Source organism: Terrapene carolina, unplaced genomic scaffold (genome assembly GCF_002925995.2).
Source record: "Terrapene carolina triunguis isolate 2854851 unplaced genomic scaffold, T_m_triunguis-2.0 Scaffold838, whole genome shotgun sequence".
NCBI lineage: Eukaryota > Metazoa > Chordata > Testudines > Emydidae > Terrapene > Terrapene triunguis.
The window spans coordinates 9,953,175-10,017,762 of NW_020665189.1; the positions used below are offsets into that span (position 1 = coordinate 9,953,175).

The window sequence follows — 64,588 nt, forward strand, 5'->3', positions numbered from 1 at the left end:
AAATCTGTGTAAGGAATTGCAGCAAAATATATAATCGCAATCTACAGTGAAGCTCGATAGAAGTCAGCATATACAATGGAGAAAATGTAGACCCCCGTTCACCATCTATGTCACACCTGGAACTTAATTAGCCTATCACCTGTGCACACTGAAGTCAATGGGAACTGCATGACCCAACTGCTGGATTGTTTGGGCTCCTTGATACTCTGGGTATCACATTACCAAAAAGGTATCAAGAAACAGCAGAGCTCAGAAGGGGCCAACACAAGAGATTGGAATGCTGAACGGATTCACAAATAAGGAACGTTGAATGCAGTGGCTTATGCACAAAGTGTGACTTAGTGATTACTAAGGGATGGGCAAACGTATATCAGAACAGTGTACAGATACTTGAAAGGTGTAAATACCAAGGATTCTTTAATGTTGTATGCAGCTGGATAGCTAGGACTAAAAGGATGAAATTAAGAAGGAATCTAGTCAGATAGTATCAGAGTATGAAACAGTCCCAGAGGAGGAGTGATGGAAGCTCTGTTACTTGGGACTTTTAAAGCTAAATTGTCAACTAGAAAATGTAGCATGGGGAACATATCTGCACTGGGAAGGGGAGAGGCTTCAAAACAAAATTCAGATTGTTTCCACGATTCTACAAACTTTGTTTTGCGCTGTAGTCAGTCACATGGACCTAGGAAAGTGGAAATGAAAAGCAAGCTATTATGAGAAAAAAAAATCATTCTGAAAGCAGTTAGAAATGACTCCTTCCTCCCACATAGAAGGTGGCACAGTGGATGGAATTGTCTGCTGCGAAGAGAGGGTGGAAGGTGTTGCTACTCCTTTAACCCTGGAGTGTGTGGGCAGCATGTGCTTCCTTTCTAAACTGTCAGCTCCCAAACTGTAAGTCTCGAGTAATATCAACCACACCGAAGTTACAAAATGAGAAGACAGTTTTATTGTTGGCCCTTATTTTCAAGTGCTTAAAGAGTCACACTTTAATGTGAAGTAGCGATACCAGCTGCCCCAGGCTGTGTTCTTTACAAAAAAGTTACAAAGCATGGTGTGTACATCTGAGAACAGTTATGATTCCATTTTCTGTGTACCACGTTTCTAGGGTCTGCTGGTCTTCAGCTGCCATTATGTGAGGCAGAGCTAATGCAACACGGTGTGTTTTGGAGGAAATGTATCTTGTGCTGCCCTCTCATGAAGACTGTGTTTTGTTTTCTCTCATAATTTAGGATGGAGGTTATTTAGATCTGAAAGTGTCCAAATTCTCCTCCCACATATAGAAAAGTGTAATGCCAGGGGCTCAGCCTTAAGTAGGACCTAGCCCCTTTGACACATATGCAGTTATCCCCTCATTAAAATGTCCATTGAGCACAGACAAGCCAAAATGGATGCATTTCCAGGTGGTATTGAAAAATCACTTTGCCTTTATTGAAAAGAGAAAAGCAATCAATAGAATATCCTTGCCCAAACTGGGCATAGGCTGGGGTCAGCTCCAGAAAGAATAAAAAACAAAATCTAGTTCACTTCTAGGCCTTCTCTTTGCTCATGGAGATCTGGTCCTTCTCTCCCATTCACACAGTGATCAGACAGTCTGTTAAATTGAGCCTTTCCTTCCCAAGGTAAGGCCCTCCTCTCACCAGCTAGCTGTAGTCACCAAGCCTGGGGAGCCAGGGCCCTGGAAAGAGGAACAGATGCTCCTATAATCAGAACCTTAGAGTCCTGCCTCCTTCCTTTTATAACCTGTTCCCTCCTGATTACAAAGCACCATGTGGAGACGCCTCCCTCCAGGTTTAATACAACTGGCCGGTGTTGTGGGGAAGGGCTGATTTAAGTCTCTGTCTCCAGGATGGACAATGAACCCTTTTCTGGTGCATCTCAGTGCACATTTCTTGTCCAGCCCATGACAACTTTTTTGAAGAAATCTAGTGAGACATGTAACTAAATTCTACCTAATTCGCAGACTCACTCTGAGCATGGTCCCCGCAGAATGTTCCTTTAATCTGTGTTACACAAAATAGGCACAACACTGCATGTACCCAGGGAGCATCACACATTCAGATAAACATAGCTCCACTGATTTCATGGACTGTACCTTCAGCAGCATGATCCAATGCAATAGGCATATGCGGTGTACTTCATTTTGTGGGACACCCACAATTTGAGATTTGAGGTCATGTCTTACCAACTCAGTTCCCCCTTCCAATTCTCTTCAAAGCTCCTCTCCTGCTAACTGGGACTGTGAGGTGTCCCACAATGTCCATCTTGATCTTTCTGGTCAGCAGTTTGGACTCCACTGCCCAGCAGCCAGGTAAACAACTATCCGCCCCTCCCCCTTAGAAGCCCAGGAATTGTTGAAATTCCATTTCCTGCTGGCTTGGCGTGAAGCGGTCTGATCGCATCTTCCCAGGTGACCATGGTGGGTTATCACAGCAAACGCTCTCCCACTTGGACCACTGCAGAGCTTTTGGATCAGATCAGTATATGGGGAGAGGAGGCTGTGCAGTCCCAGCTGTACTTGAGCCGTAGGAATTGGGATACCTACGGGAAGATTTCTCAAGGCTTGTGTGAAAAGGGGATGATCGGGACACGCTGCAGTGCAGGGTGAAGATAAAGGAGCTGAGGCAGGCGTACCATAAGGCAAGAGAGGCAAACCGTCACTCAGGTGCTTCAGCTAAGACCTGCCAGTTCTTAGCTGGATGCTATCCTCAGTGGTGACCCCATCTCCATTGCCAAGAGCCCTGTGGATAGTTCAGGGGGTACAGAGGCGGCGGAAAGAGGACCTAACCCAGAGGACTAAGTTATTGATGAAGAGGTGGAGTTGAGGATGTGCAGCTCCCGGTGGGGCCGCTCAGTGGGGCAGGCAGCCCGGAACCGTTCTCCACCCCAGAGGTGTCTAGCCAGTCTGAGCAGTTGCTCTCCGGCGAGCAAGAAGCAGGAGATGAGACACCTGGTAAGTGGCTGTGGCTTGTGTAGTGCAGAGGTGGGTTCAGGGCATAGAAATGTGGGAGGCTGGCTGTGTTTCTGTGAGTTGGACATTTCCCTGTGTAGCTAATCAGTACGGTGGAACAGGGTATTGATGCATGCCAAGATCTCAAGGAAATCCTCCAAAGTTTTATAATGGTAAATCATTGCAGCAAAGTTTTATAATGGTAAATCTTTTTTTTTTCTACAAGTTGAGATCTCCAGGAAAGTTTCTTGCTAATCCTCTGCTGAAGGTTCCGTGGCAGACCAGCTTTGTTCCTTCCCCCATTGTAGGAAATTTTCCCATGCCATTTGGCAATCACTTGTTATGGGACCAAATCGGCACATAGGTGAGCAGCATAGGGAGCAGGCCGGAAGCCACAAGCATGGAGTAGATGTACCCTCATTTCCCTGCTTACCCTTAGCAGTGAGATGTCTGCTAGAATTACTCTCACCTGTGGAAAAGTATGGGAGAATTTTAGTATTTGTTCCCTGGAATGCTGCACCATGACCCTTGCAAAGAGTGTGTGCTCTTTCCCCCCATATGGAGTGCCCCTCGCTCCTGCCAACACTCACCAGGCTTTGGGTGTTTGCAGAGATGTGTGCCTGGTGAGGGTCAGTGAAAAAGTGATGTCAGCGTTGCAAAAGGTGTATTTAACAGAAATGTTTCAATGCTGTGCGTGAATTTAACAATCCCACTTCTGTGCATTGTCCCCTGTGCTTCACCAGATGTGGCCTTCAGGAACACCCCATGCACCCTGGCTGAGCATCTCCACCAGATAAGAAAGCACCCAAGATGCAGCAAAGAAGACATTATTCCTGGAGGTCCTACAGTGCTCCAATGCAGAAAAAAGGGAACGCAAGGAGTGCTGGGAAGCTGAACGGCAGGACAGAAAAGAGAATCACATGTTTGTTAAGGACACAACTGAGCGGATGATTAAAGTAATGGAGGAGCAAACGCAGATGCTGAAGTCCTTAATAATGTTGCAGACTGAGCAGATCAGTACTCGACCTCCACTGCAGCACATTCAGAACTCTTTTCCGTGCCCGCCCAAGCTCCGCCTGCACATTCCTTTTCACTTTCCAGGACTTCTCGGTTTCCCCTTCCTCTCAGACAACTTTCACAACTGCATATAGGTCCAGCTATCATTGTGCCTTTCCTGCCCTTCCCTGATTCCTCCTTTCCCGCCAAGCATCTGTGTGTTTGCGTGTGCTGTTTCTTGTGCAATAAGAGCAAAGTTTTATAATGGTAAATCATTTTTTTTTCTACAAGTTGAGATTGCAGGCACTGCCAATACATGCACAGGCATTTATTACAGGAATATAGGGCCCCAAATGTCATCATTTCCCCCTAGGAAAACTATGTAATGGAACATTGAAGCAACTAGGACAGAGATGTATATTACTGGTGCTCATTGTCAAAGTGCTGCCTCAAAGCATCCCTGATTTAAATACCTCCCCTCTTGGCTCCTCTGACAGCCCTGGTATCTGGCTGCTCAACATCAGTAGCCAACTGGTCTGCCTCAGCACTCCACCCTTGAGCAAACCTCCCACCCTTGGCTTCACAGAGATTATGCAACGTACAGCACACAACTATGACCATAGGAATATTATCCTCAGTGAGGTCCAGCCAGCCGTAAAGGCATCGCCAGAGCACCTTTAATCTGCCAAAGGCACATTCAACTGTCATCTGGCACCTACTGATCCTGTTGTTGAACCACTCGTTACTGCTGTCCAGGTGTCCCCTGTAAGATTTCATGAGCCACAGCAGTAAGGGGTAGGCAGGGTCCCCTATGATCACTACGGGCATTTCAACATCACCCACTGTAATCTTCTTCTTAGGAAAGAAATTCCCCACTTGCAGTTTTCTGTACATGCATGCACCTTCCCAGACCACCCTGCACTGATATCAGTGAAATGCCCACAGTAATCCACAAGCGCCTGCAACAGCATGGAGAAGTATCCCTTCCTATTGATGTATTCTGTTGCAAGGTGGTCTGGTGCCAAAATTGGAATATGTGTGCCATCTATCACCCCTCCACAGTAAGGGAAACCCATTTCTGCAAAGCCGTCTACTATTTCACGCACATTTTCCAGAGTCACAGTTCTTCGTAGCAGGATGTGATTTATTGCCCTTCACACTTGCATTAATGCAGCCCCAATGGTTGATTTCCCCACTCTAAACTGATTCACGTCCGACCAGTAGCAGTCTGGAGTTGCCATCTTCCACACAGCAATTGCCACATGTTTCTCTACCGAGAGTGCAGCTCTCATTCTAGTGTCTTTGCACTGCAGGTCTGGGGCGAGCGCCGCACACAGTTCCAGGAAGGTGGCTTTCCACATCCAAAAGTTCTGTAGCCACTGCTCATCATCCCACAACTGCATGATGATACGATCCCACCATTCAGTGCTTGTTTCCCTGAATCCAAAAGTGACAGTCTACTCTATGCAGCTGCTCCGTGAATGGCAATCTAAAGTTGCTCCTATCCTTATCACACAGAATGTCAGGTGCCTGTAAGTCTTCCTCAGTTAGGAATTTCACGATTAATTGCACTGCCAGCCGCAATGTCTTCATTACAGTTAACAGAGCATAGGTGAGCAGTGCAAGATCCATTCCTTCTTACAAAGATGCCAGGGTGCATAGCAAAGAAGGGCCATTAAAAAATGCCATGAAAGAAAGCCGGAAGCCTATGGAGTGCTGGGACAGAAAGCAATGCATTGTGGGACATTGAGCCTGGTCCCAAGATGTGCTACTATCCGCTCCGCCTTCCCACACCACCTAGTAACAGAAGTGACAGAAGTGGAATAGATACCCACAGTGCACTGATCACACTGTTGATTATGGTGAACACGAAATTGCAATTATTATTATTATGTCAACTTTTGGGTGTCGACACCACTTTTGTCAACACAAATTAGTAGTGTAGACATAGCCTAAAAATCTGAATAAAGACTGAATAAAGACACTGGATTTATGGTTTATTACAACAAGCTGTAATCCACTAACAACGCACCCCACAGCTGCCTCCCCCTCTTTCTTTCCCAGACCTGAAGAAGAGCTCTGTGTAAGCTTGAAAACTCATCACTCCCCATCAGAAGTTGGTCCAACAAAAGATATTACCTCACCCACCTTGTCTCTGCATACTATGGAGTTATAGTAACACCTTACTCTAGTGTGGGACGTCATCATGGTCCATATTTTCTTGTGATCACGGGATCCGTCAAACAAATAAAGAATGATTAATAATCAGTGCCATACAGTATCTATATTAAGGACCTCTGAAACAGGGCTAAAAGCTACAGGGGCTGTATATCACATTGGAAACATGGGAAATTCCCCTTTCTAGTGGTATGGAGCTACTATTTCTAACCTAGAAAGTCCACAAACTATTAAACTTTATCCCTGTCTCTGAACCAGAACTGAATATTGCCCATCGGTATAATTTCCAGGGGCGGGAGGTCAATTCCATGTTAGGTTTGTGGGGAGGGAGGACAAAGGAAATATTTGTCAAGTTCTCTTTTAATGTTAAGTGTTTGAAGCTGCTAGAAGTTTGAAAGTTGTCTCGGCAGAGGTGGATTAATGGGCAGCATGCAGGTAAACTAGTCAAAGGTGCATAATAGATGCAATTTATGGTCTCTGGTTTTTTACATGGTTTTCTCATTTATCTCATAGTGCCATAGTTTAGAATTTATCACCACTAGATCCAATGAAAAATGGGGAGGTGGAATAGTGAAAATGTAATCAAAGGTTTTTTTGGGGGTGGAGTGTGGGGTGTGCATGGTTTTTTAAACCTAAATTTAGAATTTTGAAATTTCACCTAGCCGAAATCCCCAACCTATATACGGGGTATTGTGCAGGTGCTGGCTGCAGCTCCATAGTTAAATTTTAGTTCCTGCATATATTCTAATGCAAAACCTTAGCACGAACCTCATACTTTCCCCATGTAAGACATCCTGCATATACCTTATACCAGATAACTGCAGCAAATACATGGGAATGTTGCACAGACATTGCTAAAAGTTTGCATAAGGGTGGCAGCCAGAGGAATCTGTTGTGTGCATTGTATTATTTTTATGTTAGCAGTGTAAGGGAGAGTTTCAGTGTCAGGAATCAATATCACATATGGGGCCCTGAGATATGTTAAAGGTTTTCTTAACTAGGCATTTTCTTGGTTTTCAGGGATTGAACGAGCTAGATTTGCAGGTAATCAAACTTAATTCAAAACCAGCAACTTTTTTGGTGGTGGGAATATAGATGCACATGCGTGTGCGCATACGCGCAAAATTCTATGCAGCCAATGTACCAGTCTATCTAAATATTGCCAATAGTTACATGGAAATATCATGTAAATAAACAAACACTCTCCCTAGTTTAAATACTGTTAAATAGGGCTCATAAGGATTACAGTTACACGCAGAAGGCAGAATACTTTAATCATGTTGCTGTGCTTCCTTGTTTACTTATTTAGATTCAGATAAAGGAAGTGGTGAGGCTGAATAGCTGACAAGTTTTCTGAGAAGAGACCATTTTGTACTTAGAGGAAGCACTTGCTCTCTTGGATATTCTTGCACCATAACTCAGAAATAGAAAGCAAAACGGTTTAACAAAAGATCTGGGCATTTCTTAGGCAAGTGGATTATTGAATTTGCTGCAGGTAGCCATAGGCAGAAAATCTATGGCTGCCTGTTTCATTAATACTACTGGCATGAAAATTCTGTAACTGCTTAGAAAAAAAGAGCTGAAATGGATTTACAAAACATTCCCTATCGCTCAGTGGTGGTTGCTTGGAGCCCAGATGACCTGGCAGACTACTTCAAAAAAGTAAGTTTTGCTGTGTTTTGTCCTAGTATGGTGGAGTAGCAAGTCACTGTAACACTTCTGTGCTAAAAATAAATAAATAAATAAATGAATATTCTTTTACACTAAGAGCAGAATTTGTTGCATAAATAATATCAAATTATCTTTTTGAATAATCACAGCAGATGCCACTTCAGAAAGGGATTATATCTACCCTGAAGCCCTTGACAAATCCTGAAAAAATGTATTCTAAATCAATAGGAAGAGAAAGCGATGGCTTCTCAGAAAAATCATCTTATCTTTGGTACCAATGTCTTGCTGATGTAACATTCGGTTTGGATCTGTAAAAGTTAAGGATGCTAAATCTATTTTTTAAGGTAGAAAAGCATTATATGTAGGTCTTGTAAGGCCTCTCCAATGAGATAATTCCTGTGATTTTCAAAATTAAAGATCCTTACTAATCAAAATGCACACATGATCTCTGATCTGGACTGAATTGCTTTCCTAATTAGTGTTACAAAGGCTTGTTATATGTCAGGGCTTGGTTTAGAATCCACAGTACCTTGTCTTTAGTAGAAGGGAAAAACAGATTCTCAATCTACAGATCACCTCATAAGCGCCAATCTTTGAACAAGGATGTTCGAGCAAAAGGGCTATGAAAACTTGCTTAGGTTGACACACAAAAGAGTTCTTCAGCATCTGAGTTGGGGTTTTCAAAAGGGAGCTAGGTGCTCAGATTCAATGAGCATTGGGTGCTTAAATCTGAGTCTTGGGCCCCACATCAGGCCTTTTGAAGGGAGGTGATGAACTGAGCTCCCATGCTAGCCCGAAAATGAGGCCTGAATGATTTTTTTGTCTGAACTCACATAAACAGTGCCAAAGACTTCCTTGGGATGTTCCACAGGGTTGAGGGCAGCATCTGTGCCTAAGGAAAATTACTCCAGAGTATAGCAGAGGGCTAGATGGAGGGAGAGAAATGATAGACATTCTTTCCTCCCCCACCTCTTAGCAGCTGATCCTATTTGTAGAATGCCCATGTTGACACCTTGTCTTTGAAATTAAAAGCATTTGCCAATAATAATATAAATAGTGATAATAATTCTTTGGAGGGGCAGATTTAAATAAAAAAAGATCCTGCTACCCATTGCCTCCCCCTGCCTCAGGATCCCAACTGACCTTCTTCCTCACCCTCCCCATCTCATTTCCTCATTCTTCTCCCCTGCTTAGGAGGTTGATGTTTCATCAGGTTTCCTATACATCCCCCCTTCACCTGCTGTAGCTTTTCCCCTAACACACTAGCCTGGACTTTGCTGGGGCTTTCACACCTTTTGATACCTCTTCACCCCCGATGAGCTCTTAAATTTCATTTTGCAGAATGGAGGATTTTACACACTGGGGGTGGGGGTAGGCAACACATTTAAAAGAATAGGCAAAACTCAGTGCTGATTTACCCCCTGCAACCTCATTGATGCTAGGAAAACTGCAAAGGGATGTGTGGCAATGCTGAGTTTGGTCCATTTTTACTGAATCTTAAATCTAATCACTTGTACATATATTTTCCATAATTTCCCCCAGGTTTTTAAATAATCAGCAATACCTCCCTACGTTTCCACTCTGGCTATAGTGCATGTTCACAACCAATTCCAAAACCTTCATTACAGTCTGGAAATTTAAACCCAAAAGGTTTGCCAAGGCTTTCAATCCATTCCAGCAAACCAGTTTCAAGTGGATATGGGACTAATGTCAAAGAAACCTAGGCCAGTTTAATTTTTGCTATTGAAATCATGCAAAATTCATGGTTTCAACAGCTTTCACTGGGTTTCGTTTGGGGGAGTTGGGACAAGTTCAAAACCAAAATGCAAAGTGAAGTTCATGGGTAGCAAAGGTGCACAGATCAAAGTCAAAGCAAACGTTTGCCGGATTGCCTGAGAAGTGAAACCGCCAACTTTGCAGTACTCTAGTTCCAACTGTTTTGCTCCTGCTTAGCTGTGTAGTAGAATGAAACCAAGATCTTGAGATATCTTAAATGAGACAGATCTTATTGTTATTGAGAACTACATTATTTAAATCCAAGTTCAGCAGATTAATAAGGAAAACACACTTTTTAACTGGTGCACAGGGTTTTATATCACCATTAACTGGAAACTACCAAGTGGGATGAAATGGGTTCCTGGTATGAATTACTGATCAATTTATGCTCTGAGGGGCAAGGAATGATATGATATATATCTTTCATACTTATATGGCCACCCATGACTGTAGTATCGGAGAACTTCACTCTCTTTAGCCTATTAATCCTCAATGACATTCCCTTCTTCAGATGGAGAACTGAGGCAGAGGATCTTGCCCAAAGTCACACAAACTCTGAGCATGGATCTGAATCCAAGTATCTCAAATCCTATGCCCTCACCACTGGATACGCCTCTCTTTCATTAGCCCTCACAATTTGTATCATATAGAGTGTAATTCAGGATGCTATTTGTTATACTTAGGAATGTGTGGATCTTCTTTTGAATCTACTGATATATTTACCTCAAAATATCATGCAGCAGTGAGTTCCAAAGGTTGAGATCCACATTTTCAAAAGTGGCCACTAATTTTCTCTGCCAAAACGGAGATACCACGGGGAGGATTTTCAAAGGCTCTGAGCAATCCCAAATCCAGATAAAATCACTTCCTCCAGTGTAAATGACCACACAGAGTGTAGGTCAACAGAAAGAGATTCAGGTCTCCTGACTCCGTAACTCTCTACCACATTTAAAGCTTTTGATCAATAGGGCTATTAAACTAAAAGGCTTTCCCCAATACATCCTGTGTTCAGAAGGAAGCGATAAAGGGCCACAACTAATTTCTCAGACTTTAGAAATTTACAATTGTGAACTTTCTTCCTTTTTCTCAAATTCACTTAAAACCAGAAAATAGAATTTTCAGCCATTGGCAAAATCATAAAGAAAACCAACTTAGGTCCCGGTCATACAAAACACTTTCTACCAGGTATAGCACTTATTGCCAGTGTCATGGTAGTAAGTACTATGCCAGGGAGGAATTATTTGTAGAATTGGGTCCTTCATTTGTATAAAGTCTTTAATACAACCTGAATCCCAAAATGCTTTCCAGAGTTAGGATCCATTGCTGCAAATACATGAGTAACTGGAGCCTGCTCATGCAAGTAAAGTTTCTCATATGCATAAGTGCTTTCAAGATCAGCCCTTAAAACAATACACAGTTACAAGCTTAGATCATGTTCCCTGTTCTGGAGCCGTATAAAGGAGATAGAATGCTCCCTGGGGAATTCCACCAGTGCAGGAGTGTTCTCCTAGCGGCATGGGGCAGAATAAGTGGCTATGGAAAGCAGATAACTTCAGGGGTCCTACTACAGTCCAGACAAGCCCCTAGCCAAACCGTGTTTTGGAGTGTGCAAAGGCAGCAAAAAACCACCTTTGTGCTCCCCCAACCTGAGCTTTACCACCTCTGGACCTGATCCAGAGTCCATTGAAGTCAATGGAAAGTCTCCTATCTTCTGTAACTAAAACTGAGCATTAACTCTTTGGACATGTAAAATCTAATGCTGTTCTCTCATGTTATCCCAGGTATGTTCAAACACAAAGTTTAAGGAGCTCTCTGTAAACATCCACAAAGCCACTATATTCTCCTCTTTCAAATCTTGCCTCAAACACTCCTCTTCCATGATGTCTACAAAACACTCAACAATGGCTAGGGAGCTGCAATTGCTGATGATTATGATCATAATCCTCTGTGACCTTGTTCCCCCATCTCTTTGTTGGGTTAACCTGGAATCTCCTGTTTTATATTTAATTTGCACGCTCGTTGAGACAAGGGCAGCATTTTCATTGTGTGCATGGATGCAACTGCCACAATGGCGTCCCATTCTAGGTGGGCCCCGAGACGACCCCTTATTGCCAATAATCTTAATAATGAAGAGAAGAAAGTTAACAGATCATGTACAAAGTTACAGGTGTACCATTTCAGCTTAGAGGAGACGTGTTAGTTGTAACAATTCTGAATGTCTAGTAGCTGGGAGCAGGACACCCTTGTTCCATACACCTTGGCTTTGAACATATTGCGCCATACTAGTCCAAGATATCTGCAGTTTGAAAGCACAGTGTCAAGCTCTTCTGTTTTCCAAAGCTTTTGTTTCACAAGGTGATTGCAGGGAACTTGTTCAGCTTCTTTTCAGGGAAGGGAAGGAGTGGTGTATTTTTTAAAAATGTGTGCAGAGATTGTCTGATGGGGTCTTTTCATACATTTCTCAAGAAGAATAAATCAGTACATAAATAAGGGGCCAGGTGTGCTGGCCATAGTAAGGGGCAGCCTAGATCTGCACCATGCAAGCGGGAGCAGCAGAGGACAGGGGCTGCAATTCTGGCCCTGATGGCTTTTTCTTGATTAGGACACAAATATAGCTAATACAGTCTAGCTAAAAGCTCTAGACAAGGCTGGGCAGACTTCAAGATGTACTAGATTGCTTTGGGACTGAAGCATATGCTTAAAGCTAAGCTTGTGCATAAGTGCTTTGCCGAATTGAAGCCTTAAACCACTCTTAGATTTAACCAGGTGTGTAACAACAATCTTTTTCTCTCCATTCACAGTTAAAGTATAAGGACTGTGAAAAAGTCGTCAGAAAACACAGCATAAGTGGACAAAGGTTTTTGGTAAGTGCAACAATAAAATTCCATATTTACAATATCATTGTCACTTGGCTTCCCCTTGGCTTTGCAATTAAGGACATTCCTTGTGTTCTTTGTGCCGCTACACAGTTGCTTACATATTAAGGCCCAGATATTCAAAAAGGCATTTAGGCACTTAACTCTTATGGACATCAATGGGAGTAAGATGTCTACATATTCTTAAGGATCTGGGCTTAAGATCTACATCCTGGTTTTACATCAAAGATCATTGTTTTAAAACATGGACACTGAACACCAGGACCCCCATGGCTGCATTTAGCTTGAATCCATTTTACATTGTTTTTTAAAACAGAAAGTGAAGGTTCACAGCAGCAATATTTGCTTACATTCTTTCTGGTCATTTATAGGAAATGCTTGTTTTTTGTGTATTTGCAACAACCTACAGCTTGTCAGATTTCCCCACCCACCTTCGCAGAACAGTGCAACCCACTTGCCTGTAAAAGCTAACCCTCTGCTGGAGACTATTTATGCCAAGGGCTGCCATTTTAAGCCCCTATGAATAAAAAATTATTGTTTTCTGAAACTGTATGTATAATCAATAGTATTTAAAATCACCACAACTAACAGGCCAAATTCACCAGGGATATAATTCAGTGCTGCTGCACTGAAAATTAATAGATATACTTCGATTTATCCCTGCAATTCATCTGGCTCAAAAAACCCATATTTCTCATTTGTACAGCTGCCATTATCTGGTCTTAATTCCACATCAATTGACAGCATGTAGGTTGACATTTTTATTTTGATAAAAACTTCATAATTATCTTTAAAACTCAACTTGGAAATGATCCTAAGGCACGATCTGCCCTTGTCTTTGATGGAAAAGAGCACAGGACTCACAAAGTACAGTGGGTCTTTGCAAGTGAACCTTGAATCAGAACCTAATTTTGTCCTTTGAATGTTTGCATATTCACATGCACACAGGGCCGGCTCCAGGCACCAGCTTCTCAAGCAGGTGCTTGGGGCGGCCGTTCCGGACAGGGGCGGCAGTTCTAGGTATTCGGCGGCAATTCGGCGGACGGTCCCTCACTCCGCCTGAGAGAGAAGGACCTCCCGCCGAATTGCCGCCGCGGATCGCGATTGCGTCTTTTTTTAGACCGCGATCGCGACTTTTTTTTTTTTTTTTTTTTTTTTTTGTTTCTTGGGGTGGTCAAAACCCTGGTGCCGGCCCTGCATGCACAGATCCTACTGGTAGTCAGGATTCGGGTCCCAGTTTTTAGCCAGGAGAAACAGAGTTTTATCCATGTACTGTGACTGCCCTCATGTAAAAGAAAGTGGCATTAGAGAGTTATGCCTTTTCCTCAAGCAACATAATCTACGTAGGTCTCTCCACTGTTGAAAATCTGATCCCATCATAAACATAATTATCTGGATGAGATCTGCACTCTCTAGAAATGGCAGAATCCTAATGGGTCAGTCATTAAACAAGGGGGCTGTTCTCAGTCCCCTAAGTGCATACATTATTTCAAATTTCAGAGATAAACAGTCCAGATCTGGTGGTAGGATCTGGCTCTTATTAAAAACCTTGTTGCAGAAAAAATTTTACACTCTATGTGGGGTATTGAACATTAGTAGAAGATTGGTGTTCTAGGGAAATGTACCTTAAATTATGTATATTAGAGGCCCCAGCGTGATAATCGTCACACAAAGACTTAGTGACAGCCCCGCCACAAAGAGTTTATAATCTAAGCAGACAAGACAGACAAAGGATGGAAAAGGAAATGAAGGCACAGAGAAGGGAAGTGACTTACCCAAAGTAGCTCAGTGATAGAGCCAGGAATAGAACTTCTGTCTCCTGTAACTCACTCAGTGCCTTATACATTGTACCACACAGAGATTTATTAGCCTAATAATTACTCACTGTCATTAAGTGGAATTACAGAGTCCTGTAAATCAGTGTGAGGATAGATACATATGTACACAAAGTAATAAACTCACTACAATTAGAGCTAATTGAGAAAAAGGGAAGTAATTTCACAATTTTTCACTCTGAACATTTTTCATTTCCCCCCTCAAAATTCTAATTATGGACCAGCTCTATAATTAGTCAAGAAGGGGGAAATTTCACACAAATTTCATTACAATTCTTCCCAACTTCTCGTTTTTTGTTTGTTTGAAATGTCAAGTTTTGAAAATCCATCAAATTTTTGCAATTCAAAACATGTCTGCTAAAAATGAAAGAGTATTCCACCAGGATACCACCTTCTGCTGGATAGAATGAAAACTGCTCTACTGTACATTATAGGTCTTATTCAGCTCGAGTACTAGAACTAGAGTTAGGCAGGAAACATTTTTCCTATCCTGTGAAAATTTTCAAGATTTCAAAAGTGTTTTGTGTGCATCAGAACAAAACTGAGACCTTTCAAACTCTTTCACTAAAAAAATTAAAATAAAAATAAAAACAGAAAAAAAACCCACCCAGAATAGGCAACAGCCTGATGGTTAGGGCACTCACCTGCAATGTGGAAGACTCGGGGATTGTCTACATGATGCACTAGTGCACACCAGCGTTAGTGTAAATTCCAATGCGTACCAGCATGTTGTGCACTAACTGTCAATGTAGAGCCTGCTGGCATGCACTAGTGCACATTGATGTAGACTGGGACTATGTCAATGCATATTAGGGAACTTTTAGTGCACAACATTAGTGCACACTAGAATTTACACCCCAGCTGGTGTGCACTAACACACCATGTAGACGAGCCCCCAGGCTTAAATTCCTGCTCTGAATCATCTTCCAGGTGTGTGCCCTAACCACCAGGCTATTGCCTGTTCTGGGGTGAATCTCTCACAGTCGCTCCTGCTGAAGCTATTGCATTTTGTATAAATAACTCTATAGTCCAGTGGTTAGAGTAATTTACATAGAATCCAAATATCTTATAATGTCGGATAAGGATAAGTCTGTAAATTGAGAAACATGACTCTGGATCTGTTGAGTAACATGGTATCATTTTTGCATCTCCGGGTTCTTTGTACGGCTACGTGAGTGAACGTGACACCTACAGACATTCACCGTTAGTAATGTCTGTTCCTCCAAACGTAATTTGGCAGCTTCTAGTGACTGGTTTGATATGGAAAGACACTTGCTATAAAGAGAATCTGGAATGCCAGGCATTCATTTGGGCTTTGGGAGACACATGTTCAAGCCCCTGCTCTGAATCAGAACTAGTCATTCCATCCTGGCCCCAAGAAGATTTGTGATGAATGAAAAACTTTTTCCTTGCAAAACTCCTAACCAGCTCTACTAGACACCTGTGTTTAAGAAAAGGAGGATGTGAGTTCTAGCTCTGCTGTCACTGTGAAGTCCTCAGTGATCATCATGGTGTGCAGCATAATGCCATTTCTGAAATACCTACGTGGCCAAGGATCTTTCACTCTTGCATTGTTTACCAAGTGCTTATGATACATAACCAGTTTAGAATGTTTTTCTGCAGAAATGGCCTAGCAGATTCAGTGGTTGATCTCTACTAGGCAGGACAGTAGCTGCTGCTTCCTCATTTCTCCCAATATAATTTTTGTTTGTTTTTAACTTTTTGCCTACTTGGCCATCTTATACTAGAAAACATTCTGCTTACTGCAGATGCAAAGCACAAGTGTAACAATGGGGAAGAAGTGACAAGGAAAACTGCAGCCTGCAAAGCAATGTGTAAGAAATCAATTGCTTCTATTTAGGGTAATTGTCTTTCTAATGACTTTTGTAAGATGTAGAAACTGCCAAATTACGTTTGGATAGCCCGATACTGTTCAGAATGAATGTTTGTGGGTTTCATGTTCACTCAAAAGCCATACAAGCAACATGACAATGAAAAAATGGCGCCATCCCAACGAATGCACTCCCTAGTTTGAGTAATGATTTTTACTCTGCTGACTACCTGCATGGAAGAAGCAACAGAGAGTCCTGTGGCACCTTTAAGACTAACAGATGTATTGGAACATAAGCTTTCGTGGGTGCATGCCCACTTCGTCGGATGCATGTCATGTTGCTTTTTACAGATCCAGACTAACACGGCTACCCCTCTGATACTTGATACCTGCATGGAAAAGTCCTACAGAGTATATTAGGGATTAAATCAATAGGATTCTTTAGACATTAAAACTCTGTAGAATTTAATGGAGAGACATGTTCTTCCTACAGAATTTTTAAACCAAGCTACTGAATTTAACAGACAATCACATTCCTTTAATAGAGTTCTAAGGGTTGGTTTAAATGTCTTATTAAATTTTATGATTCTATAGGATGTTTCCCTAAGAGAAATATATATTTTACCACATTTCACTAATGTTAGTTCTCCAGAGCCAAGGACACCTCTGGGTACACAGCCTGATTCTGCTCTAGGCTGAACATTCTTCAATAGAGTTGTTGACCAAGTTTAATTAGAGACCACTTATTGCTCATATGAGCCAGGAAAATCCCAGCCTGACTTTCAGGTTCCAAGAGGAGTTTTGAAAGCTGGCAGTTTAAAAACACATTTTTATTTTCAAAACTGATCAGATATGGTCTGAAGCTGACACCCATTTATGGAATCCCACAATGCCATTTTAAAGTTGTTTACCATGTCCTTTTAAAAGCACATATAACATGCAGATCTTTCACTTCCCTCACATTGAGCCAAATTATCATTGAGACACTGGACCCTGTTGGAGGTAACGTGGAACTGCACCTGATGGGAGGGATGGGCACTTCAGGAAGATGCAACTGCTTCTCCTGGTGCAGGAGGCAAACTCCTTGGGGGAGGGGAAGTCATCGCCTCACTTCCTCTCTACCCTCTTTGGCACAATTTAGGGGAGGGAGCTGTTTCTATGACAGTCACTGGCCCTTGCACAAGGTGTGCAAAGAGCAAAGGCAAGGCTCCTTGTGCCCGTCCCCCTGCCCCCAGATTTGAGCTAGGCCAGGGACAAGATAGCCCTTTAACTGTAAGTATATGAAAAAAATGCATCAGCCCATTTCCCTAAAAAAAAAGAAAAGAGTTTAAAAATCAGCTAGTTTTGTGCAAAACATTATGAGTTTTTACCTTAAGCCCCTGCATACGTTTTAAAATTTCCTTGTGTAACCAACACTATGCTATTATTTTACATCATTAGTACATCATGTTCAAGGAGTCCTCCAAACACATGATACCAATGGTGCCCTTAGGACTGTGCTAAGCATGTTGTCATGGCAGGTAACAAATATATCTGTGTAAAACCTGCATTGAAAAACCATAGTGCAAAGCTTTCCTGGCTTCAGAGTGTGTTGCCAGAATAGGACTCCTGACCCAGTCAAGAAAACCTGGCCCCCATTTTATGGTTTCATAGACTCATAGACTCATAGACTTTAAGGTCAGAAGGGACCATTATGGTCATCTAGTCTGACCTCCCGCATGATGCAGGCCACAAAAGCTGACCCACCCAATTTCCCTTATCTCAGCTGTTGAAGTCTCCAGATCGTGATTTAAAGACTTCAAGTCGCAGAGAATCCTCCAGCTTCCTATTGACACTGTGAAGTTTACAGTTTCACATGATTTTGCTGTGCAGCTTGGAGAAACTGGGTGATTTCAAAGGAGTGCAGCCTGGAGTTTTTGAGTTGGTTCCAACCTAGGCTCATTGCAGAACAAAAAGATGTGAACGCAATGTGAATCAGAGAACTCTTGAGATCCAAAACCACAGAGCATTGCCCACTTCTGCCTCCCACAACCAGGAAAAGCTCTTTTCATTTAAACACACGCACACTGCTTTTGAAATGGAAACTGTTTTAAAAAAAAATGTTGGGGAAAAAAAACCCACCTTTTTTTGTAGGGCTCTCTGAGAGAAGCAGAGAATTCATGTATTGCCAGCAGAAGTGTTATGGCCATGGGTGAAGACATCAGTAGACTCTATGAACTGTGTTTGGAGTTCAAGTCTGTCATCATGGTTAGATCTCAAGGGGAGGTGGATCTCCACTTTCTGTGTGAATTGGTGCATAGAGATGGGCTGTATTATCTCAAAGGATATTTCACTTCCTTGGCACCACAGACACCAGAGATTTATTAACCAGTGGGCTAGATGCGTCCAGCCCTAGGGCAACATTAAGTGAGGATCAAGATCTAGCAAAGCAGAGAGAGAGAGAGAGAGAGAGAGAGAGAAAGGGAGAGGGGAAGGCAGAAGAACTAATAGAGAATTTTTTCATTAAAATGTGTGTCCATCTTTGTTCTGATTTAAGCTGCTTGTACGTTTCCCTAGGGACCATGGGATGAGCTTTTGGGTCACGTTGTTATAGTTTGAAATGCATTCTTGTGTATGCTTGAAATTTTGCCTGTTTGCTCAATATAATTCCAGTAACTATGACAAGCTACAGGGAAAAGGCTGTTGGAGGAAAGGTTTTTTACATTGCCCCTAGGTACAGCAAGTCAACATTTTAAATCTCAGCCCACAGTAACACAGAGTGTCAACCGAGCAGCATAACACCAGCAGAGACCCAATTACAACACAATATGGCATGGTACCTAAGCACACACCTAAGTTTAAGCATATATGTAGTGCCATTGACTTCACGTTAGTGCTTAAAGTTAGGCACATGCTTAATATTTTGTTGAATCGAATCCTAAATGCTGAACAGGGGCTTAGGTTTGTACCTGTTCTTCATTAGTTTTCTACTTATCATGCAGTCCTGTTAATTGTAATGTTTTGACACATGAAAGAATATTAAAGCTTTCTTATCTCCCAAGCTGTTACGTGAACAATTTTGTAACATATACTATGTGTGTTTCTGTTGCAGAACATGTCTGAAAATGATATTCAGAAATTTCCCAAACTGAGTGTGCCGTAAGTAAATCCAAACCAAATCTCATTTTTCAAAATGGATGATATGTTGAGTGGGTTGGAGATATAACTCCTGGACAAGCACAGGGCAAGTGGATGGTGAGGCCTTTAAAACATTGATCTAGAGACCTGCTGTTTGTGTTGTTTCAGGAAAGGAAAGGACACATTCCTAGAGAAAAAAACAAGTGAGGAAAACATGGCATTTGTCATTGTGTGGAAAATAACCAGATACAGATTAAAAAACCCATTGGGGAAATATTCAGAAATCTTTGTAATTGGCCTCACCTTGCTCCCATTCAAGTTAATGACAGAACTCATTACTGACTTCAATGGAAGTAGTTAGGCCAATGCTGAGTGCTTTTGAAAGTACCACCTGCTGAGTATGATTTCATTGCTTAGTTGGATAGAGGACTTCCATCCTGAAAACATATGAAATATGTCAAATTGAACACTACATCTAATGTAGTTACTTTTTGAATGTTTTTCATCATGCCCCATCATGTTTAGATACCTATTAAAGATAAATCAGACTTAAGACTGGAATAGCTTTCCTGTGCAGCTGCGGGTAGATGATTGGAAGGCATTTGAACCAATTTATATATTTTCCATCCATCATAGCAAGTTATTGATTAAAATTATATTTGCATTACATTAACACTGAGTAGCAGTGAGTTCTGCTGTTTGCAAGACTTCACCATGAAAGATAAAAGTTTCTTTGCCTGTTCTGTAAGATACCCCTCATTCTTTTGGTCTCGTGAAATAAATAGTTTTCAGTTATTTGATGATCTCTCCCTTTCTTGTGTTCTGCTGATCCCCTAGGCTTGCATTCGTCTTGTTTTTTTTTTAATTACATATTTTTTATATTTTAGGGCTTTGGGATTATTCTCTTTCAAATAATATTAGTCATTAAGAGTGACTTGAAAAAAATAATGGAGATATATACAAACAGATATATTAGGGTCTTATGTGAGTAATATACATAGGCAACCTAAATATAGGAGTTATTGCCAGATCTCCCTAAACTTTATTGATTTTGAAAAGATAAATTATGTCCATTGTATTTTCTTTCTCCACTTTACCTGTGGTAGAATGTGAGCAAACTTGTCTTGTATGATCACTTCGTGCTTTTCACTAAGGACTTGAATTTGGCAACAGTGGAAAAAGAGCTGTGAACACCAGTGCTCAAGCTCAGAGAAATGAGTAAAGTAGATGCTAAAAATGCTTGAAAATAATAAATCCAAACAAAAACTGTAGAATTAATAAGATTCATAATAGAAAGAGTGAAAGCAACAGAATAAGGACAGCAGACTTAAAAAAGAAAGCAGGCTAAAACATGGGGAAATGGCAGCTGAGGTCCCGTTGGAAGAAAATCTCAGGATGGAAGGAGGTTGGGAAAGCTAGGAGTTTCTCAAAGAAGCAATATTAAATGATCATAGAATCATAGACTTTAAGATCAGAAGAGACAATTATGATTGTCTAGTCCAGGGGTTGGCAACCTCTGGCATGCAGCTCCCCAGGGTAAGCACCCTGGCGAGCTGCGTGCCAAAGGTTGCCGACCCCTGGTCTAGTCTGACCTCCTGCACAACGCAGGCCACAGAATCTCACCCACCCACTCCTGTATCAAACCCCTAACCTATGTCTGAGCTATTGAAGTACTCAAATCGTGGTTTAAAGACTTCAAGGTGCAGAGAATCCTCCAGCAAGTGACCCGTGCCCCACGCTGCAGAGGAAGGCGAAAAACCCCCAGGGCCTCTGCCAATCTGCCCTGGAGGAAAATTCCTTCCCGACTCCAAATATGGTGATCAGCTAAACCCTGAGCATGTGGGCAAGACTCACAAGCCAGACACCTCGGAAAGAATTCTCTGTAGTAACTCAGATCCCACCCCATCTAACATCCCATCACAGGCCATTGGGCATACTTACCGCGAATAGTCAAAGATCAATTAATTGCCAAAATTAGGCTATCCCATCATACCAACCCCTCCATAAACTTATCAAGCTTAGTCTTGAAGCCAGATATGTCTTTTGCCCCCCACTGCTCCCCGTGGAAGGCTGTTCCAGAACTTCACTACTCTGATGGTTAGAAACCTTTGTCTAATTTCAAGTCTAAACTTCCTGATGGCCAGTTTATATCCATTTGTTCTTGTGTCCACATTGGTACTGAGCTTAAATAATTCCTCTCTCTCCCTGGTATTTATTCCTCTGATATATTTATAGATAGCAATCATATCTCCCCTCAGCCTTCTTTTGGTTAGGCTAAACAAGCCAAGCTCTTTGAGTCTCCTTTCATAAGACAGGTTTTCCATTCCTCGGATCATCCTAGTAGCCCTTCCCTGTACCTGTTCCAGTTTGAATTCATCCTTCTTAAACATGGGAGACCAGAATTGCACATGGTATTCCAGATGAGGTCTCACCAGTTCCTGGAATAACGGTACTAACACCTCCTTATCTCTACTGGAAATACCTCGCCTGATGCATCCCAAGAGCGCATTAGCTTTTTTCACAGCCATATCACACTGGTGGCTCATAGTCATCCGGTGATCAACCAATACTCCGAGGTCCTTCTCCTCTTCTGTTACTTCCAACTGATGTTTCCCCAGTTTATAACAATAATTCTTGTTATTAATCCCTAAATGCATGACCTTGAACTTTTCACTATTAAATTTTATCCTATTACTATTACTCCAGTTTACAAGGTCATCCAGATCTTCCTGTATGATATCCCAGTCCTTCTCTGTATTGGCAATACCTCCCAGCTTTGTGTCATCCACAAACGTTATTAGCACACTCCCACTTTTTGTGCCAAGGTCAGTAATAAAAAGATTAAATAAGATTGGTACCAAAACCGATCATTGAGGAACTCCACTAGTAACCTCCCCCCAGCCTGATAGTTCACCTTTCAGTACGACCCGTTGTCATCTCCCCTTTCACCTTTCAATTTTCATATTGATCCCCATCTTTTCCAATTTAGCTAATAATTCCCCATGTGGAACCATATCAAATGCCTTACTGAAATCGAGGTAAATTAGATCCATGGTCTTTCCTTTGTCTAAAAAAATCTGTTACCTTCTTAAAGAAGGAGATCAGGTTGGTTTGGCATGATCTACCTTTTGTAAAACCATGTTGTATTTTGTCTCAATTACCATTGACCTCAATGTCCTTAACTACTTTCTCCTTCAAAATTTTTTCCAAGACCTTCCATACTACAGATGTCAACAGGCCTGTAGTTACCCGGATCACTTTTTTCCCCCTTTCTTAAAGATAGGAACTATGTTAGCAATTCTCCAGTCATACGGTACAACCCCTGAATTTACAGATTCATTAAAAATTCTTGCTAATGGGCTTGCAATTTCATGTGCCAGTTCCTTTAATATTCTTGGATGAAGATTATCTGGGCCCCCCGATTTAATCCCATTAAGCTGTTCGAGTTTGGCTTCTACCTCGGATGTGGTAATATCTACCTGCATATCCTCATTCCCATTTGTCATCCTATCGTTATCCCTAAGCTCCTCATTAGCCTCATTAAAGACTGAGGCAAAGTATTGTTTAGATATTGGGCCATGCCTAGCTTATCCTTAACCTCCACTCCATCCTCTGTGTTTAGCAGTCCCACTTCTTCTTTCTTTGTTTTCTTCTTATTTATATGGCTATAGAACCTTTTACTATTGGTTTTAATTCCCTTTGCAAGGTCCAATTCTACATGGCATTTGGCCTTTCTCACTTTATCCCTACATGTTCTGACCTCAATAAGGTAGCTTTCCTTGCTGATCACTCCCATCTTCCACTCTTTGTAGGCTTTCTCACCTCTCTGAGATGCTTGCTCATCCAGCTTGGTCTACAATTCCTGCCTATGAATTTTCCCCCCTTTCTTGGGATTCAGGCTTTTGATAGTTTCTGCAACTTTGACTTGAAGTAATTCCAGGCCTCTTCTGCCTTTAGATCCAATCCAATCTTCAGTCCAATCCTCTTCCCTAGCTAAATTTCCTTAATTTTTTAAAGTTAGCCCTTTTGAAATCAAAAACCCTTGTCACAGATCTATTTTTTTGTTTATCCTTCCATTTAGTTTAAACTGAATTAGCTCATGATTGCTCGAACCAAGGTTGTCCCATACAACCATTTCTTCTATGAGGTCCTCACTACTCACCAAAACCAAATCTAAAATGGCATCCCCTCTTGTTGGTTCAGCAACTACTTGGTGAAGGAATCCATCAGCTATCGCATCCAGGAAAATCTGAGCCCTATTATTATTACTAGCACTTGTCCTCCAGTCTATATCTGGGAAGTTAAGGTTTCCCATGGTCACACAATTCCCATTAGTATTTACTTCATTAAAAACATTAAAGAGGTCTCTATCCATATCCAAATCAGATCCTGGTGGTCTATAGCACACCCCAAGCACTATCCCAGGGGAGGCTCTAGTAGCTTTGTTCCCCAAGCAATAGCCAACATGGATATGTCAAGAGCAAATCATGCCAAACAAACCTACTTTCTTTCTTTGACAGGATTACTGGCCTAGTGGATAGGGGGATGCAGTTGATTTGATATATCTTGATTTTAGGTGGGACTGTCAAAATCCTTGCTAACATTCTCAAACTAGGGAAATGTGGTTTAGATGAAACTGCTATAAAGTGTGTTCACAACTAGCCGAAAAACCATATTCACACTGTCGTTATCAATGATTCACTGTCAGACTGAGAGGTCCTATCTAGTGAGTTCCCACAGGGGTCAGTCCTGTACCCAGTAGTATTTAATGTTTTCATTATGAGTTGGATAATGGAGTGGAGAGTATACTTATAAAATTTGCTGATGACTCCAAGCTGGAAAGGATTGCAAGCATGTTGGAGGACAGGATTAGAAATTGAAAGGATCTTGATAGTTTGGAAAATTGGTAAAAATCAACCAGATGAAATTTAACAGAGAAGTGAAAAGTACTACACTTAGAAAGGAAAAAAAAATCAAGTGCACAGATACAAAAATGGGAAATAACTGGCTAGGCAGAAATACTGCAGAAAGTATTGTTGCAAAAAAAGGCCAATATCATTTGGGATGTATTAACAGGAGTGTTGTATATAAAACATGGGAGCTGGTTGTTCTGATGTACTTGGCACTGGTGAGGCCTCATTTGGGGGTATTGTGTCCAATATTTTAAGAAAGATGTGGACAAATTGGAGAGAGTTTAGAAAAGAGCAACAAAAATGATAAAAGGTTTAGAAAAATCTGATCTCTGAAGAAAGGTTAAATAAACTGGGCATGTTTAGTCTTGCGTAAAGAAGACAGCGGTGACCTGATATTCTTCAAATATGTTAAGGGCGGTTATAAAGAGGACAGTGATCAGTTGTTCTCTATATCCCTGAAAGTAGGACAAGAAGTAATCAGCTCAATCTGCAGCAAAAAAAGGAGATTTAGGTTAGATATTAAGAAAATTGTTCTAACTGGGAGGATAGGTAAATACCAGAATATATAACCAAGGGACGTTATGGAATCCCTGCCTCAGAATGGGAGGATGGACTGGATGACCTCTCAAGGTCCCTTCCAGACCTACATTTCTGTAATTCAGCCATAATGCTTTCCATTGCTTTCTTTCACTCTAACTTCATTGGTTTGTTGTCTGTTTGGATTACAAATCCCTTGTGGCCTTGCCTTCTTACCTGTTTGTAAAAATGCCTAGTAGACTATGCAAACAATAAAAATTAAAAATAATCCCATAGTTCCTCTTCTCCCCCCCCCCCCCCCCCACTCTAAATCTCCATTTTGCAAGGACACAATAAACTCTAGTCATTTTAATCCCAACGCAGATCTTGTAGATTATAATCAACTCTGATTGCCAATCCCATAGGCTGGCCTGAGTGGCATCTTAAATGGTGTCAAATCTTTCTGGCTTTTAAAACAAAGGAGACCAAAAGCAATTACTTCAGGTCTATCTATGCCTCTCTACCATTGTTACTTATTTGTCCCCCATTACTGGGATATCTGATTGCCTCACAATCTTTGATGTTTGTATTCTAACAGCATGCCTCTGATGTAGGGCAGTGCTATTGTCCCCATTTTACAGATAGGGAACTGAGGCACTTGCCCAAGGTGTCACAGGAAGTACAGGGCAGAGCAGGGAACTGAATTTGTAATATGCTGCCATTTATAATGAAGCAGTTTGACCTCGAGAGAGACCAACATAAGAGACTGCAGGGCAGCAGGGGCCAAACTCTCCACTGGATTATTCAAATTCACCTCTCGTCCTACTCATAGATCCCCTATTGTACCTGTCCTCTGCTTTCCCATCAGTGCCCTGTATACTGTATGTCCACATGACCAGAGGAATGGGATGATGGGCTACATAGGAAGCCTCATACAATAAGAGAAACGTAGGGCTAGATAGGATCTCAAGAGGTCATCTAGTCCAACCCTCTTCACTGAGACGAGATTGGGTTCACCTGGACAGATATTTGACCAACCTGTTCTTAAAATCCTCCAGTGACAGGCTTCCCATGGCAACATATTCCAGTACTTACCTATTCTTAAAATTAGAACGGTTTTCCCAATATTAAAATCATCTTCCTTGTTGCAGATTGAGGGTAGGACAGGAAGTAATTGGTTCAAACACGGAGAACGATCATCCTCATCCTGTTTATACATATTTGAAGACTGTTCTCATGTGTTATATCATAGAATCATAGAACTGGAAGGGACCTCGAGAGGTCATCTAGTCCAGTCCCCTGCACTCGTGCCATGACTAATTATCTAGACCATTCCTGACAGGTATTTGTCTAACCTGTTCTTAAAAATCTCCAAGGATGGAGATTCCACAACATCCCTAGGCAATTTATTCCAGTGCTTAACCACCCTGACAATTAGAAAGTTTTTCCTAATGTCCAACCTAAACCTCCCTTGCTGCAATTTAAGCCCATTGCTTCTTGTCCTATCCTCAGAGGTTAAGAAAAACAATTTTTCTTCCTCCTCTTTGTAACAACCTTTTACATACTTGAAAACTGTTATCATGTTCCCTCTCGGTCTTCTCTTTTCCAGACTAAACAAAACCAATTTTAAAAATCTTCCCTCATAGGTCATGTTTTCTAAACCTTTCATCATTTTAGTCGCTCTTCTTTGGACTCTCTCCAATTTGTCCACGTCCTTTGTGAAATGTGGTGCCCAGAACTGGACAAAATACTCCAGTTGAGGCCTAATCAGCGCAGAGTAGAGTGGAAGAATTACTACTCGTGTCTTGCTTACAACACTCCTGCTAATACATGCCAGAATGATGTTCACTTTTTTTGAAACAGCATTACATTGTTGACTCATATTTAGCTTGTGGTCCACTATGACCCCCAGATCCCTTTCTGCAGTGCTCCTTTCTAGGCAGTCATTTCCCATTTTGTATGTGTGCAACTGATTGTTCCTTCCTAAATGAAGTACTTTGCATTTGTTCTTATTGAATTTCATCCTATTCACTTCAGAGCATTTCTCCAGTTTGTTCAGATCATTTTGAATTTTAATCCTATCCTACGAAGCACTTGCAACCATTCCCAGCTTGGTATCATCCTCAAACTTTCTAAATGTACTCTCTATGCCATTATCTAAATCATTGATGAAGATATTGAACAGAACCGGACCCAGAACTGATCCCTGCGGGACCCCTCTTGTTATGCTCTTCCAGCCTGACTGTGAACCACTGATAACTACTCCCTGGGAACAGTTTTCCATCCAGTTTTGCACCCACCTTATAGTAGTTCCATCTAGGTTGCATTTCCCTAGTTTGTTTATTAGAAGGTCATGTGAGACAGTATCAAAAGCTTTACTAAAGTCAAGATATACCACGTCTACTGCTTCCCCACTATCCACAGGGCTTGTTACCCTGTCAAAGAAAGCTATCAGGTTGGTCTGACATGATTTGTTTTTGACAAATCCATGGTGACTGTTACTTATCACCTTATTATCTTTTAGATGTTTGCAAATTGATTGCTTAATTAATTATTTGCCCCATTATCTTTCCGGGTACAGAAGTTGAGCTGACTGGTCTGTAATTTCCTGGGTTGTCCTTATTTCCCTTTTTATCAATGAGCACTATATTTGCCCTTTTCCTGTCTTCTGGAATCTCTCCCATCTTCCATGACTTCTCAAAGATAATCACTAGTGGCTCAGATATCTCCTCAGTCAGCTCCTTGAGTATTGTAGGATGCATTTCATCAGGCCCTGGTGACCTGAAGACATCTAATTTGTCCAAGTAATTTTTAATTTGTTCTTTCCCTATTTTAGCCTCTTCTGATCCTACCTCATTTTCACTGGCATTCACTACGTTAGATGTCCAACCACCACCAACCTTCTTGGTGAAAACTGAAACAAGTCATTAAGCACCTCTGCCATTTCCACATTTTCTGTTATTGTTATGTTGTTATTATTAATTATTATTATTATTATTGTTATGTCCCCCCTCAGCCTTCTCTTCTCAAGACTAAACATGCCCAATTTTTTCACCCTTTCCTCATAGGTCATGTTTTCTAAACCCTTTATCATTTTTATTGCTCGCCTCTGGACTCTCTCGAATTTGTTCACATCTTTCTTAACCCAAAACTGGACAAAATACTCCAGCTGAGGCTTCACCAATGCTGAGTAGAGTGGAAGACTTACTTCTCATGTCCTACATATAATACTCCTTGTAATACATCCCCACATGATAATAGCCTTATTTGAAACTGCATCACACTTGACTTGTATTCAATTTGTGATGCACTACAACCCCCAGATCCTTTTCTGCAGTATTGCTGCTTAACCAGTTATTTCCCATTTGGTATTTGTGTGTTTGATTTTGCCCTTACTAAGTATGGCAACTTTTCACTTATTTTTATTGAATTTCATTTTGTTGATTTCAGACCAATCCAGAATAGTTGAGGTCAACAATTTACTACTGGACATTGGTGTTTAGTAGTGGAAGCAGAGATAATTACCATTTTAAAAACTGGGATGAAGTTGTGGATTTTTTTTAAGTATTCTTATTTTTCTGTAAGCACAAATGCACTTTACTGTACTACAAATATAAATCTGACCTGCCTCATCACTAAATGAAGCATGCATTTTTGCAAGTCTACAGCCTTGTAAGCATACTACTAAAGTTACATGTACTGGGTCAGACCCTTAGCTGGTGAAAATTGGGGTAGCTCCATTAACTTCAACAGAGCTACACCAAATTACACCAGCAGTGAATGTGATCCAACACTCGTAACTGTGCTACATTTGTCACCCACAGGCCACAGCCATAGAAACCCAATGGGCTGAGCATGTGGTTTTTCTAAATATACCCATTTTAGGAAACCTACATGCTCAAATTTGAAAGTTACAAGGTCATTACTCCGGGATATTTCTGTAACTTTAGCAGTGGCTAAGTAGGTCACAACTGCACTTACAGAATATGACAGGCAATTTACTGAAATTGGTTACAAGGCAATCTCTTATTTTGGGGAACAACATCTACCTCCTGTGTCACCCAGGCATATCTTCATGTGTCTTCGAGTGCCCCATCTTCAAACATAAAATAAACCTTGTTTAAAATAGTTTTATGAAACAAACTATTTAGTAAATATATATATTAACTCTTATGCACCCTATTGGCTAGTGTGTATGTGTACCACTGTGCTCTACTGGATGGAATTGGAACTGATCAACTGTATCTCCTAGTCCCCCTATTCAGCAAACAGCGTTAACAGAGATCTCCTTTCATTCGAGTGCTAAGAGCTGTGCTTCTGGAACAGAAGCACAGTTCTGACCCCCTGTCATGTTACATTCCTAATGGCCATAGTGTGCAGTGTACTGACAAGTTTGCAGCCTTAGGTGATCAAGGATTTGTTAAAATATTCAGTCACAAATAAGTGATTGGTACCAATAGGTCACTGTGTGAGTCCAATTCCAGCTGGAGCATTATGGGGAAGAGGGTGCAGGTTTTCTCCCCATGCACCTGCGGCAGACCTCTAGCACTTACTGTGTGAGCACTAAATGCGCTGGCTAGTCCACCTCCCTCAAGGGATGTTCGCCAGACCACCATCCAACCCCCTTGCATGCCTGCCAGGGTCTGACAGCAATGACTAGGCAAAGTACCTTTCACTGGCAGGTGTAAGGAGCACTATGCAGCATGCTTGCTGAGGGATCCCACCTTGTGTAGACAGAATGACTCAGAGTACCTGAGCAATAAAGTTTTCATTCCTCCCTTAGTCCCCGAAAGAAGCAAAGACTTTTTTGGCCCATTATGTGTAAGGTTGTGTAAGAAATTCTGGTTTTCTTCCCAAAAAGTTTCTTTTCTAGACAAACTTAAAATAACAAAGCAACACACAATAGCATTATTCATTTGAAAGCCCTGCAGGCTTCTTAAGTGGTATTTAATATTTGTTATTTCCTGCTGTATCTAGGCTCTTTTTAAAAATAGATCTTTGAGCTCCTGATTACCAAACCATTGTACTACTGGGGGATGCACTGATAGAGGAGAACTATTCTAGCAAAGTCCTTCTACCTGTCCCTGGTGGCTCTTCAGGGAAAAATTAAAGATAGTCCTGGTATTTGTGTATGCGAGGGATAACCAAGACATCCTGGCTAAAACTGTAGCTCTTTGCAAAGCAAGTTCTAACACCCACAGTCAGCTGTAAAGTATTGTCAAACCTATGGCTGCCCCACTGCCAGTATCTTACCCCATGCTTTGTAAAATGATATGAGACACCATAAGTATGAAAGGCACTATATAAAGCAAATTATACTGTATGAACGCAATACTGAGTAATTCATTGGAAGAATTGCTGGGCTGATAACCTCAAATTTTACATATTTTCCATATTTTAGACCAATATATATTGGCTTTCAAAGTATTTACATTTCTAATGATGGAATATTTAGTTTAAGTCAATGTAAAATCAAGTGACTTTAGGACCCTGCAGAATCCTGAAGCCTATTGTATTTGTTACTGTAAAACCTGACTTGGAGAGCACATGACTTATGAGGAGAGGCTCAGGGAACTGGGATTGTTTAGTTTGCAGAAGAGAAGAATGGGAGGGGGGGGGATTTGATAGCTGCTTTCAACTACCTGAAAGGGGGTTCCAAAGAGGATGGATCTAGACTGTTCTCAGTGGTACCAGATGACAGAATGAGGAGTAATGGTCTCAAGTTGCAGTGGGGGAGGTTTAGGTTGGATATTAGGAAAAACTTTTTCACTATGAGGGTGGTGACGCACTGGAAGGGGTTACCTAGGGAGGTGGTGGAATCTCCTTCCTTAGAGGTTTTTAAGGTCAGGCTTGGCAAAGCCCTGACTCGGATGATTTAGTTGGGGATTGGTCCTACTTTGAGCAGGGGGTTGGACTAGATGACCTCCTGAAGTCCCTTCCAACCCTGATATTCTATGATTCTATGATTTAGAAAAGCTAACTTTGTTAAAAACCCTTTGTCTCCTGGTCATAGACACATATGCCTTAGTTTTTTGATCTGTCTAAGGTGCTCCTTGAATCAAAACTCTAATTTAGGCTGCTAGGGTAAGGTTCTGCATGCCTGCAGAGGATTGGGTGTAGCTGTGCTCACATCCACCACATCCCTTCCTGACAACCGGGAAGTTGGCGGGCGCAAACCCACCCACTGCTAAAGGCCCCTCCCCCAGCCTGGGGAGGAGCTACTGAACCCAGTGCTCAACTGAATATGTGGGACAACGAAGAAAAAAACAGGAACCAGTGTGGGGGTCAGAGGGCCAAAACTAAGGAACCAGAAGGGGACATGGAGCAGAGAACCCCAGAGAGCACTCACTGCTCCCCAAAAGTGTCCAAGGAGCCAGCGGACGCCGCCCAGAGAAACTCTGCCCGGATGCGTGAACAGATGAAAGAACGAAAACAGGCTCCACAGTCGCAGGCCCCTCCCCTCAGCCAGCCTCCTCTCCCTCGTGTAATAAATGGCCACTTTGGCCATGGCTAGGAAGAGGTTGACAAGGTAGTTCTGCGATTTCATGGGGCCACGTATTGGGTGTGCATATATAAACAGGTGCAGGGAAAAGTGCAGCCAGAATCTCAACAAGAGGTTCTGGAGGAGCTGGAAAAGGGGTTGCAACCTGGTGCACTGCAGATAGACATATGCCAAGGTCTCCCTCACACCGCAAAAAGGGCAGGTGTCGGGAAGAGGGGTAAACCGCACCAGGCCGTGGAACCAAGGTGGAATACAGGCTGGCCCACCAGGATCCCTCACCCTCTGCAGCTGGTAAAATGTCCCGCCACTTGGTGTCGGGGTGGGACACATGGGTGGGGAAATGAAGAGTGTGGAGCACGAGCGTGTAGAGATGGTCCTGTGGTGCGGTTCGGATGCAAGTCGGCTGCAAATCGTGCAGCCAGCTCGGGGTACAAAGGGATGGGGGCCAAGAGGGCTCACAGGGCAGGGGCCTGATGAAGAGGTCCCGAGGGCCTGAGGTGAGGGGTGAGCACGGGATACCCTCTCACAGGACCCACTAGAGGAAAGACCGAGAAGTGGGCAATAAGGCTGCCTCCACCTCCCGAAGTACATGCCGGGGGGTTCCAAGGGCAGAGAGCCCCATGCACCAGCCGAGCCCATAGGGATCCACCCAGTCCTCCCAGTTGTAGTCCAGGAGGTCTCTGATCCTGGTAACTTCCTCCAGGCCTGCCAACCTCATGCTGGGCAGGTTGAGAAGGCTAAGCTGCCTCTGCCAATTCTATGGCAGTGCTGAGTCTCTTTACAAAGAGGGGAAATTCTCTGCTGAGAATCTTTGACTGACTTGACTTGGTTGAGAGTGCATATTAGTAACAACAGTTAAAAAAAAATTACAGGGATGTTGTAATCATCCCCAAATCAAGTATTACAAACAGGAAATTGAGAGTTCAGGTTCCACATAAAAGAAATCCAAAACATTTTAAAGCAAGAAATGTACAGCTGAGGCATCCAAATAACCTTAACTCTGCCCTGCACTTATGTCATGCAATAACTATGTGATTATGATTAAGGTATTTTACTATTTGTGGTCCCAGATTTGATTAAACTAATTAAACTAATTTTTAAAGGCATTAGCTATTGTTATATTCCCCCTCCCACCCTTAGTACATGGCAGAGCAAAAGTTGTTTGGATGCCTTCACTGTGCATTTCTATACTGTACTATATTTAGATGTCTTTTATATGTAACCTTAATGCTCCATTTCCAGCGTATAACGTTCAATTTGGGGACATTACAATGTATATATACAATTATAATTTTGTTACCTTTGTATAGTCACATGTTAATGTAATTTGCTGTCTAAGAATTTCCTTGGCTTTTTCATAATTTTTAAAAATATCATACATGAACCCTAAACAAGAAACCCAAGAGAATGTTGCATGTGATATTTTTAATGATTTGAAGTTATGGAGTATCAACTTTACATCATTTTTCAAAATGTTAACTTTTAAGGGCAGATTCTATGGTACACCAGAATAGTGGAAGACAACCAAGTGGTATATAAGACTATGTTGTAAAGGCCAGTATTAAGTGAAAGGAGATTAGGAGGAGACCCAGTCCCTGGGTTAAAATGTCTCTGCACATCAAGGTCTTCCATTATTGTCCTGCCCCAGTTTACCTTGCAGAAGTGCCTCAATGGGCAGTGAAGCTGAGGCATCAGTGCCACTGGGAGATGGCCTAAGCTAGCATGCAGCCATGGAACCTTTAAGGAGAAGTAACTGTCAGCTACAAGTCATGTGCTTGTGAGAACTCTTGCTACATATTCTGTCTGCCTCATGCCACTGACTCATTACAAAGAATAGAACTGTTGCATGCAAATCAGCAGTAGAGGAAGAGAGGTAACCCAAACAATTGCCAATGATGTAACGATGGTCCTACTTAAGAGTTTTCCAAGCTGTTGACTTACCTCTGTCTGTAGCCTGTAAAATCCTAACAATTACATAAATCAATCATTAATAACTTTGCTCAGTTGTAAAGTAATTTCGATGAATATACGCTATGCATAAACACTTCAATTAATTTTAATTATAGGGACATTTGAAGTGTTATTTTCTTTTTAAGATAATTCACATTATTCTGACAGATACTAAATTTTTGAATAGACCAATTTTATATTAATTTCAAACACAAACTGGCAGATTTACTTGTAAACTCTCAGAAAATGCATTCTTTACTCAGAGTAGGTACTGTAAGACTGGGGAGTATATGCTGCATTTTATACAGAACAAAGAGGCTGAATCTCTCCTTTAGTGCAAACAGGACTCAGCATTAATCGTGGGACTGCAACTGGTGCCTGCAGAGTAAATAGCAAGGAACATACAGTATGGACAAGGTGTTCACATCATAAAGCTTCAGTCACAAAAGCAGCACTATCACTTGCTTTATTTTGCTACTCAGTATCTCTGTTTGTCTTATAAATGATAATCAAGGCTCTTGTTTCTGTGTCAAGTGTGAGTAAACGCTGCATAATATTTTGAGGCAAACTTTCAGCAAACATGCCTTGGTTAATATAACGTGGTCAGAATAAGAAACGGATCTGAACAGCTCCAAGCATTGGCAGGTAGTCAAAATATGAACTGAGATCCAAGCTTTATACTTGGCCTTCCCCTCTATAATGGGCTAAACCATCACCACAGATCTGAACACTTTGGAAGTTTGAGGAAGTTCAGATGCAGCTGCATCTGGGGAGGGGGGGCAATTGATTTCCCTATATTAGGCTGAATCAAAACCCAGATTTGAAGTCTGCAGCTTGGTCTCTTCTCAATTAATGCATACAGAATCCAATGGCACCTTCAGAATTCCTGAAAAGGTCTTCACCTATTTGTATGCCTCTATTTTAGGTGCTCAACTTGAGAAACTTTAAAGTGGCCTGATTTTCAGAAAGTGCTGACTGTCCATCAAAGCAGGCCCCTGCATAGGGTCTCAAGTTGAGTGCCAAAAATTGAGGGACCAAAAAAGACCAATCTTTTTAAAATGGATGTTCTGGGATTAACGTGCATGTATGCTCAATAGAAGCAGGAGAAACAGAAGAGATTTAGCTGGGAGTTTCAGTGAACTCTGAACCCAATATGATGTTATTGTGTCTGCCCTGCAGAACTTGTTATCCAGGGGCAGAGCACAGGTGGCACAAGAAGGTCAGATACTCTCTTCACTGTGCCCAGGGAATGGGATTTCCAGAGTGTAGGACTTTGCCCCCAGCTCCCTCTTGTATCTTCCTACCTCTGGCCCCAATATTCTTGGGCTGGACTCTGCTTATACTCACAATGTTTGAAGTTAATTAGGCAAACAAGCTGGTTTGAGAGGATTTTGTTTCAACTTCCTTCCGATTCTAAGATGAGCGGCTGGTGGTGAAGGCAGAGAGAATGGTCCGAGAGTAACATTTTCTGCAAGTGTTGCTGCATGGCCTTATCCTGTCCTATCACCCACTACTCCCATCTCAAAAAGCAGTGTGGTTTTGATACTTCCTTCCTTACCTAGATGCAGACCCAGCTGTCTCTGTGCCTGAATGTTCTATAAAAACATTTGTTGCTAAGGGCACACGGTTCTCAGAAAAAGCAAGCAAGCAATGTTTTTTTCATGTCATTGCTAAGCCTTGGCTGAAGGCTTGTGATATATGAATTATTTCTATTATTACGATGCCTAGGAGTTCTAGTCATGGACCAAGAGGCCATTGTGCTGGGCACTGTACAAAATGCAGAACAAAGACTGTCCCTACCTCAAAGAGTATACAAGCAACAGCAGATGGATACAGACAGATGGAGGACTACAAAGAAACAAGGAAAGAAGCAAAGATCATCTGTCAATATTATATCTAGGGAAAAACATTTTTCATCTGAGAAGAATGATATAGCAGGAAGTGTTTGAAGCAGCAAGTAATGAATTTATTCCAGCAAGATGAGATGAGCAAACTGCTCACCAAGTCCTGCAATCTTTGCTCAGTGAAAATTCCTTCTGCAGCCAATGTGGGGATCAGTGCTGCAAGCGCTCCATGGCCAGAAATCCCAGTATCTTTGATGTTCTGACTAGATAGAGATTATTGGAGCTAGACTGGATGCTTTGTTTTGCTACTTAAACTGAAAAGAAATGGAAAATATAAACTACTCCCAAAGAGAGTATATAAAAAAAAGAGAACTGCTCATAAAAGAAAAAGTTTGCCATACTAATGAGTTTTCAAATCCTGTTCCCTGCAAACACACAACATATCTACCCTGTCTACATACATTACCCCGGAATAGTTGCTGAGGTTGTGCGTAAAGTTGTATGTGTTATATGCTAAGGGAGAGGAGAAGGCTGGGTGCAGTCAGTTTCCTTATCAGTTACAGCAGAAGGAAGTAGTTTGTGAAGATGTAGAGTCTGTTGCTCCATGGAAACAGGCTGTTTGACACAATTAAGAGGTTTTCTGAAACTTGGTATTTCCTTGCTTTTTAGAGCTTGTGTTAGGGAGGATGTCAGACATATCCAACCCGAATCCCTTTTAAACAAGGATATTGCTTGTGGGATTCTAAAAAGGGCAAGTGTCAAATCTACACAAAAATCAGAGAACTGCAAACTCGTGCTTGCAGAAAAGGAAGGTTGAAAATATTAATGCTTTCCGGCATCCTCCTTCCCACTTCCCCACTGTAGCAGGGTGGTTGGCTGGGTGTCCATGGCTTCAAATGACTCCATTTTCTAATTTTTCAGATAAAGTAATATTAATTATCCTAAGTTACTATTTGACACTTGCTTACAAAATGATAGGTCACCATGGCACTTTGCATAGTGAGTAAGGACACAATCCTTTCCCTGAATTATTTCTAGTTTCACTGAGTAGTGCAAGACACTATGTTGTGGGGCCAGGATGGGGGGAAAGAGAGGCAAGGAGGATAGAAAAAGCAATACTGAGAATAAGATTAACATTGCTTGGGTGGTACTGGATGCAATATGTTAGTTCAATTTTTTTTTAATAGGACAGTGCTTGATAGCTTGCATTTATTTCAGTTAACCTAACCTAACCGAACAAAACACTTAAGCATGTGATTGGTTTTAGTGCAACTACTCCAGTGCATAAAATGAGGCCTGTGTAGAAGTCTTTACAGAATCAGGACCATAGAGATGGACATATTTCCTGCCCCAAAGAGCTCACATATTTAATGTTATTGCTTATTTTAGAAGGAATTAGAGGGTCCTACTTTGAGGAAAAACAGAGAAAGAGGAAAATAAAAATAGTCAACTTAATTTTACACCGTAGCCATAATCAAAGAATTTGACATATGAAAGATGCCAAAGTCACTGATCTGTTTAAGGCCTGTGGTGTAATTGTACAGTAAGAAAAGATGCTACCATATTAGAGAAGTCAGAAGGGTTGTTGTTTTTGTCAGGGACCAACCAAACAGGGTCTTGACTTTTTACAGTCAAATATTTTATTTCCATAATTGTTATAGCTGACACACCTACATGAAATAGAAGTAGGTTGGATGTTTTTAATTATGTCGAAATTCAAGTCTCAGAAAGTGTTTTCAGCATTTGTGGGACTTTCCTAAGGTTATTTCCTGACCAAAGGCATAAGGGGAATTAAAAATAAGACCATGACTCATCACAACTGTACAACTGTCTTTAAAACAAAATAAAATATTCAAGGGCAGGTTCACTACTGACGTTAGCTAGCACAGCTCTGTTGACTTTAGCAGAGTTGCATCTGCTTACATTGGTGGTGAATTTGGCCCTGAGTCTCAGGGTACCTCTTGCAAAGGCAGCGAGTAAAAATTACTCTCTTGGCTTCCATGGATTCTAGGGTTATTGTTTACTTTACATCATGAGCAATATTTGCATATCTTCTCCCAGGTAAAATGTCACTCATGTGACCCATCCCTAATGCTGCACACATGCACTACTGAAAAATTACATAAGTCATAGTGTCTCAGCCCCCAAAATATTGAATATATATGAATATTTTTGGCACAGCCTGCAAATGCTGGACATAACATAGGCCAGATTATCCTGTCTGCTTCTGCTCGTGGAAGGGATCCCGATTAGGTGAATCTGGCTGAAAAGGGACAGGATAAGAAGAATCAGGAGTGATTATTCGACAGTGTGAGGACCTGCTCCCCCTCTGGTGAACTGCTCCCACATACATACTTGGCAACTATGCACTGTGAGCAGGGAAGGGGTAGAACTCAAGGTACCTCCATGTAATCTGGGTCAACAGTTCTCAACTAGGGGTCCGAAGCCACCTGGGGGCCACGAGAAGGTTTCAGGGGGGTCCACCAAGCAGGACTGGTATTAGACTCACTGGGGCCCAGGGCAGAAAGCTGAAGTCCTGACACCCAGGGCTGAAGGCTAAGCCTGAGCATCTTAGCTTTGTGGGGCCCCAAGCAATTGCCCTGCTTGCTAATCCCTAAGGCCAGACCTGGTTTTTATAGGCAGAAAAACAGTTGTTGTGGCACAGGTGGGCCATGGAGTTTTTATAGTATATTGGGGGGAGAGGAAAAGGTTGAGAACCCCTGGTCTATCAGATACCTTTGCTGCCGCCATCCAGTATTCACTTCTTGTCTTTTTAAGATTTCAAGTTAAAAGGTTTTAACCCTTTCTCCCCAGGAACTGGAAACCCAGAGATACACTCTTGCATGTGGTAATTATTAGGTAGCATCCCTTCAAAGAGTGGTAGTCGGGTTGGTGTCTAAATACAGATTTATCAGATTTAGTCAGTTAGTGAAAAATAAAAGTAACTTATTTATTACAATAAGAACAAATGTAACCTAGAATGAAACTAGGAGCATTAGAGAAATAGTTGTATACACAGAAATTGCTGATCTTACTTTGTAAGTCTGTCTTGGAGCATCTTAATTATTTCTAAATATACATACATATTGTGCTGTGACCTGTGCATGTCCAGCATCATCTCTCCGCCCTCCCCCCTCCCCCCGACCTCCAGACCCTGCTTCTGGGTCACTGGAATGTCTTTGGAGGGGTAGAGATTCCTTAGAGAAAGTGAGCACTCCCAAAGCCCACCTCGATCTATTATGTGGGAAGCTTCTGGAGCGAACTGCAATCTGAGCACTGTGCAGACTTTTCGGGTTCCCTCCTTGGAGCTCTACTAACCCTTCCTCAGGTAGCCCCTACCCCCAGGCAAGTCCAGCCAGACCTTCTTTCTGACCCTCTGGCTCCCTGTTCCCTATGATGCCCCATCACCATTCCCAAATCTACCTCTTTTGAGATTCACTCTCCAGCTCTCACCTCGACCACCCCTGCCAGAGGCTCCCCCACCTTTTGTGATATCACCAGCCTCAGCAGTTCCTTCATTCAGCCCCTACTTCCCCTGGTCCATTGAAAGCCCCTCCAAGACTCCACCACTCTGCCCCAGGGGCCCCTCCACAAGTTTCTCTGCAGAAGCATTTGCTGTTCACCTTTTCATGGATCGCCCAAGTGAAATAATGCTTACCCAATCAGCATTATGTTACATGGCATCCCATTCTGATGTGCGCTCCCTCCCAACGTTTCAATTTTTTTGGCCATTTTGTTTTTGACAATAAAAATATTATAGTGCATTGGGCATAGAGATAAGAATAGATATCAACCACCCGAGTGATGCAGCAGAATATGCTACGCTGCATACATAGATTTTATTTACCCGAAAGGAAGGGGAAGGAAACTAAAATTTTAAAAAAGAAAAGAAAAATCAAATAAGTGAAAAAAACAATTAAAGCAGCATTGAACAAAAAGAAGAGGAGATAGGTATTAAGGAAATCATTTTTGTATAAGAGATTTTTTTGTTTGTTTATTTTAAACAGAATTCTAAGTAAGTTAAGTCAAGAAATCAATAGGAACGAGGGAAGAATAAGTTTCTTCCCAAAACGGTAAGTAAACCTTTCAGTCCTCTTTTTCTTTTGCAAACTATTAAGACAAAACTTTTCAGAATGATTTTCCATTTGAGCTAACAGAAGATCTCCAGTGTTATTTAATAGCAAAATCAGTCTCAGAAAACATGATAAAAAGGAATTTCAATTTCTTTCTACTGTTATTCATTTTAGTACAGTACAACCCATTAAGAGCCCAAACCTACAAGGACTTTCAGATTGAGTAATCCAATTGAGCTCAGTCACTACTCATGTGAGCAAATTTACTCATGTGCATGAGTGTTTATAACACTGGGCCATATTTTGGCAAGTTAAGCTAATTACAATTATTTATTGCTGTTTATAGTGCTAATATTAATGTAAATATCCTATCAGAGGTGTGCTTTAAAGACAAATTGTAATGAATAAAACAAAATAAAAATTATAATACATTGGAATATACGAGTAAATGTATATCAGTATACTATATTTCAGGTGGATAAAATTAAGAAAACCTTAATAGGAGATGTCTCTAGAGGATGTTGATATTACATCTTTGGTAAGAAAAGGCATGAGACTGCTTTAGATTTATTTTAAATATTTTTGAATGAGCATCAGCAGGTTCACAAATTAGCAAAGTTATTAATATAGTGAGGGTCTGTGTTCTTATTTAATAAAATATGGACTCTCTCATTCATTACTGCTTGAGAGTTTTCTAAGCTGCTCAGGTGATTTAATAGATAATTTTTAATAGATAATTTGTCAAAATGTTCTACAGAGCTCTGAAAAATATCTCAGCTACTATGATAAATTTGGCTGAATTTCTCTCTGAATTTTATTTTTCAAGTCACCAGTCCCTAAACATCCATGATGGGATTCTTGGGATGGAGAGTTCAAGAAAAGGTTCTTAATGGGTCATTTGGGGAACCTTTTGTACTGGAGTCACCATAAAGAAAGGAGTATTATGAAAACACAACTGCCATGCTACAATAGCTAAAATAGTAGCTCCAGACTTCACAATGGACCCTTTAATCCCCAAACTAACCCCTTCAGCCCTACATGTGGGTGTCTCCCTCCTGCTCCCCAGCTGATGAGAGTAGCCCCTGACATTGAGCCCTCTTAGACAGTACAGATTTTATAAATGCAGTAGGCACCACAATATAAACATAAACCACTATTAACTAAATTATTTATCCTATAAACCTTGGTTGAAATTAGCAAAATGCACTGGTCCTTGCCAAAACCCACAGATTAACACACATTTGGAGTCCCTGGCTTCCCATTGCCCTACGCCTTTTGTAGTCATTGCCACCAGGACCAACTCCAGGGTTTTTGCCGCCCCAAGCGAAAAAAAAAAAAAAAGCCGCGATCGCAACAGCGATAGGCGGCATTCCAGCGGCAGCTCCACCGCGCCGCTTTCTTCTTCGGCGGGAATTCGGCGGCAGGTGCTTCCCTCCGAGAGGGACCTGCCACCGAATTGCCGCGGAACAGCCCGACTGCCGTCCCTTCCCCTTGGCTGCCCCAAGCACCTGCTTGCTGGGCTGGTGCCTGGAGCCAGCCCTGATTGCCACTGGTGCAAAATGACTTTAGAGCATCACCATCATGATCTGGGTAGCATGGTTTTACAACCACTTTGCACATGTGTAATTAACTACTTGTGCAATTGACCACATGTGCAAGGCTGTGGAGTTTTTAGGCCAAACTTGATCAAAATTAAGTATAACCAGAATAGGCCCCACTCCTGAAAGCACTTACGTACTTAACTGTATGACAGTGAATATTTCCCACTGACTTTAATGGGCCACATAGATGAAGGCTCAGAAAATGAGATGAGATGCCAAACTTCTCAAACATTTCACACACACACACACACACATACAACACACACACACACACACACACACACACACACTAATGTGCCTCCAATTTATTTCAAAATAATCTAGCCTGGATTAGGATCAGCTTTATGAAACTTCAGGCAGTTTATTTTTTAGCTTTTTGGCAAAAGTTAGTAGGGAAGAGGGTCAAAATCAAGTTCACTTGTATAATGGAAGACTATTTTCAACTCTAATTATGCTATAGCTTTTACTAAAAGTAGACATATTTAGTTCATAATCATTAAAATGTGAAAAAAATTTGTAATGTCATCACAGGACCCAGACGCAGAAGTTTGCTGACAATACAGGTAAATATGTACTTGCTATCTAAATACACATAGTATTTGAAAAGATTAAAATATTAATTAGCTGCTTGCACAGTTTATTTACAGTAATTGCCATCCAACTGTCTTCATTCAAAAATTCTCTTATAAATATTTATGCTCATAGATCTCATCTACCTTGAGTTTAGCTCTACATTGGATAATACATCTGTCCAAGAACTTCCAGGATTAATTGCAATTTAATGAGCTAAATTATTGTTGATATTAGAGATGAGTATGAAGGAAAACCTCAGATCCAAACACACCCAAATGCTGGAGGCTATTGTAGATGGTGCCTTTAACAGACTTGGGAGTAGCACATGCCAGCAGGATGTGGGTGGGGTGTGTGCAGAGTGATGCAATCTCATGTTAGAACTGCTTGGGTTGTGTCTGTTACCAAATAAGGAACATTACACTAGTTGATACCTTAATTCAATAAGGTTCTTAGACTGAGTAAAACAAGGTTCTGTAAACAGGTACAGCTGGGCCAGAAAAGTCCTTGGATATGTTTTCTTGGCAAGGGGATGCTCCAAATTTCCCCTTGCCTACCTCGGATGCTGGGAGCGCTTTTCATGCTGGCCCCCCACCACCATACCTGCAGTGCTCATTAGGGAAAGGAGGAGAGAATGACAACAAAAGGGGGAGAAAAAGCAGACAGTGAGGAAAGAAGAAGAGGAAGGGGTAAAAGGCAGAGAAGGAGGGAAGTAGAATAGCAGAAGGTGAGGAGAAGGGAAGATGAGTGGGCCCAGAGCAAGAGGAGAAAGACAGGAAGTCAAGAGAGCACAAGGGGTGAGAGGGAATGAAAGGAGAAACATCAAGCTGGAGAGCTAACAAAAAGATGTTTTAATAGCAGGGATGGAGGAACAATGGGGGGGGAAGAAAAATGGAGAGAGAGAGATGCAATCTGGGAGCATTCATGTGACTATTGAACCTCTAAGGCACAATGTCCTCCTCTCTTTGCAGCTAGACTTCATTAGGGGCTAAGCAGCTTCCACATGGCTTCCCTGCACTGAGCTTCCATTTTAAACATTTTACTAGCTGGGCCAAGAGCACCTGTACTTCCACGGGTTACTACTCCCCCATTGGTCCTATTGAAAATGGGTTAAAAAGGACACATAACTAGAACGGAGCCAATAATGGATTGTTTGGTTCAGGGACCAAACTGAAAAAATTCTGGAAAAAACTCCATTCAGATTTGAACTGAAACTAAATTTTTCTTCAAAATTTTTGTTGAATAAAAAAGTCAAAATTCATTTTGTTGACACAAAACAATTTTCTTGAAGTTTCTTTCCCTTCAGCAAAAACTATTTGCAGATTGGACCTGAATACACAAATATATACAGAGACCCCCCAAAATGCTTTTCAGTTGAAAAAAATAGTATTTGAAAAAAAAAATTCCCAGCTCTGCACTCAACTTTCCATATTAGCAACAAGATAAAGCATGGGATGAGACTCGGTTAACAGCTGAGTCAGTTCTGAATGCTTTATTCTTCAACTAGCATTTAAATCTTGAAGGGTAGGACACATCTCAGGCCTGGTCTACACTGCCAAGTTTTTTTTGCCAAAAGGCAGCTTTTGGTCATGAAACAGCAGAGGTGTACACATTTTGAGAGGAAACTCCTGTTAAAGCGCTATAATAAAACCCCCTCGACGAGCATGTGCAAAGATTTTATCCCCAAAGTTCCAGTGTAAACACCTTGCTTGCTTTTATCACTGTAATTGACCTCTGGAGGTGTTCCACAATGCCTGCAGTGACCGCTCTGCTCATTGTTTTGAACTCAGCAGCCATGAAGGCATGTGCCCCTCCCCTTTCAAAGCTCCATTCTGACAGCTGGTGTGCTGTGATGCTCTGCTGCAGGACACAAAGCAAATGATTAACATGGAATGCTCCTGCTGTCTCCCCCACTAAGAACACAATGGCAGGCAGGCAGGCAGGCAGTGTGTGTGACAGACACACACATACTATGTGCTGTGCAGAGCCAGGGAGGGAGGTGGGGGCTGATGTCAGGGTTTTCCCCTCCCCCTGCCTCAGAACAGGTTGCTTTCGACAGCTGTCTGAACTTAGGAGACAGCATGCTGACACAAAGAACAGGAGTACTTGTGGCACCTTAGAGACTAACACACTCACTCTCCGGCAACATACACTGTCTGTCTCCCTTCCCGTCCCCTCCATACTCTCACACTCCCTGTCACACACTCTCCCCCACACACTTCAGTTGAAAAGCATCTAGCAATCTAGTAAGATGCCCATGGAACAATGGGATTGAGAAACCTGCATTATGTGTCGCTGTACCTGCCACATGAGGCATTGCAAACCCTTCCCAAAGCACCCTGTGACCAGATGCACAGTGGGATAGCTACCACGGTGCATTGCTTTCTGTGTCATTGCAAGAGCTGCTACTGTGGATGCACTCCAGTGACCCAAGGAGCATAGCAAGGACATGTAACAGTGGTTTAATTAAAGCGCTTTAATATAAGTGGTATAACTTTTGGCGAAAAAACTTGGCAGTGTAGACATAGTCTCAGTCACAGCAGAAATCATGACACACAAGGGATGTTCAACTAATACCCTTCAACCAGAAGGTAACTGCAAATATGTGCACATAATTCCTGTTGGCTGCCATGGGAGCTGGACACATCCCTCTCCTTGGGCAAACTTGGGTCTGTTATTTTGATTCTCTAATGGTCGCTATTTGTGAAACTTAGTGCCTTTTTACCTGATGAGGCTTTGGTACTCTGAAGCCAACATGTGCTAACAGGTCCACGGTTATGTTTTCTTACACAGGATGCTGTCAAGAAGAGGAAGAAGGCTGGTCTTCATTTGTAAGAATCATGTTTTAGATCACTTAACACTCAAAGCAGATTCTCTGTTCCCTTAAGCTCCATCAATTCCTGTGCTATACACTCCCAACAGAAGGGGAAAGAAGAGAATGTGCTGGGAGTTTCAAAAGCACTTAGTGCTGGCCTAATTCTACACCCTTGAAGTCAATGGGAGTTTTATCATGGACTTCAGTGGGAGCAGAGTTAGCCCAGTTCTCAGCATTTTTGAAACTTCCATCCTCTAGGTTGGTGAGAAATTACACTGAATATTACACCATTTACAGATCAGTGACAAGTTCCAGATCAGGGACAGCACATCCCTGCGGCCCCTTTGCCTGCAGGTGCCACTCCCCACAGCTCCCATTGGCTGGGAACAGAGAACCCTGGCTACTGGGAGCTGCTGGGGGCAGTGCCTGTGGATGGTCGACGTCAGCAAAATGTCTCACGGCCCACAATCAGATTACCCTGATGGGTTGCATGTGGCCCGCAGGCCGCAGGTTGCCCATCACTGTCCTATCAGATCTCACAAACTATACCTATTTGGGCTGGGTCAGAACCACATAATTGCCTGCATTAGGGGCTACAAAGCCCCTAACAAAGACCTGCTTTCGCAGGAAGGAGCATTAAGGAAGAGTGCACCACTGAATGATTGCCCCAGCTTGGTGCTAGGAGGCACCTTTTAACATCGGTTGGATGAGATATAAAACTGAGGTCCTCTACATCCCCTGTGACTTTCTTTAATCTTAGTGGCTTGGGAGATGGGTCTGGTATGAGAGCCTAGAGAGAGAAAAAAAAATCAACTAAGTAACTTTCTCTCTTGTTAAGTTTCCTCTGGAGTTCCTATTGTAAAAGGATATTCATTTCCTATCCTAAACTGCTGTGCAGTGTTATGCTCTGTGTAAATGTTGACACACTCTATCACTTCATTTGATGAAGGGATGAAACAATCCCTGAGCGCCGGTGGTAAAATTTGGTATCCTGCACGATGAAAGACACTACCATATAAAAACACAAGCTCACTGCATTAAGTTATGTAGTATATAATCATTGTCTGTTTTTCACTTGCATATGGCAGGAAGAAGATGATTATGAAAGCCCAGATGAGGAACAGGAACAAGACGCCGACTATGAATCACCAACTGATGAACCAGGACATGACAGTGATGATTATGAACCTCCTCCATCCAACAATGACGTAGCACCCCATAATGTCATATTTCCTGCCAAGTCAATTCCAAGCAACACTGAGTACATAGGTAACTAGTGCAAAATGTAATTTTGGAAGGGATGGGATATTTTAGGGAATTGGTAATAGAATGTAGAGCCTTTCACTACACCTGTTTGTGGATTTTCTAAATGTCTTTTTATTGAAAAATACAAATTTGTGGAAACTCTGGGATGTCTTCTGAGACTGGCAACTAAGAGAAAAAGCATTAAACTTCTGGTCTTACCACACTGATGTTTAGGCATATTGAAGGGACAGCTTAGGAGTTCACTTTGCTGGATAGAGGCCTTATTAGTTGTAGGCAAAGCAATTAAGCCCATGAGCAGTCTTAATGAATATACATGTTAAGTTAAGCACATGCTAAAAAATGAGTCATAGAAAGAGAGATGCCAGAAGGTTTGTTTCTCTTTAAAACAAACAAGCAAACAAACAAAACAAACAAACAAACAGGTCACTGAATTTTGCCCTGGTCTTCAGTAGGATCAAGGCTGGGACTTTAGTCTGGGATCTGCATCAAGATAAACACACATTTCCCCCCATTTAGTATGGTGTTACACTATGTAACTAGTGCAAGATACAGTGAAAATAGGTGTAAGTATTATAAGTTTATATCACTTCTGTGTGGAGTTGACTTGGTACCAGAGCATATCATGCATACATTTGTCATTTTCTAGTTCTGATTCTCCATTGGCCTACACCTGTGAGGTCATTTACTTCAGTGCAAAACACTACCATCTGGACTGGTGTATTTTATACTTACTTTGCAGTGGTGTGAATGAATACATAAAGTGCAGGCCAACAGAGAACTGAGCCCGGTATGTGTGTGCGCAATACCAGAGTGACATTCAAGTCGTCAGGCATAAAAAGGACACAGAAAGTAAAACAACCTTTGCCAGAGTCACTATGGATTTACAGAGATGTAACACAGCAAAATTGGATTCTTCATGTAATGTAAAATTACATAACCATAAACTAAACTTAAGAATGAAGATCTAATGAGAGAGAAAGAAAATAACCTTTTTTGTGTGTTTAACTGTTCAGTTTGTGATTTTTATTTTTATTTTTTTAGATAGACCCACAACTGCTAGACCATCTCCCCAGCCTCCTATTCCACCACAGCGACCTGGCCCATCCCCTGTACCAGCAGCATATCCGGGTAGAGTCACTCCTGTATGTTTCTTTTCTTAAACAATACTTCATTTGTTTCCTTTGCATTATCTCCTAGAAGGCCCAAGTATAATTCCATGTCCAACATAATGATTGTGTGTTTAGAAAGAGGAGGAAAATTATTTTGGCTGTAAGAATAATTATTTTTTGCTAAAATGATTAATTCTTTTTTGTGAAACAAATATACGGAAATTGTTTCATACTGCAATGTTGCCATATATACTGGCAATTAGTGACCATTAGCCAATTCTCAAGAAAATTGTAGCTTTTGAACATCTTGCTTAGCAGTACTCCAGCTTTCCCCAAGAGGGCTTGATCTTGAAAACCCTCACTTCCATTGGCCGTCCCATTGAATTTGGCAGCACTCCATGGAGGGGGAAGGGTTTACAGGACCTGGCGCTGAATGAGATGGAAAGGTAGGAGTACTGAACTGACTCACCAAAGGCAACAAGCAAAGTTGAGGTTAAAGAAGTGTCATTGCCCTCCCCTGCTGAAGGCTGGACAATTTTCTTAGATACATTCAGAATTTGTCAACATCCACTGGGTTAACAGAACTACCCTTTCCCTAATTTGGCAGATTAAGGCTTTGATCATCATCTTGCAAGCACTGAGCTGGTTATACAAACTCTCTGTATTCCAGCACAAATGTGCATGAAAGTTATACAGGGATACAAGTAAAGCTAATCAGTAAGCACCAAACTCCCTACTGAGTGGTATGAAGTCTTCTGTACCTCTCGCCTCCATTACTTGGAAGACCATATAATGAAACTCCGGCAAGAATAGGTGTGTCTGAAGAAACACAGGCTTAAGTGCAATCACCTTCATCGTTTTCATGAGATACTCAGCAACACATTCCTCTCTTTGGTCTCAGTCCTGCCACTAGGAACTTGACAGCCCCTGACACAGCAGCTCTCTCCTTAATGCAAGACTAGGCTCCCGTGCTCTCCTTGGTCTGCTCATCCCTTTTGACCTTGAATTTATATGCACAAAACTCTGCATCAGGAGTTAAGCAAGACTATTCTAGCTACTCCTCCCTCCTGCCCCTGACATGCTCCCAACCCGCCCTGGAATGAACTCTGCACTAAGGGTTTCCTGCAAAGGGGCAGAGAGATGACAGAGCCAATGCTGCAGTTGCCAGAAAAGGCCTTTTACCTGGATAGAATTCTGCAATGGGTGTGTGGGGGGGAGGCGGGGGGAGACACCCTAATGAATGGCTCTTTGAGCTCTAACAGATGCACAGGTTGACAGCTGTGGCAAGGTGATTTTGGTGATGTATTCAATGGCCACAGAGGATAAGATGAAAATCCTTGAACTCTGTACATGTAGAGAAGACTTTAATCATTTGAAAAAACATTTGTTTTAGATGTCACCTTATCCTCCTCCATCAAGCAATAATGATGTGAATAGAGATAAAAGTGCCAAGCCTTTAAAACGTAAGTGAAAATATTTGTCTGGGTTTTTTTAAGCTATGGCATAATGCATATTTTCATGGTCTCCAGCTAGAGCTGTGTTAGTGTCTCTATCCCACTGTGATGGGGTGCTCTACTCACCGCTGGATGGCACCGCCTCCTGGTAGTGCTGGGAATTTGTTCTGCCAGGCCGATGCCCCTTCTGCAGTTGTACTCTGTGTCTCTTAGCCTGCAGCCCCTCTCTGGCTCCAGGAGCTCCTGCTTATTCTTCTGGGGTATCAAAGTCTTCTAGCACAAATTGCCCCAGGCAGATCGCTCTTCACTGCCTGGTCTGTGCCACTTCCCCCGTGGCTGGGAGGGGAACCCAATCCCATCTTCTTCTCCAGGTTCCTGCCCAGGGGTCGTCTCATCAGCAGCCAAGGTATGCCCTATCCCACATCATGCTGCTTTCCCCCAAGCCTCTCTTACCTTTCTGACCCCCCCTCTGCTTTGCCAGCCCAAATTCTCTCCTTACAGGGAGTAACTGCAAACTACTTTCCTGCAAAATCCCCCCCAATCATCTGGGCTTTATACAAGCTCCTCCTGCTCCTGCCCAGCTGAGTCTTGTCTCTAATTCAGTGGTTCCCAAACTGGAGTTCGTGAACCCCTGGGGGTTCGCGAAATGTTACAGGGGGTTCTCAGGAAAAAATTCCCTAATGGCGGACATAGCTGTCCCTAGGGATCCCAGGCAGCACAGGGCCAGTAGCCCGAAGCCCCTGGACTTCCAAGAGCTAAGCAGATCAAAGCAAGCATATCTATCATACTGAGGAGATTAAAACTTCAAGACTCTTTATAAGAAATGGAAAGGGAGGTGGATATTTTTTGTTGTTTTTAAAATTAAATAGGCAGCTAGTATTGTTTTTAAAATTATTATGAAGAACAAGTTTAGGCTTTGTTGTAACGTGCGTTGTTTGCCTGGACTCCTCAAGACCTGAATGCTTGTGTAGGAGGAACTCTTTGAGTTGGCTTCTTAAATACCTTCATGCTGTTTCACATCTGATACTCCTTGATGAAACATAGGAGCCTTGTTTTATAACAGGCTCATTCAAAGTGACACAAGCTACGAAAGTGAGATCTTTGAAGTGTTGCCGTTTTCATAATGTAATAAAAATACTGCAATGATAAATAATAATAATAAATAATGTGTAATAATCATGTCATAAAACAAATTTTATATTTCCAAGATCACTGCTTTTATATTTTATACTCAAGTAAAGGAGAAAATCCCTGGAAATATTCATTTTTTTAGGAGGGGGTTCACGAGACTTGACATTTTAGTGAAAGGGGTTCACAAGTAGTTAAAGTTTGGGAACCACTGCTCTAATTAATCCCTGCTGCCTGGCTCCTCCTCCAGGTGCAGCCTAGGCAGTTAATTGGCCTACCTGGTCACCTTAACCCCTTCAGGCCTTGTGTGGGGTGGACACACCCCTTGCTGACTCCTCGAAAGCAATGGAAAAAAATATTTCCATTGATAACAATCAACATTTACAGATAAGCAGAATTTCTTACTTTGTCTAAGAACTTAAAGTTTGATTTAAGGATATTTATTTTGTATATTTTGACAATTTGTGTTTTAATGGTTAGAAAGCTTTAACTTTTTGAATGTCAGTGTATACCATCATTAAATAATTAGTCTGACCCCTCCATTGTCTGACATCCCCCATAATTTTGTGCAACTGAAAATTTAGAATAAAATATTTTAAAATGCTTTAAAACATTGATATTGTCCATCAACATTATAAAAAAGCAAACACAAAATTCAGCCAACCTTAACTATTTATGAGCCTTAATGATATTGCTTGCAACTCTAAGAAGGGATACCACATTGTGACAGATAAAATACAAAATAAAGATGTGTTACTTGTATTAGCACAATATTTTACACAGTATTTATGTTTAGCCCCAGCTCCTTCTATAGACAGACGTACAAAACCCTCACTGGATCGTCCTGGGCCAACGTTTGAAAGAGACAGCCCAGCAGCAGGTCAGTATCTGTTCATGCTAAGTTCATTTTGCACCAGAAAAGGTATCAAAGCCAGGCCTGGCAAGCCTCCACTATTTCACAGAACTTATAATGAATTATCTAAGGGTTTTTTTTTTTAAGTGTTGTTTTTTATTCTTTTCAGGGAAGAGGGCAGTGTTTCCTGACAAGGTAAGAGTCCATTTGGCTGGATCTTATTGTACCTGGATCTATTTTAAAACATACTTATATGTTCTTGTAACTTTTCCTTATGTTTTACAGCCCATGGCACCACAACTAAGGTAAGACATTAGCCTCTGGGTGACATACTCTATCAGTGTTACCAAATTATATTGCAGTAAAGAGCATTTGACCTTTGCTGCACCATCTCTCTCTTGTATTTTAGATCTCTGGGAGAACAATTAGCAAAGATACAAAAGCCTCCCATACCACCAGCCGATAAACATGAAAGAGGCAATACAGTCCCTGGAAGGAAGCCACCACCCGTAAAGTAAACATTTATTTTTAAATGTTAACACAACTATTTTTAACTATTTTCCACAACAATCTGGAAAACATAATTAGTCAATGTCGGTAGAGACACCACTACCTAAGAGTGTTGCAGTGATGCCCACTTTACTGTAATGTGAAAAAGCTCTGCCTTTTTAAGGGCCAAACACAAATACAGCAGGGCTTGCCTCATCCAAAAGGCCACAGTTAAGGCCCAAAGTATGGCTCACTTCAGCCAAGTTCTAGAAGGGAAAAGGAATGTTATCCATGATTCTCCCATCAGCTCAAGCCTTCTTCCTAGAAAGCTTTTTTTCTCATTATCCTGACTACCAAACTCAACCCTCACCTCCATATCCCTTTTATGATATGGTGGAGGGAGAAGGCTTTCATTTATTCCTTACAACTAGGCCAGCTCGGTCACCCTGCAAATCCCTGAATTCTTGGCAAAAAACTTCCTTTAGCAAGAGCTGGCCTTTCTTAGACAGCTTCTTGATAGAGCTGTACACCATATAAAAGAAACATACTATGAGGTCTGCTAACCAACCAGCAGTCAAAATACTAGGAAGGAGGCCAGATATCTTCATACAAGCCTGCCCTCAGCTACGACAGTGTGGCTAAGGGCTCCATGGCAACAACTAATATTTTCATCATTCAGTTGAAGTTTAAGGCCAGATATTCAAACTCCATTTCTGTGTGAGGAACACAGCAGGTGCACTATTTCACTTGAAATGTAGATCAATTAAGCCCCAACCATGCAATAAATTCCACACAGATGGACCCCTGAATCTCTGCAAAGCTCATTACAGGATCAGGGCTTGGACATCCAAGTACCTTCTTGTTGCTGCAAATCAAAAACTTATATCTAAATGAGCAAAAGAAATTGCTGGTTAAAACTGATACCCATATTTATTTTTGTCTGCAAAAACTGACATCAGCTTAAGTCTCAGCTGAAAACATGTCCCACTATACATATAGATAGAGTGTCATTCTTTCACACTTTCTACATCTAAAATTCACATTTGGTTTCTTCACCTACTTCATTTTAGGCAAGGCTGGGCACCAGAAAGAAGATATGATGTAAGTATATTTCAGAGCAAACACTATTTTACAGTTAGAAGATTTTAAAGTATGTGTTACAATAGAATTATAAAACTTGCTGGTAAGCTGGGAGTTCTGTTTAACATGGACTGGTTCCTTTAAATACTCATGCAGTAGAACCTCAAAGTTACGAACACCAGAGTTACAAACTGATCAATCAACCACACACATCTCATTTGGAATTGGAAGTACTCAATCAGTTGGCAGAGACAAAAAAAGCAAATATTGTACAGTTTATTACTGTGTTAAATGTAAACTACTAAAAAATAAAGGGAAAGTTTAAAAAAGATTTGACAAGGTAAGGAAACTGTTTCTATGCTTGTTTTATTTAAATGAAGGTGGTTAAAAGCAGCATTTTTCTTCTGCATAGTAAAGTTTCAAAGCTGTATTATGTCAATGTTCTGTTGTTAACTTTTGAAACAACAACCATAATGTTTTGTTCAGAGTTTCAAAATGTTCAGAGTTATGAACAACTCTCCATTCTTGAGCTATTCATAACTGAGGTTCTCCTGTAGTTCCTTCTTAGCACAGAGCTTCACTTTCAATCAGTTTCCTCCATACAAATTTGCTCCAGGACAGTTTAATCCCTGGATATGTTATTTTAGATATTAGAGGCATTATAAAGAAAAGGCAGAGTCAAGGCCCAGATTTTTATTTTTTAAGTTACTAGTGATTTTGTATACCCCAGTTTTGGGCTCTCCGACTTGATATATCTTAAAGGAACCTGATTTTCAGAGAGTGCTGAACATCTGCTCTGGAAACTATGACAATTTACCTCAGCTGAAGTTCTGCCCCCTGACCTCTTTAAGCTGTTTCAAATTAGGCACCCAAAAATTGACGCACCTAAATCATTACTCACTTTTGAAAATCTAGACCTGTGATTTCCTTGCCTCAGTTCCACAATTAAAAATTAATTTGGTGTTTCACAAAGACAAATATATCAATGTATTAGGTAAATGTAGGCATCCCATCTTGAATTACCTGCATACTCAAAAATCACTGACTTTTCTATTGTAGCTTTTGTAAAGAGATAATTTTTACGAGTTATGATATTATAAACCTCTCAATGTTCATTGTTGTTTTTTCCCCTCTCTCCCCAGGAAGATGATGAGTGTAAGTACTTAAAAACTTCTTTTACATTCTCTCTCTGTTAAAAAGCTCAAATGAAACACTGAGAAGATCTATTTATAGTTACTACTATAAAATAAAAAAGGTAACACTGCATAACTTGACAGATTGTTGAAATCTTCAAAAATCTCATACAAACTTAAGTAATGAAGCCACAAAAAACAGGAAGTTGGAGCATATCAGCAATTTTATAACCATGAACTTAGTATATATCTGTACAGTTATTTCCATTGAGCACCTAAAAAGCAGGAATGAAAACCTAGTGACCTCTTGATCTACTATAAGATAATTGGCCAAACCCTGCTTGCATTCTTCCAACATATAGTGCTATCAACTTCATGTGAGGATAGTCCTAATGACTCGTGAGCAAAGAGAATAGTATTTGGCTCAAATAATAATAACAGCATGTATAAGTTACCCCACCTCACAGTCCCTGAGATGCTATATAATGCTTTATAACAAAAATAATGGATATGAACCAAAGCTGCAAAATTCACTTTTTGCTTTTCAACATGCCAAAGTCTAAGGTTGACTATATCAGAGTTTTGGTTCATCCCATTAAAAATTGAGGCCATTTACACAATTCTGATCTGAATTCACATTCTGAACCTCCACCCCTATTGCCAGTTCAACTCAGGCTGAGAGTAATGCCAAAGGAGAGCAAGTTTCTCATGCTATGGATCTTTGGCGTGGTGGCCCAATTGTCTGCTGACCTATACAATGAAGATGGCGTCAGAAGACAAATCCCTGAGGAGGAGTATGCGCAATAAAGAAGTCTCAAATCCAATGGTCAGCAATGCCATGGCAGAGAAAGCTGACTAGGGGACTTTGTCTTTAATTTTAATGTTATATTTTAGTTAATGGGGTTTCTAAAGCTGGACTGTAGCTTATTTAATGTTTCAGAAGCAAACAGGATTAATAAAACTGGAAATTTTCTACTGAATTTTCCACCTCTAAAATGAATACACAAGAATAAACCAGCTTCCATCAATAAGTTTATATTCCAAGACCCAGTACATTGTTCTGAAGGGCATTTTAATGACAGCTTGCTCCATTGCTTGTATCTGATTAGACGGCCCTCTGCAGTGTGATAGTATTAGTTCACTTCACCCCTCTTTACAAGCTGCTTTTACGAGAACCCATGGTAACCTCATGCTAATATTTTTAGCTAGCTCTACTTTTCCTCTTCACAGCAATCCCCCAGAGACCGGCACCACAGCTATCTTTGCCCCCCTTCAGTTCCAACACATTCCCTTCAAGGTCTGTCAAGCCACCACCTAAACACAGTCCTTCAGGATCCAACAGTATGCCTGGATCATATGCAGAAAGGTTTGTTGCACTAGTTATTGTCTCACTTATTTTGATCTATTACTTTTTAAGGAATAAGAGTGTATATGGTGCTGTACAAGACCCAAAAGAACACATGATTACTACCCAAGGAGCTTAATATCTACAGGCCAGATCCTTAGCTCCCCTCTGCTTGCTTTGGGCTGTTTCCACCGTTTTTGGGGAATCCCCCAATGCTGTAAAGCCATCATACTCAAGACCTTAAGTCTCTATATAATCCAAATATACAGACAATACACATCAGATACACTAGGATACTCTCTTAGTTCTACATTAAGAGAGGACTACATTAGGACCTCTTTGGTATGAACTACAATTAGGCTCTAATTTTGGCTCCTTCAATTTTTGAGTGCCCCACTAAAGGCATTTATCTATTTCTCCCATTCTTTGTCTGCCTTATCTATTGAGATTGTAAACTCTTTTGAGGGCAGAGACTGTCTTATTATACATCTGTACAGTGCCTATCTCATTGGGGTCCTGATCCCAGAAGGGGGATTCTAGGCATTACTATAGCACTTGCAGTTCCCATTGACTTCAACTGGAATTGTGGGTACTCAGTCCCTGTTTAAAAAAAAGTCAGACTTTAGGTGTCTACAGTTGGACATCCAAAGTTTGATGCCTCTTCTTAAAAGAAGAGCCTGAGACACTATGGTAATATACATTTTAGTCAGAGCCTTTTTTGCAGTACATCCAAAGAGAAATTCATTTGGACACTGGAAAAGAGGAGCCCTTGGCAGTGGGTTCTTAGTGAGGTGAAACTTTTCGGGGAAAAAGAGATAACATCTGATAAACTCATTGTTGCCTTTGGCTGCTGTTATTTTGGGACTGCCAAGAGAGCTGGTTTCAATTATAGAAATTTCTAACAGGAAGCTGAAAAGGCCTTTATAGAGCTTATAAAGAGGGGCTGAATAGTTCAGCAAGAGCAGAACAAACAAACTAAGTATAGATGAGGCTAGAAGTGTGAACTCAGTCACTGACACAGCTCTTCTCAAGTTTTTGCACCTCCTGGAACTTGAATGTTTGAGTGATGCTTATTCTTCAGCCAAGGGGGGCGGGGGGAGAAAACACAGAAGGGGGGAAGTTTGGGGGAAATTCCAGAATGAGTAACAGCTTGTAATTTTGCTTCATATACTCCCCTTTGAGGAAAGGGCTTGGGAGGGGGTCATGGGCTGGAAACCCAACAGAGATATAGATTCTAGAGGGAAATTAGGTTCCAATTGTACTGATCCTGAAATGGTCCCTATAGGAGTAGTAGTACCATGGACTGTCCCCTGCCCCTCTGCACCTTATCTCCAAGTGCCAGGCCTCAAGGAGAGTTAATACTGACCTTAATTACCATGTGAATTTTCATACGGGGCAGACTAGGATGTCTTTATCTGCCATGGGTGCTAAAAAGAAAGGAGAATGGAACCCTTTGGGGACATGCACTATGTATGCTTCCATCTTTGTACCGCCATGTAGCACAAAGGGGCCCAGGTATGGATCTGTGCCTCTGGGAGCTGCCACAGTATAAAACATTAAATAATATAATTATAGCAACATACCCTATGTGTGTTAAACTTCAATTTCATTGATTTCTTTAACAGTACTAACAGCCTTTCTTCAAGTGGATCACTACCACCACGCTTTCAGCTAGGTTTGTATTCTGTGAGCCTGTATTTCTACTCCAAATGTAATGAAGTCTTATGGTTGCAGCACATGATATCTGTCATGGACGTTCAGCTTCTGAATTTAATAGCAATAAAAAACTATCTAGTACAGTGCTTAAAGTGGGTGGGTGGGAGGCGCATACCCACCCCACCAGGAGTAAAGAATGCATTTTATTTGCATATTAGATGCTCTAGTCTGTCTCCTTACTCCTGCAGCAGCACCACCACAAGGGTCTCTGGAGGGAACACTTTAAGCATCGTTTTACCAGAACTGCTACTCCCAGATTACGATAGACCCCTAACTTTTTCAGATCACTTTAAGCATTGGTTAGTTAACTTCTTTAGTTCATTTAGTCTATGTTTAAGGTGGTTTTTTTTTCCTTGTTAAATTTTGGCATTGCTGTCTATTTAGTTAAGGCACCGACAAAATTTGATATAAGTGTTTACTTCACTAGAGCTACAATTTAAAAGCACTAGTCTCAGATTACTATCCATTGACTACATTCATTCTGAAGATCCCATGTGATTATATCATTCCAATAATGATGTGTGTGATGGTAGGGAAAAGCAATGAATGTTTCAGATCTGAATAATACTACACCAATACCTTGGCTGGTATGAAAAACATTTCCAAGGTGAAATAAAGTTTGTCTCAGCTACATATTTAATTGGCAAAAATACTGTAATTAAAAATAAACAACATTGAAAATCATAATCTCTTGGCATAACATTCAACAATGTTCAACACTGGTAGCTGTTACCATTTAAACTGTTCAAGGTTTCCACAAAGAGAGAAAAAAAAAAAGGAGCAATTTTTTTCTCTCTCCAATACAATTTTATAAACTTCTAGCAGGGCGACCTTGTGGTTTGTAACTTAGAAGTTCAGGTTAGCTGTAATTAGGGTAACTGAAGATACTGTCATAATTAAATAATTGAGATACAGTTCATCATCTGTAATTCCTATTTCAAATACAGTTGCCTTTGAGGCATCCATAGCTACTGAAGTTCCTTTAAAATCCATGGGAGTGACCCTCATGTATACCGAGGATGAATTTGTCCCATTACATAAAGAAATCTAGGTCAGATTCTCAATTACACTGAGTGTGAGTATAATTTTCACCCACTTTAAGGCCCCTTATGCTGCCTGAGTGGTATAAAGAGGCCTTGGTATGACTGAGAATCAAAGTCCTAAACGACACTCTAATAACTGCTGCATAGACTAAGTTTTATCTTTCTGTTTTTAATTTAAATTTATTCTGGAACTTTAAAGGTAACATCAATAGAGCTCCTTCAAAAGGCCCAGCAGATGGCAGACCTCCATTACCAATTCCTAACAGGCAGATTGTGCAGCCACCAAGCATGGAGGAAGACGAGGTATAATAATGTGACTCAGAGGTGGGAGTGGTATATGGGGTCAAGTGCCCCCTCCCCAGATTTTGCTTGGCCTGTGGTGGGAAAGGAAGAGGGGCTCCCTTCTCCTGTTGTACCTGCCCCGCGACATGCTCGGCCCCTGTCCCTCAGAGCCGGTCCAGGCCAGGAGCAGAAGAGGCGGGACCAGCCACTTCTCACACTGGCCACTCAGGGTCTCATTGCTCTGTGCAGTGTGGCTGACTGAGAGAAAGCCCCTCTCCCCACAGCCCATTTCTGGCTCACTCAGCCCGTCCCCCAGCGCTGAGCCTGGGCAGGGAGCGACCCACCACTGCCACCACTTCCCAGATGGGCTGTCTCTCAGGCAGTTGCTGTGCTGCACACAGCAGTGACCCGTAGCGACTGGCTTCAGCCACATGAGAAGCAGCTCCATCCTGCTCCTCACCTGGGCCTGGTTGCCAAGGAGAGCAGTCGAACATGCCTGGGGGAAGGCATAGCGGGAGAAGGACAGAGCACCCTCCCCCGCTCCCAGTCAGGTAATTCTGGTGGAACAGGGAGAACAGGACAGGGGGGCTCGCTGGCCAGAGGAGACATGTGGGGCAGTCACATGTCATCCCCTTTAGACTGTGGCCCCCAATATGGGGAGGCATGAATCGTCTATGATGTCACAGACATTAATCCTAATCACTTTGCACAGCAAATCAACTAAACATGAGACAATTTTTTTCCTAAATTGGTTTTCTAGTCAGCAGTTATTCTTTGGTATACACTCTTGCATTTGCTGTTGGTTTCCCTTGTGATGTCCAACCTTTGTTCCTTACTTGGTCTTCACCAAGCAAAAGAGGAGTGAAAATACAGCAAAACATGTACAGTGAAACAGTCAGAAGGTACAGTGAAGTTTACTAGACCACTTTCTATCTTGCAAAGCTGCCCTGAAGTACCCTCAGATGTTTTGGACTCAATTCTCCTCTCAAATAAACCAACCTAAAATGGGTGAGAAAAGAAAATTCGGTCTCTGAGTACAGTTCTACTCCATATTTCTTTGAAGACCACCTCCACTTAGCACCTAATTTTTGCTAATGCATTGAATAGTCATGTAAGACAGGTTTGTGTGTGCGTGTGTTTAGTGCTTGAGAGCCCACAGCAAGCCACAATTCTAGACTCAGCTGATGGTAAAAATAGGAGAGACCTAAGATGTCTGTGACTCATCTGGACATAAAGAAATGTCACAGGAAATAGAATGTTTACCAAAACCCTAGAGTCCTCACTTCTCTGGTTTGCAAGGTGGCAGCATGTGCAAACACCTTCAGAGAGTATTGGAATCATTAAATCAACTTAACAAGGTCAGAACTAAAAATGCTCATCCCTGCATCTGGAAATACACTACTTCCCTCTCCCCTCCCCCATTTAAATTCTTCTCTACTTCTGTGCATGTATGTTTATAACATCACATAAATTAATTCACTGACAGCCAACTTTCTCCTCTTTCCCCCCCCAAAAAATAAAACAAAAGTTTCAGGATTCACTGAATGAAGAGTGGTATGTTGCAGACATCAGCCGGCAGGAAGCAGAAGCAGCTCTTAGGAATATAAATAAGGTACAGTGTTAGCAGTTACCCTTAAATGGATATAGAAATTCTTGGCACATTGTTTAAATGGTTTGTGTCCTGATATATGTCTTTGCATTCATATAGAAAAAGTGAATGAACACAACTTTTACATAAAGAGATTCTAGTCCAGATTTTCTCCAGGCCACTATCAATGTGCCTGCAAAATGTCATGGCACATCCTATATGTGTGTGTGGCGGGGGAGAGGTAGTGGTGGTGCGCGCGCGCACACACACACACACACACACACACAAAAAGGTACTTACACAGTCTGATTAAGCATACAGTGTTCAGATTGGCAGTGCAGTACCAGAGGGCTATTAAAAACTTGGATCAATATAGAAGAGACTAAGCACAAATAGGCACCTTTCTTAAACTATTCTAAAAACACAGTTCACACATACCAAAGTCTGAACTTCTTGGGGTGCGGCTTATTACAAAGAATACAACAAAAAACAACACAGATCAGCTCAGATCCAGGCTCAGCTGATCCCTAAGGATTATTAAGCCCATATTCTAGATCAGTGGTGGGCAACCTGTGGGCTGCAAGCGGCCCGTCAGGCTAATCCGCTGGCGGGCTGCGAGACACTTTGTTTACATTGACCGCCTGCAGGCACAGCCGCCTGCAGCTCCCAGTGGCTGCGGTTCAACGTTCCCGGCCAATGGGAGCTGCAGGAAACAGCACAGACCATGGGGACCATAGTAGTAATATAACTTGTATATATAAGATGGAGTAATGAGGGGAGAGCTTCACATGGTAGGGAGCTCAATAGAAACTTTTGTCTCCAGGAGGCAAGATCATCTATTTAAGAAACTTGCATCCCTCTAGCTAATCCACTTTTCCTAAAGATATTTTAAACCAGCACTCACTGGGAGGGGCATATTTCATTTCCCCATTTCCCTCCCAGTCACTCTGATAGAGTAGGCCCCAATTCCCCTTATGCAGCAGGCTAGAACATTCCAAGATTGTCTAAACCTCTAAGTGTAGCAGACTGCATGCATCCCTTTCAGCTGTGTACAAAAGTCCCCAAAACACCAATGGGTTTCACCTTTTGGGCTGAAATCCTGGTCTCTCTGAAGTCAATGGAAGTTTTGCCAGTGACTTCGCTAAGGCCAGAATTTCACCCATAACATTTTGCTAAGTGTCCCAAAATTAGAGAATTTTTTCTCTCTAAAATTACTATTACTGCATCTGAACTAGCCTTTTGAAATGGGACATTTCAGATAGCAGATTGCAAGGCTTTGTTTGTGTTTTGCTTCTTCCTTTAACAAAGTCTAACAAGTTCTTCAAAGCTGTGGTTGCAATTGTGCTCTTTCTGAAAAATTAGAACCCAGAATGAATGTGTATTTAGAAACAAACTCAGCATTCTACTCACGTGGTTGGTCAAAAATAGATTTTATTTTCATGTGCATTCTTTTAGGACGGGACATTCTTGGTGAGAGACAGCTCAAGAAAAACTAATACACATCCATATGTACTGATGGTATTATACAAAGATAAAGTATATAATATTCAGATTCGTTACCAGGAGCAAAATCAAGTTTACTTGTTGGGAACTGGCCTGAAAGGAAAAGAGGTAAAGTATGTTTCTTTCTTTGCATCACCTCCTCCCCCTTTACCAGTCTCCAGCAGTTTTACCAAGAAGAATGTCACTTAGTTCACTAAAGCTATTCCAGATACAAACTGGTGTAGTGAAGAGCAGAATCAGGCCCAGTGACTCAAATTCAAGAAAAACTGATTGCCTTATAATACCTCACAACTTCATTGGGTGGGTAAAATTTTGGACAAGAATGTTCCATGGAGATATCCAAGATGGGAAGACCAGTACTGGAAGCAAATGCTGATTCAGTGGTAGATGACCTCACAGTCTATTCCAGTACAGCAATTCATCCAAAACTTAGTCACAAGAGAGCATGAAATAGTCACAGTCTAAATAAATACTATCGCTTTACCCTGAGAAGTAGTGAGAATCCCGACGACACCCGCCTCCCACCGCCTTTGTTTTTAATCCACAGGATTTTTCTTCAGTGGCAGATATTATTGATTACTTTCAAAGAACACCCCTTCTGCTGATTGATGGAAAAGACCGAGGTTCAAGAAACCAATGCAAGTTAACATATGCTGCAGGATCTACTTAGAAGAAAGCTTAATGTCTGGGATCAACGGTCTACAAGAGCATACAAACCTCATGATATTTCCATTTGTATTCAGTGAACTGAAATTATGAATTCATTTTTTTTATTTTAATGAAAAAATATAATTCTCTCATTTTAAAGTGTGTTTTTAAAAAACAGATTTGCAAAATACTTTCTACAATGTATTTATTACTCTCCATTGTTCATACACTGCATGAAAATCTTCATGTGAGTGACGTCATTTTCCAACATCCATCTCGCATGTGAAGTGTTCTACATTCCATATTATAGGATTACATGTAGTTTACATAGCAGAGAATTACGTTGCTTTCTTATAAAGCAAAACTATGCAAACTATTGTTGATGTCAAGTTTATGGTACCAATTACATTAAGCTGCAAACTGAAATCAATTAATATCTGTATAATGCTTGTACAGTACAGAGTAACTTCTAGTGACTGTTATCCGTATTGAAAGATTGTATTGTTTACTTTGATATATTTTATGTAAGTTGATAGAAAATTAGAAAAATCTTGTGTAAATTGAGTCAATAAAAATGCCATATGTCACAGTCCACTTTTCAGTAGAGACCTGCACTTTCTGGCTACATTTATTATAATGGTAGGAACTATGTGACTTGTTAATTTAATGGTCTATACCAGGCCTGCACAACATGCGGCCCGGGGGCCGCGTGCGGCCCGCGTGGGCTCACTGTGCGGCCCACGGGGGGTGAGTAGGTGGGCTCACTGTGCGGCCCGCGGGGGGTGAGTAGGCAAGCTGGAGGGGTGGGGGGCTGAGGAGACGAGCGGGCGGGCAGTGGCGGGGGGGGGCAGGTGAGCCGGCGGTGGGGAAGGGGGGCTGAGTGGGTGAGCCGGGGCGGTGGGGGGCTGAGGAGGCGAGCGGCGAGTCGGTGGCTGACCTGTTCTACTGATCTGGTCTGGCTCCCATCCCCTCTCCAAGGGTTGCAGCTGTCTGGAGGTGCTGCCTTCCATGCCTTCTTCATTCATACCTCATTCATTCAACAGGGCAATTGATTACAAAGTGGGGGGAAGATCTTATTTTACTTCTAGCAAAAAGACATTTTTCTTTTACCTTGATTATACTACCTTAGGGGCCAGCTATAACATATTACCAAGGTTCAATACTGCTGTTTCAGCAGGGTGACGCTGGGGAAGGAGGGTTTTTTTACATGGGGCAGGCAGCGCTGGGGGGGGGGTTCTTTTGGGGGGGGCTGGGCGGCGCTGGGGGGGTGTTTCGGCAGCGCTGGGGGGGGTTGTTTCTGTGGGGCGGGCGGCGCTGGGAGGGGGTGTTGTGTTTCGGGGGGTGGCTGGGTGGTGCTGGGGGCGGTTCGGTGGCGCTGCGGGGGGGTTCGGCGGGGCCGGGGGGTTTCGGCCCTCAGCTGTTTTCTTTGGAGTAATATGTCCCTCGCCACTTTACGAGTTGTGCAGGCCTGGTCTATACGGTATATGTTCCCTCTTCTACATCATCTAGAGACAACTTCCATTCCCAAATCTGTCCCTGTATATATTGGGTCCCAACAACGCATAACCTTGCACCCACTCCTTTCTGCAAAGAACAGGCTCTGAAAACGGCAGTGTAATTGGGTCTCACCTCATCTGGCGATAGACCCTGTCTCTATCTCAGTTTCCCTACTCTCAGAGTTCTCAAAAACTGTTCCTGAGTTTTGTGCATATCAAATAAACACCCCTCCCAGGATCCAGTACATGAAAACAGCTCAACAAACAAAGACAGACATCCAACGCCTAGCATCAGGTCTTACCCTGTTTGATCGGGGAGTGAGATCACATGGCTCAGCCACCAATTGTACTCTCTTGATGCAGGTCAAGAGAAAATGAACTTCTTCTGACCATCAGTAGGAGCCACAGGCTGGACCCCTAAACAAGTGCAAATGGCATCTCCCTTCAAATACCCACCTGCACTGGCCTGTCCAGACTACTTTCTTCTAGGATTACCCTTCCTCAGAACCTCCTAATTCCCTCTTCAGGAATTTTGCTCCTGTTCTTCAGTGCAGGTAGCTCCAGTAAGGCCTTTATCTTTAGCTGGTGCGGCAGACCCAGACCCAGGTTCCTCTGCTGTTAGGTACCCTTTAAGAACCTGCTTCCTGGAGGTCTGTCTCCTTCCATCCTGAGAAGACTCACTTTTATATAAAGTACAACCCCTGGCTACCATCATGTCATGTTTAGTCACCTGACCAAGCCACAGGCTTACACTCAAACTCATTACCCAGGAAGCAGATAACTAAGCAGGGTGGGGCTGATAGGCCTGGGATAGGTGCCTATTCCACATTCTTCATGAAACACTGGCATTTTCTGTCTTAAAATATAAACTGTAATTCAGAATCAGTTAAAAATATGAGGCCCCAGACTGACTTAATAAGGAACAGGAGTGGCCCCATTGTTTGCCTAAGATCTTTATTTAATTCCATTTTCTGGCATGTGTGTGGTTTGAGTCTTCCATCTAAGTTTGTCAGCCTTACCCCTCCGTTAGTATCTTGTAGCTGGCTGCATTAGGGGGTCATTACAGGCAGAGGAATGGCTTTCAAGAAGTCACCTGCTATTTTACTCATAGCTATAGGTTTGTAGTGAGGAAGACAGTGGGGCAAATTGAGGGTCATGCCATTTTCTTCCCTCCCAGTGCTGTTTTCTTGCCCTTGAGCTCATCTGGGTTTCTCACCACCTTTCCCAGTTGGGAAACAATGATCTAGCTGGTAGTAAATACTTATAATTGTTACCAATTGGTCTTGATTCAGATCAGTTAACTTGACATGAAAGATGTTATATCCCATAAACAATTTCCTGAGCCATCTAGTTTCCCGTGTCACTGTTCTCAGCAACCTCAGCTGTTTAATAAAAAGGGGCATTTTGGAAAATGTATAGACTATGGACCAATTATTTGCCTTTTTATTATTTTAGTTGTTTCTGAGTTATTCAAATATTTGTTTTTCACATATTGAAACATTCTTCAGATACTACTTTTCATACTCTGATAACACAAAATGTCATATTATAAAAATTTCAACCAGAGCAGAAACCCATATTGAAATTTTAATGGCTCAAAGAGAAGAATTGTTAATGGAAGCATCAGCATGGAACCTGATGGAATTATGTAATTCCTCAAAATCTGTTTTCTTTTCTTCTACCTCCCTTGAAACTGTGGTCTTCACAGGATGACTGAAGTTCAAAGTAAGGTCACAGAGCAGCAGTTGGCTTTTCACTGTTAGAAAAAGTACAGTATATAATCATGAACATTTACTGTATAATAGGTATTATATGAGTGGCAATTTACTGTAGAGGTTTGGGTTTTTTTTAATGTAGAGTATTCTACATTTAACTCTTCTGTAAATTAAAAGGATGATAGCATTTCTCCAATGCATTTAAATACAATTTGCTATAGTGTATTACTATATATCTTTTGTTAGGAAGCTATGATATGTACTTTCTGAAGAAATTAATTGTTATCTAGCAGGACTTTTCCATGTTTGATTAATATGATCCTATTTTTTGTACAGTAAGTATGATTTTATTAATTTTTCACCATAAGGGGACAAATTCTTGTTTCATTATATAGAAGGAACAACATAATCACAAAATCTGCACGAGTTCATTAGCAGCTGTGAAATGTACTCAGAGCTAAATAAAAGGTAGAACAAATTGTTTATCATAAGTAGATAGATATATTTCAAGGGACCACTCAAGGTGAAGTGGCCCATTAACAATCCACCAGTCATGGGAGGGAAAGGAAGAGGGGGAGGCAACTGGGGTGGGGGCGCTGTTAGTGGGTTACAGATTGTTATAAAAAGCCACAATTCCAGAGTCTCTATTCAGTTCATGAGTTTTAGTATCTAGCAAAGACTGAATAGAGACACTGGATATAACAATCCATAACCCCTCCCCAGCTCCTT

At 41.6% G+C, this 64,588-nt stretch overlaps 2 protein-coding genes across 2 annotated transcripts in view; one reads left to right on the forward strand and one right to left on the reverse strand.

Annotated features, from left to right (window-relative positions):
* The first annotated feature begins 7,535 nt into the window (after nt 1-7,535).
* On the forward strand, nt 7,536-60,712 carry LCP2 (lymphocyte cytosolic protein 2). The gene is made up of 21 exons (XM_024202800.1): nt 7,536-7,783; nt 12,370-12,432; nt 19,202-19,248; nt 38,960-39,025; nt 41,158-41,189; nt 43,990-44,027; nt 45,100-45,280; nt 46,319-46,419; nt 47,780-47,849; nt 49,765-49,848; nt 49,991-50,016; nt 50,107-50,126; nt 50,231-50,335; nt 51,381-51,411; nt 52,533-52,545; nt 53,754-53,889; nt 55,494-55,543; nt 56,827-56,930; nt 58,438-58,521; nt 59,953-60,108; nt 60,548-60,712. Exons 1-21 carry the CDS (start codon nt 7,706-7,708, stop codon nt 60,668-60,670), a joined length of 1,608 nt encoding a protein of 535 aa, XP_024058568.1. The 5' UTR covers nt 7,536-7,705; the 3' UTR covers nt 60,671-60,712.
* Nucleotides 60,713-63,739: 3,027 nt separating this feature from the next.
* The window catches only part of CUNH5orf58 (chromosome unknown C5orf58 homolog), a 5,978-nt gene continuing 5,129 nt past the window's right edge, over nt 63,740-64,588 (reverse strand). Inside the window, exon 4 of the mRNA XM_029913752.1 lies at nt 63,740-63,900. Within this exon, the coding sequence (XP_029769612.1) occupies nt 63,740-63,900 (161 nt within the window). The remainder of the gene's footprint in view (nt 63,901-64,588) is intronic.

Coding starts and splice junctions, on each gene's coding strand:
- LCP2 (XM_024202800.1), top strand. CDS start 7,706: ATGGATTTACAAAACATTCCCTATCGCTCAGTGGTGGTTGCTTGGAGC. Junction 41,190..43,989: donor GAAGTTTGCTGACAATACAG/GTAAATATGTAC, acceptor TTTCTTACACAG/GATGCTGTCAAGAAGAGGAA. Junction 50,017..50,106: donor GGGCAGTGTTTCCTGACAAG/GTAAGAGTCCAT, acceptor TATGTTTTACAG/CCCATGGCACCACAACTAAG.